The sequence below is a fragment of the Helianthus annuus genome, chromosome 3 (genome assembly GCF_002127325.2).
Source record: "Helianthus annuus cultivar XRQ/B chromosome 3, HanXRQr2.0-SUNRISE, whole genome shotgun sequence".
Taxonomy (NCBI): domain Eukaryota; kingdom Viridiplantae; phylum Streptophyta; class Magnoliopsida; order Asterales; family Asteraceae; genus Helianthus; species Helianthus annuus.
This window is the reverse complement of record NC_035435.2, coordinates 11,363,311-11,435,082: the sequence shown is the minus strand read 5'-3', so window position 1 is coordinate 11,435,082 and position 71,772 is coordinate 11,363,311. Positions and strand designations below refer to the sequence as shown.

General features: G+C 38.5%; 5 protein-coding genes across 7 annotated transcripts; 3 read left to right on the top strand and 2 right to left on the bottom strand.

Moving 5' to 3' along the window:
• Positions 1-10,288: 10,288 nt before the first annotated feature.
• On the top strand, positions 10,289-14,374 carry LOC110928633 (photosystem II D1 precursor processing protein PSB27-H2, chloroplastic). 3 transcript variants are annotated; one of them, XM_022171657.2, is made up of 4 exons: positions 10,290-10,442; positions 11,595-11,686; positions 11,790-12,169; positions 14,114-14,374. In XM_022171657.2, the coding sequence occupies exons 2-4, from the start codon at positions 11,617-11,619 to the stop codon at positions 14,249-14,251; spliced, it is 588 nt and encodes a 195-aa protein (XP_022027349.1). In that variant the 5' UTR covers positions 10,290-10,442; positions 11,595-11,616; the 3' UTR covers positions 14,252-14,374. The 3 variants fall into 3 exon arrangements, with proteins under 3 accessions (XP_022027350.1, XP_022027349.1, XP_022027348.1); XM_022171656.2 differs by having other exon boundaries at positions 10,295-10,442; positions 11,576-11,686; XM_022171658.2 differs by lacking the exon at positions 11,595-11,686 and having other exon boundaries at positions 10,289-10,442; positions 11,801-12,169.
• Positions 14,375-23,014: 8,640 nt separating this feature from the next.
• On the top strand, positions 23,015-27,061 carry LOC110928632 (meiotic recombination protein DMC1 homolog). Its single transcript, XM_022171655.2, has 15 exons — positions 23,015-23,171; positions 23,269-23,351; positions 24,546-24,637; positions 24,714-24,785; positions 24,881-24,919; positions 25,018-25,075; positions 25,164-25,209; positions 25,301-25,346; positions 25,817-25,878; positions 25,963-26,029; positions 26,127-26,219; positions 26,296-26,364; positions 26,456-26,534; positions 26,617-26,783; positions 26,874-27,061. Exons 1-15 carry the CDS (start codon positions 23,158-23,160, stop codon positions 26,916-26,918), a joined length of 1,032 nt encoding a protein of 343 aa, XP_022027347.1. The 5' UTR covers positions 23,015-23,157; the 3' UTR covers positions 26,919-27,061.
• A 1,029-nt stretch (positions 27,062-28,090) lies between these two features.
• LOC110928630 (nudix hydrolase 19, chloroplastic) lies at positions 28,091-32,529 on the bottom strand. The gene is made up of 7 exons (XM_022171654.2): positions 31,892-32,529; positions 30,385-30,525; positions 30,193-30,297; positions 29,842-29,941; positions 28,909-29,001; positions 28,576-28,802; positions 28,091-28,317 (listed from the first exon to the last, which is right to left on the bottom strand). Exons 1-7 carry the CDS (start codon positions 32,393-32,395, stop codon positions 28,312-28,314), a joined length of 1,176 nt encoding a protein of 391 aa, XP_022027346.1. The 5' UTR covers positions 32,396-32,529; the 3' UTR covers positions 28,091-28,311.
• A 14,921-nt stretch (positions 32,530-47,450) lies between these two features.
• LOC110931212 lies at positions 47,451-48,776 on the bottom strand. Its single transcript, XM_022174617.1, has 3 exons — positions 48,216-48,776; positions 47,632-48,131; positions 47,451-47,565 (listed from the first exon to the last, which is right to left on the bottom strand). Exons 1-3 carry the CDS (start codon positions 48,774-48,776, stop codon positions 47,451-47,453), a joined length of 1,176 nt encoding a protein of 391 aa, XP_022030309.1.
• A 19,525-nt stretch (positions 48,777-68,301) lies between these two features.
• Positions 68,302-69,417, top strand: LOC110931211 (cytochrome P450 84A4). The gene is made up of 3 exons (XM_022174616.1): positions 68,302-68,379; positions 68,498-69,148; positions 69,280-69,417. Exons 1-3 carry the CDS (start codon positions 68,302-68,304, stop codon positions 69,415-69,417), a joined length of 867 nt encoding a protein of 288 aa, XP_022030308.1.
• The last annotated feature ends 2,355 nt before the right edge of the window (positions 69,418-71,772 follow it).

Here is a 71,772-nt window from a genome sequence, read left to right as displayed (position 1 = left end):
TGATGTACCTGAAACAAATGTCATCTTTGATTTAAAATCACGAATATATTTTTCATTTTTCTGTTTTTCTGTGGGAATAAATCCCAATCCTTTCTTTTTGAAATTACAATTAGGATTTGGTTTCTTGTGAAAACCTGATCCAAAACTGTAACCTTTTTTCTTGTTTAATCTCTGTTGAACTCTTGAGGTGTAATTTTTAGGTTTTTCATTAAGATATAAGTCTTTTATTTCAGAAATATTAATTTCTGTGAGTTTGAAAACCTTGTTTATCAGTTCAGTTTTGACACCTCTTATTGGAAATTCCACATCAGAATATAATTTGTCAGAATCATTCAAAGTGTAAGCAACTTTAAACGGTTCATCATCCAAATTAGATTTTGATAACAGGAATTTTCTATCATAAACTATTTTGTTCTGTTTTTCTGTTTGACCCGGAGTGCTTGACTCAGACTTTAACTCTGAACTAGACTCCGACTTTGACTCCTCTGTCTCATCGTTATCTAACACATGATCCACTACTTTCTTCATCAATTGAGATTGTTGATCAGTGTTAGACGATGTAAACACGACATCAATACTATCTGGCAAGTTTACTGACGACTCCGACTCCCACTGCAAATTTGTTGCCTTTTTGACTCTTTCATCATTTGGATTTCTAGCCAAATATCCATTTTCCAGCGGGGTGGACACTTGTTGTAACAGACAGTTTGTTTCTTACCAGAATCTTTCTTGTCGGTCTTTTTGTTCGTGTCAGTCTTCTTCTTTTCAGCTTTCTTCTCAGGAGCCTTTCCTTCAGCAACTTTTCCAGCATCTTTTTCTTCAGTTACTTCATCTTCTTCCCATGCCTTCATTCCTTCAATGGTAGGATAAATCATGTCAATGACATAAGAAGTACATGAGTAACTTTTCAATAAACGGTTAACTCTTTCAGTTTCGATTCTTTGGAGTTCCAGCTTTTGTTCAAGAGCAGCACACTTCTCGATATAGTTGTTCACAACTCTTTGCTTGATCATGAATGCTCCTTGAAGTGTCTTCATCGCTGTTGCATGCTCTTCGCTTGTGTCATTATACATGTTCATTGCTTTGTTCAAAACATCATACGACTCTTTCAATCTGTTCAAGTTGTTAAGCATTTCACTGTTTTTCTTTTTCAGAATCACACAAGTTTCACAGTTCACTTTCATTTCTCTAGCCTTAACTTTTTCATCAACTATGAACTTTGGAAATTCTTTTACTTTTCTTCTCACTACCGGTGTTTCTTCATCATCACTACTCACCGGTGTCTTTACCTTCTTCTTTATCTTCTTGGCTTTCTCATCCTCACTATCGCTTTCAGCCAGCATCTTCAGATGTTCTACCATTCTTTTTGCATAATACTCAGTTCCATCATCATCATCACTATCTTCTTCAATTCTTGCAACAAAAGCTGTGTGAGCTGTATGGGCTGTGGCTTGATCAGGAATATAATCATCCAAAGTGAAATTCTCCCAGCTAAACCCCTCAGCTAGCTTCTCATCATCTTGATCGATCACACAAGCTTTTCCATCAGCTGATATATAGTTATCCCAGTTGAATGGTTTCTTTTCATTTTGATTAACCACACAAGCTCTCTTTCCAGAATCTTCAATCACATTTCTCCCATGTGCAGTGTTGATGTTGTTGAGATGGTTGTTGAGCAACTTGATGGTAGATGGCTTTACGGTAGTAATCATTGTTGTTGTTGAAAGGATTCTGAGCTCCACTTGCTTCGCGATTGGTACACTCCCTCTTGAAGTGTCCTTTTTCCCTGCAACGAAAACAAGTGACTTTATATTTATCAAAACCTAAAGTAGAAATGTTAGCCTCACGAAGATCATATCTCCCCGTAATCTGCTTGAATTTCTCAGCTCTTCTTAACACGCTGGCCAAACACCATTTATGTCCATCAGCTCCATCTCTTCAGCATCTATCTGGTCGTAATCCTCCTTTGTTAGCATTGGATTCCCGATACGACCTGCAACAAAACTACTGTAAGATTCTAATATCATTCCCAATAAAGACATTTGATTTTTAGCAACTTCATCTGAATAATCTTGATCATTCTCAAGATTTAATACAATATTGCACTGAAGTTTTCTCCCATTCTTTGTCGCTGAAATGTTTGGATCGAAAGATGGAAATGATGAGAAACTTGTTTTGCTGTTTGATCCTGTTGATGAACTTCCTGATGAACCTTTAGCATTGTATGCAGTTTCCACTTTTGGAGACAAGTTGGTTGTTTTCTCATTCAACCCTGCTTTGTAGTACAACCCGATATCTTGTTCACCATCGAAATCTTTCATTCGAACAATCTTTCTTTGCTCCATCTCTTGAGCTTCCAACTTCTCAATAAATTTGCTCAAGGTTAACATGCTAAATCCTTTCTTGTTCCTGAGCATCATCAAGTATGTGCCCCATGTTTCGTGTGGCAATGCATCTGCTAGCTTCTCTATCAGTTCTTCATTGTCTTTGTTGATACTGACTCTCCTCATATTTACTAACAAATTACAGTATCTTTCTATAATCTGCTTTGTACTCTCATTCTTCAAACCACGAAACAAATCAAATTCCTTCTTCAAGAGTGATTTCTTGTTTTTGATCATTTCCTAACTACCAACAAACTTTGATCTAAGAGCTTTCCAGATAGAATAAGAACTTCCGTTATTCTGCAATAAGACCGTAATATCCTCTTTCACAGCTTGTTGTAGCAGACTTAACATCATTTTTTCATTTTTGAATTTCTTTTTGTCATCTGCACTCATATCCTTGATTGCAACTTCCTCTTCATCGTCATTTAACGGTCTCACATACTTCGTCTCAACACACTCCCAAGCGTCTAGGTAATTAGCTTGTACCCAGTTTTCAAAACGACCTTCCCAACCCTTATATTCTTCAATGTTCATGAGTTTGGGCGGTTTCTGCATAGTACCCGTTTCGTTTTCCAACATTGTGTTCTGTACCAAACTAATCGGGGTAACCGGAGTAGCGAATGCGTTGTAAAATTCCTCGTCCATTGTTCAGATTTTTTTTTAAAAAATTTTCACAACAGTCCTTTCGAGCGAAATCAACAATATAAATGGGATCAATGTTTGGAGCGGAATCAACAAGTTCAATCCTGGAGCGAAATCAGAAAGTAAACAGGAGCGGAATCTGTAAAGTAACTTTGGAGCGGGATCTGTAGTTCGAGCGAAATCAGATATTTGGAGCGGAATCAAGTTTCTGAGCGAAATCAAACCATAATTTCGAGCGGAATCACTGTGACGTCATGTTTCTCGAACTCGTTTCAAGCAAAATCACAATTTTGTCAAGTTTTACTTCGAATTAGCTGTTGAAACTTTCAAGGATTTGTTAGACACTAATTCCGAGCAACATGTACAAAAATCAGATCAATTTGATAACTTTTTCCTCGTCAATTTGTAAAAGACAGTTTAGAAGGTGTAGAAAAAAGAATTTTCGGCTGAATTGGCAAGAGCTCTTCCTCCTTAGCTCTGATACCACTTGTAGGATCGGGTTCTGACCCAATTGAGTCTATCAGAAGAACTTTTCCTGATTTGAACAGCGGAAACAGATAAATCAGGTTCAATTCACCGAATATTCACTTTAAATGTTGATTCTATTGATCTGGATGACGTTTACAATCGACTCAACACTTCGGCAGTACTTCGTGGCTCACCGGAAGACAATGATTCTGACTACTTAATTTCGCTCCAAACTACAACCTATATATAGCCCTTACACTGTCGAGTGGAATCATCTCATACATATTGGAGCGAAATCAGACATAACACATTTCGAGCAGAATCAGGTCATATGGGGTTTCGCTCCAAATGACAAGATGTCATTTGGAGCGGAATCACCTTTAAATACATATTTCTAGGATTCCATGTCCTGAACTAGCCTATCCTGAACAAGAATCGATACAAGACGTAGACGACAGACGGATGCACCAACAAAAATCGGGTTTAGATAGGCTTTATGCTAATTACGCCATTTAAATAACAAAAGCTCCTTAATTACGCTATTGAGCATAACTCCTATTCTAGACCTCAAACTGATGTCAAATTTTCGGGACAAGTCTAAATATCAGTAGCAAAGGTGTTTGTCCATTCACATTACTAAAAATCTCAGTTGTGTGTCAAAATGGGCGTTTATGGCATTTTTAAGCATAATTACGATCAAGTGCATATAATTCAAATCATTAGGCATCATGCGATATAACTTCAGAGAGTTATACTACTGAGTAATGTGGTACTAATGGAAGCTTGAAACATGGGAGAATTAAGCTTAAACGGGTCAGAACTGAAAGTCAAAGCAAAAGTCAAGCTTTTGCGACTTTCGCTTATAAACTGACCTTAGACTATTAATTGCCTGGTTAGGACTGATAAATCATGTTTTAATATTAATTACCAAGTCATTAGAATGTTAAAATATAATTTAGAACTTCTGTTTTATTAATTTTAATCATTTTCAAACATTCTGTCCAGTTTGACTTTTTGACTTAGTCATTAGTAGTTTGACTTTTTGTCAAACTACTTTGACCCGACAATTGACTTAGTCAAACGAGATAATTAGGAGGTGCCCTTTTAGGGGTTAATCACCTATCTTAATATGGTTCCATAACCACTTTCAATTTGATCAGTGGCTGGTCCAAATGTAATTAAAACGAAAGTCAAACTTAATTTACGATAAGTTTGACTTTTAGGTAATTAAACTAATTAAAATGACTAAGCAAGTAATTAGGAGCTTACTAAAGGCCCAAGCTGTCTTTTTCTACACTTCTAAGTCTTCTCCTTACTGATGCAAGCTCCAGAGATGAGTGTTTGAAGATGTTTGCAAAAGTGAGTCTTGAACTTATGAACAAAGCTCCTTAAATACTAAGTGGCAAACATTTGGATCATCCACAGCTGTTATGGGAGGCCCTAGGATCACCCCAGGTGTCCTAGTGGTTTATAAAAACCTTCCAAAAGTCCAAGGTTTCGAAACAAATGAGTTAGAGTCGGTTTAACAGCTAAACATACATCTGTCCAAAAATTCTGCCCAGCGACGAGCTTACGGACCGTAAAGGAAAGCTCTTGCGATCCGTATCCTTTACTTACGGATCGTAAGTCCAAGAAGTTGCGGTCCGTAACCGAACCTGGACTGCAACGCCCAGTTACCTCCTTGCGGACCGTAAGCCTAGGGCCATACGGTCCGTAACCGATGACCAGAAGACAAATTTCTTGATAATCTTATATTTGATCATGCAACGTATTAAACTCGAATTATCAGATGTTTTCAGCTGGGATAGCCCACATGATCAGTCCTGCCATGCTCACTTTACCATGCCATGCACAAGTGTTTCCTTTGGACTTATTAAAATGGACATTGCATGAGAATTTGTCGATAATGCACATGAATACCAATTCTTGAATTATTGCATGAATTATGACTAATTTAGCCGAAGTTTATGAATTCTTCAATAGATATTCATAAGAGTGTATAATTTATAAAGCTTTTGGAAATATTTAAAAAGGTCACTCAGAGGTAGAATTAACATGTTGACACGTTTAATCCCTGTAGCTTTATTATCTTTCGATTATATACACAAACGGCTTCTTATATTCAATTAATCTTTCGATTAAGAATATATTCTCCACAAACCGTCATTTAGAGGCTCAAGTTTGGCATGATGACATTCTTAGTCCCTTCGCTTACATATTTTCACTGTTTGTCAATTTTAGTCCCTCAAACTCAATCTTTCACATATTTAGAGTTTAGGACACGTGTCTATACATAATTGGACACGTTTTTACATGGTGTTACAGTATCAATTGATTTCATTGTCTCTGTTATATCATTCATACCTTATCATTGGTCCGACCTTCCTACTCTGCTCTCCATTAATCTTCAATTTCCCAAAGTTAGCGTCTCTTTCCAAAATTAACCAGATCTTCCATTTTCGACTCTGTATCACCTTCGGATCTTAGATCCAATTCATCTCAGATCTAATTCGTTTCTGATTTCAATTTCTGCAGAGACATCATCGCTTTTTGAATCCGATTTCTGAACTATCGGATTTCAGTTCCGATTTTTGAATCATCGATTCCAGATTCAGTCTCGGATTTTAATTCTGATTTCCTTGCAATCGCTGATTTCACATCTATTCCTGTTCGATTTTAATTCACCTTCTGATCTATTGTCCGATTCAGTCTCGGATTTTAATTCAGATTCAGATATGTTCCTGTTCGAGTTCCGATTCTCAGATCTCTCCAATTTGTTTCAGGTCCGCTTCAATTTCACGTTCTGATCTATTTTCCGTTCAATTATGGTGAATCATAATGTTCGCTTGGATGCTCATGAGCAATTGCTTCAGAAACTGCAGAGCGATTTGGCCGCTCAGTTTTCACATTTGGATTCCATCACAGAGACTCTGGAGGCGGGTCGTTTGGAGAATTCCGAGTTCCATAAAATGATGGCGGGCTTTGTACGTCAACAGGAGAAGAAGTTGAAAGATGACGGGTCATCAGGCTCGGGAATTTTCGGTTTCGATGATGGATCTCATGGTCCTTCGCATGGCATTCCTTATGCGGTGAAGAAGGTTAAATTACCGGAGTTCAATGGGTTCGATCCTCAGGGTGGATTACGAAGGCCTGTTTGTATTTCGAGATCAATGAGACGCCGGATAATTTGCGCCTCAAACTCATTCAATTGAGTATGACGGGGGTAGCTCAGTCCTGGTTCACCGTCCTTACCCAGTTGCATCTGACGATCACTTGGCCTGATTTCCAAGGATAATTATTGTTACGTTTCAGCGGATTAGAGATCCACAATCCTTATGAGCAATTGGCTACCATTAAACAATGTGAATCTATTCATGACTTCAACGATGATTTTGAGTATGTGTTATCTTTGGTCCCTCGTTTACCGGAGTCGCAAACTCTTGGCTATTTCATTGCGGGTTTGAAAGAGGATGTCAAACAAAAGGTTCGTTTACATCGCCCCACTATTTGTATGGATGCTATGTATTTGGCAAAAGATTTCGAGTTGATGCTTCGGCCATCGGATTCCAACTCTTTGTTGTCTCGTTTTCGGTATTCTCAACCTGTCGGGCTGCCATTGGAAGGTTCCGGGTTCAGGCATCATTCATTTGACACTAGGGTGTCCAAACCTGTTGAAAAGTCTGTATCGGCTAGTGGACTCGGGGCTGCAGGTTCTCGTGATCGTGGTTTTCGCTTCTTATCTCGCACCGAGTGGGAGGAACGTAGGAAGAAAGGACAATGCTACAAGTGTGGATAGCCTTATAGTCCTACTCATACATGTCCCAATGGTAAACTTCATGTGATGTTGCTTGGCGATGATGAACCGGATGGATTCGAAGGGCTGCATTTTCAGTTGGAACATTTGGATGATGTACAATCGGATGGGGGTACTCGCACAGCTATGGGGTCTTTTACCAAGCCTTGAGGACAAGGCTTGTGTTATGGAGGGAGTATTGATAGGAATCGTATGTTAGTTTTCACTTAAATAGTATTTTGTAATAGTAAAAGGGGGGTTAGTGTAACTAATACTTCTTTAAATAAGGCATTAGTCATTTTAGAGAAGGGGGAATAGAATTGGCTAGTTGTTAGGCTCATTGCCTTGTGCATGAGAAGGGCTTAGCCCTGGGACCACTTGTGGTAGTTATCCTGTAGATCTTCGGATCATATCTTTTCATTGAATACAATCAGTATCAATTGATTTCATTGTCTCTGTTATATCATTCATACCTTATCACGTTCTCACCGTTCTCACATTTTTGAGTGTTTTCTCCTGAACCCGTTTCATATTATATTATATTATATTATATTATATTATATTATATTATACTACTAGTATAAACCCCATGCGTTGCAGCGGTTGTCATAAAACAGTGTTAAGTAGTAGCAATACTATACCATTGTCAGCGACCACCAACACCGGAAAAGCTCGTAAAAACAAAATAAACAAAAACGGGATAAAAATAACGCCGAGCGAAAAGAAGATATAAAATCTTTGAATCACGCACGCTCGTTGCTGAGAAACTAAAACGAAACGTAAAACATAGAAAAAAATAACCAAGCCCATCCAGGACCCGCGTGTTGGACGAACTTGTCAAACGCAGAAAAATAGATGTGACGCGACGGGCCAGTCAAACGGGAAAAAATATACGAAAAAATGTTGAACCCCACACGCACGTTGCGGTGCGTTATCTCACAAAATTTAGAATGAAACGAAAGACTTGGGAAAGATGAAAAGTATGGTGGACCAAAATTGAAAATAAAAAAGAGTTGGGATTAAATTGCAAAAGATGAAAAACTTTGGGTTAAAAGTAAAAAAACAAAGGGTCTAAATTGCAAAATTGAAGTTATTTATTAATTTTAGATGAAGATAAGGATAAAAATAAGTGATATCTATATGTTGGTTATTAATTAATATTAATATTAAAAGAAATTTATTAAACAAATATAAATAAAATTTGTAAGGTTGAAGGAGAGAATGACATGTGGCATTATTTGGAGTGTTTTATTAGAAGATTAGAAGATTAGAAGATTAGAAGATTAGATACTATACTATACTAAAAATTTACACCTTAATATTATATTATATATTATAGTAATCTTATTCTATTATATATTTTTTGATTTTTTCATTAGTTTAGATGTTTTATAAAATTAAAAGTATGCTGTTGTGACGTGCTTTTATTTCCATCTACGTTTAGATATAAATTTTACTCAAAATCGAGTAGTGAATAATAATATACAAGTGATTGATACACAAATATGCACGCCATCAAAGTTGGCTCACGATTTAGTTTTTTTAATGTAAAGTAACGTCATTTACCTTTTTTGTTGCCGGATATACCATTGTGCTTATTTTATTTATTTATATCTACATATCAATAAAAGTTTTATTTGAATGCATCAAATATAATTGATCATATCTCTTTTGATTGTTATACCGCGTGATGATACCCAGTGGCGGACCCAGAAATTTTTCCATGGGGGTGCGGAACATTTTTAAAAATTTTAGGCCCCTAGGTATATAAGTAAAAAAATCGGTTCGTATCGGGTCGGGTCGGGTCATGTAAAACAAACGAACATCAAACTAAATTTATATAATCATCAAAAACATGTCAAACCTTGTTACAAATATAATTAAAACGTCGACGCCCTACGGGTTTTCATTTTTTGAAATCTATCCAAAACATCATCTAAAGCTAATTTCTTAAGCAATTCTTTCTCTATATAACATAAGTTCATCACTGCATAACATAATGTTTCAATTTTAATTTTCAATTATTCAAGCCCTAGAAATCATAACGTAAGTTGTAATCACCCTAAAAATATATAAACAACATAATCACCCTAAAAATCATCTAAACAACCATAAACAACGTCAAAATAAACAAAATTTCAAACCTATTTAACAACTTTATTACCCTTTTTCCTCCTATAATATCAACCAAAATCATCAAATAACAAAGAAATTTACCCGTGTTCGGATTCCGGTTAGATTTGGTGTCGAACGACGGTGGTATGGTGGCTGATTACGGTGGTCGCTGGCTGCTGGACTGTTGTCGCTAGGTAATCTTGTTCGTTGGCAGTGCAGGGACGCAAGAGAGAGAGAGAGAGAGAGAGAGAGAGAGAGAGAGAGCGGGATAGAATTTCTTAAGGTTTTGGGCTTTAATTATATTATTATAGTTTGAAATATTGTTGGGTTTGGTTAATGGGCTAAGACTTAGTGGGCTAGCTAGTTAGGAATTATAAGTGGGTAAAGGTATAGGTATTTGGGTTTAGTTGGTTAGGTATTAAAAGTTATATAATTTAGGTAGTATATTTAAAAAAAAAATAAGAGTTTACTAAAAAAAATTTAAAATATAAATTGATAACACTTTTTACCTAAGGGGTGCAGACGGGATTTTCGACGGAATTTAGTCTTATTTTTTTTCCCCTGAGGGTGCGCCCACCCACCTTAGAGTGGACTTGGGTCCGCCCCCCTGATGATAGCGTACCATATCAAACCAAATTAATATTTACTGAAATCCTACTTCAAAACACGTGTAACCAAAACAAGGAAATATAATACGGCAACCCCTTTGCAGCTAACCCGGAAATATGGTCAGATTCATTTCTAGAGTTTCCCTTTACACCCTTCATCATTTTTAGAGTTTCCCTTTACACCCTTCATCATTTTTTTACACTTTACGAATCTATTTTTTATAAATTTAAAATTAATAAAAAGAAATATAAAATTAAATCACTGGCAACCCCTTTGCAGCTTATCCAGAAAAAAAAACCCCAAAGGTCCCATTATTATTTACTGTAGAAATAGAAGAAGAAATCAAGAATAGTGATTGAATGTAATCCGCATGTAGATATTGGATGCCAATCAACCCAACCATCAAGAGTTTCGTCATCTTCTTCTTGGTACACTTTTCGTCTTCTTCTTCTCTGTGATAGAACACAATTTTGATAATCAATTATTTGTTCTGCATATGTATAGTTCATCAATTTGTTTCTTGGAGTACTGATAACACAACAATATGATGATTAGAGTTGTGCCTTCTTTTGAATTTCTGTTTTGTAGTGAAGAATGTGGTTGCCTTGAGAACCAATTAACAGTTTTCAGTTTTTGATAAGATGCATGACCAAATCTTTATCAATGAATAATAAACTAATTAATTGGTTAAAATTCAAGAAAAAGTGTTGATAAATAGCCGAAAGACAAAAGGGTACATGCACTAATCGACCTTTGTCTCGATTGTTGAGTGTTATGTGCATTATGTCCAAGGCTTGATGCAAAACTACTATCGAGCCGGGGGTCTCATTGGAAGCAGCCTCTCTATCCTACGGGGTAGATGTAAGACTGTCTACATCTTACCCTCCTCAGACCCTACCTTAACTGTGCTATTGGTGGGATTTACTGAGTATGATGATGATGTTTTTGTTAGCTAAATGGGTCACTTTGGTCAAAATGGGTTACTGAAACTGCTAATGTTTGCTTGTTTTTGTTCTTGGAAGGTTTCTATTACCTACTTTGTTTAATGTTTGCTTGTTTTGTTTTTGTTAGTATCGTTCTTTTAGTCTCTTAAGACTTCTTCTATATATCAACTACGGGTCCTAAGAATAAATAGTATAGATTGCATGTGGCATTGGTGAGGGTTCAAACTTCAAACCCCATTGTGGGTATTTAGGCGGTGTAGAATTAGGGAGCGTATGTGTCGCGGTTCTAAAAAAATGGACGTGCAGTGAACTGCATACTGTATGATAAATAGATGCTCGGTTGGTTAGTAATTTAGTATGTTAGGTTTCACTTTAGCAGATAATTTGATGAGAATTAATGAAATCCTGGTGTAAACCATATTTTCTTTTTTGGGCTAAGTTTTCATATAAAAATGTCCAAGTTAAGACTGGAGAAAATTATTCATATGGTGAGGTTATTCGTTTATTGAACATCATTTATCGAGGTTATACTGTATAAACCCGAGTCTTATAAAATAAAACGGAGCGCATGCTTGCCAAGAATTTACATTAGTTAACTGGTGATTATTGTGCTAAAGGTAAACGTATTCAACACAGAGCTAAGCGTTTAGAACATAGAATGACGACTTTCTTCTCATTGAAGATCAGCCCCCCTCCCGTTTTCGATAAAATCATATCAGATAAGGAATGTAAGTTTATAATCTCCGTTTTAAATCACACGTATATAGTTTTACCATTTTACCCTTTTAACCAAAAAAAATCAACTTTTAAACATCTCATTGTGTTTGTTAGTTAAACCGCAGGCCAGATGCGAAACTGTGAATCACGAGATAAGTTCTAGCCGGCGGCATTTGTTAGCGGTTTTTGTTGGCTCATTAGCGTTCAACGGTGGGTTTGCACCGCTAGTAGCATGGGCGGAAGATGAACAACAAGATGAAAGTTTAGTTGGGGCGATAAAGTCTTTGTTTGACCCTAATGAGAAAACAAAGTCCGGTAAAGTGTTGCCGAAAGCTTACTTAAGTTCGGCAAGAGAAGTGGTGAAGACTCTGCGTGAGTCGTTGAAAGAAGACCCGAATGATATGGCTAAGTTTCGACGGGTTGCAGATGCAGCTAAGGAAGCCATACGAGAGTATCTTGCTAATTGGAGGGGACAACAGTCGGTAATTAATGAGGTAATCTTTTTTTTTTTTTTTTTTTTTTTTAACTTTTGTGAGTGGTAAAAGTCTGTTATAGGTAATATGTTGACCTGTAAACATCTTTTCATTTAGGGGTGTGAGCTTCTAACATGATCCGAAAACACGACAAGAACCTAACACAAAATTCGCGGATTTTGTCAGTTTCAGGTTGAACCCGTTAACCCGTTTAGTTAAACGGGTAGGTTCGTGTCAACCCGGTCCGGTTGGCGGAATGGTGGGTTGACCTATTTAACCCATTTATATTATATTATATTTTTTTACATAAATTAAATTGGGTGTGTATTTTATGCCATAATTAATTATAACTTAAAAAAAAGAAATCGACATAAGATTTTTATAATTAAAATGTCATTGAATTATAAACGTTTGTGTTTTTTGTAGTAAATTTTAATTTTAATATATTAATTTGCAAAAAAAACGAAAAAAAATCAGGTGGAACGGTTCGTGTTTGGGTTCATATGTATGACACGATTTTCGGGTTCGGGTCCGGTTCGGGTTTGTCTAAAATTTTCCGGTCCGGGTTGAACCCCTTAACCCACGAACACGACCCGTTTAGCACCCCTATAATTTCATTGGTGTGTGTGTGTTTTAAAATTAGTTTAGGTGGCTCTAAACATTTTGAATCCAGTTTTGGTGACTTTTAAGTATTTAACTTGGTTGGTTTATAGCTAGACCTTTTGGTTACCCATTAAGGATAAATCATACTAAAAATCTACTCATTAATAAGCGAATGAGTCAAAATTGCCACCTCTAGGTTTAAATTACAAAACTAATCTATTTGCAAAATATGCAAATACAAGTATGTGTGTAAATGCTTCTCACACCTACGTCTTGGAACGTCAAAGGATCCTTGATTTCAGACCGGTGCGCGTTTGCTTTTTTTGCATTTTTGTAAACAAAACATTTAGTTAGAGGCAGTGGCGAAGCTTGAGATTTCTGACCAGGGGGTCGAAAACGTATATTACCCAAAAATTTCTATAAAACGGGGGTCGAAAACGTATATACCCAAAAAATTTCTATACGAAAACTACATACTCTCCACTACTGAGCGAAAAGTTTGGGGGGTCGGCCGCCCCCTCCCGCCCCCACTATGCTGCGCTCCTGGTTAGAGGTAGCACAATGGTCGATTCGGGTTAGTTGAGTAATGGGTAAAGGGTTAGTTATAATAGGGAGGGACCAAAAGTTGGCTGGTAAACATTTTTTTGTGCATTCTTTAATTTATTAGTGAGACAATGATAAATACAATTATATAAAATGGTTTAGGAATTTTGGCCCATTTTTTTTTATAAAAAGCCAAGCACCCATTGATGCATTCAATTATAGTTTTTCTTTCTCATGCATCTTTGCAAAGAAACACATATAGTGGCAAATGGGTCAAAACGGGTGTTGTTTAGTACGGGTCACAATGACATGTAACCACCTTTTGACCTTTTTTTCTTAATAGATTATTAATGCATTAAATATGATTTTAAGAACTACATTATTAAATAACAGTGTAAAATTTTAGTAAAACGATTTAGGTGAATCTCGACCCGTTTTACCTTTCCTTCTATATTTTTTATGTACCCATAAGAGATAAAAAAAGGAAAATCCGCCTACTAAGACGATATTTTGGTGACCATGAAAACCCGTTAGGGAAAACTCACGGGGCCCACCAATACCCTAACCAGTTGGACGGGTAGGCGGTTTTAACCGTTAAGGTAGAAAATGAGGGGAATCAGGCGCTTGGTAAACAGGTAACAAAATGAGCGGGTTAGTTCGAACAAGTGCAGGTTGGTTGAGGTCAAAGAGAGTAGTTCTATAGTATGGGCCGGGCCGACTCTCAAGCACCTATTGGTTTTTCCGTTTCTAGTAAATGAATGCCGCGTTATTTGTGATTACAAAACTATATTAATAATGATGGTTTATTTTGAGGTGCAGGAATCATATGTTGTGATTGAGAAAGCAATTAGAGCTCTAGCAAGCTTTTACTCAAAGGCAGGCCCGTCTGCGCCTCTTCCAGAACAAGTGAAGTCAGAAATCATAAGCAATCTTGATACAGCAGACCAATTTTTGTAGGCTTTTGATCCTTTTTGTAATTAACTTTTTGTTTTTTCATTGGAAGCATTATTTTTCCATTTGTAATTTTGTTTTTGTAGTCATAATAATCAAGCTTTAATTTGGAGAAATAGTTTTCATTTTTGTTTAAGAGCAGCTAAAAGGGCGGTTTGTGGTTTTAAGGACGAGTTAGCAGTGATGTGGCACTCGTGGATGAGGTCCGTCCGTGGCTGTTTGTGTGCTTTGCGTTTGTCGGGAAGGATGGCCACGGATGGGGATAAATGGTTTGTAAAATGAATTTATGAAAGGTTGCTTATAATAGCAAGTTCCAATACCGCATGAACAAGGTTTCCAAAGGGCAAAGGAGGTGAATATCTTTTTATGAAGGATTCACGACTCACGATTTAACATAGTTTTGTGTTCGATGAGCTTATCTAGGCTTTTGTGGAACAAACGAGATAGCGTTGTAGTCACGTAGTTTGTTTATTTTTCTTTTTTTAGAATGACCCACACCACTTGAGGGTGCAACATCTTACTGCACTCCTTGGTACCACCAGGCTACAAGCCCTTTTCATAGGTGCTCGTTCAGTCGGTTAGAACTTAGTTAAAATAACACGAGATTTTATGATATTGAAGACAAGCGTGACTGTGTGAGGAGTACCTTTAAAGTAGCTAAAGACTCTTTTGAAAGTTGCAAAATAAGACTCTTTTGGACGGTCTAGCACAAAGGGTGGCGGATAACATGCGGAAGTTAAGTAAAGAAACGTCTCAAATCATATATCGTAAGTTACTAAGTTGAGACATATATCGCCTTACCATAAACATGTGCACTCATCCTAACAACTATAGACATCGGTGTGTTCATTGATGGAATCATCTTGAAATTCATATTTGTTTGAAAAGAGATCGGTTTATTTACTTTGATTAGTATAAATATCATGAAGAAATTGTTTAATTTGAAGTATAAAGTAGTAAGTTAACTCACTCATCATGATCATGTCATAGAACTACAAAATCTTAAAATGTGAGATCTTAATAAATATGGTTGTAAACATTAAAAATAAATCTTGTTCTATCGTCAATTCAGTAGTAACCTGTATATACGCCATGTGATTTTTCATCTTTTATTTAATAATTAAATCAGAAGGTTAGGATCCATCATTTCTCTCTTTTTGTACATAAAACATATAACTGTATTATAGACATTGGATATAAAGTAGTTAAACGGGTTGTATTCATGTTTAGTATTTGTGTTGTTCGTGTCATCAGAGACCTGTTAAACCCGCTAAGACATAATTTGCCAGCCCTAATCTAAACCATTAAACTTATATCTTTTCCAACAAATGTTTTCTTATTTAACTCATTCATTACCTATCTACACAAAAGGAATTACCTAGGCCTGGTCTATTCGCACACGCCTTTTGTCTTTTTGCACATCTAAAGCGCCTCGCTATGGCTAAAGCGGGGCGCTTTGGTCTTAGTCAACAGACAAGGACTGATGACGCGCGGCCCAACCTGGATGACGGGACCGGATCGGACAGCAGCGGATCATGCTCAGGCACGATCCCTAGCGAGCGTGCAATGGCGGTGATAAATGAGCCAGTGTGCAGCTGCCCGCGGAGCTGCCGGTGGTATGCAGTAGAAAAGTAATCTGCCAAGCTGGCTGCTAGATCGCAGGGCTGGCGGCGTAGTAGGCAGTATAGAAAGAAAAGGTCACTGAGGTTGACCTTCTCCTTACTGGAACCCCGCGGCACGATAGTTGACGCGATAACATGGTGCAGGTATCGGTGCAAGGGGTCTCTAATGGTGGTGGCCTTTTGCCAGGATTTCCCAAAAGGAGCCCTGGAAATGGCCCTCCAGAAACTGATAAGCTTCTGCCTGTCCATCATCGTAACCGCCTGCGTATATAAATCAGTATCAAGCTCAGGCTCAGTGTACAAACCTGTATGGACAGCAAACTCCCGCACACTCATCTCAAACTCCTGACCGGCGAGACGGAATGTAACCTCGTGGACTGGAAAATCAGGGTCCTCCACGTAATCAGCTGGATGCGGCGCGTATGTAAACGTAGAAAGAAACTCGACCGTAAGCTCAGGGTACGAGTCCTCCATCGCTAACTCAAATAGGCGCGACCAAGGAGTATCTAGTCCAACTATATCACGCGCCCGCTCGACCTCTCCCAAGGTAGTCAGCAGCTCCCAGTCTATCCCTACATGCTCCCCAATCTCTATGGTGCGCAACCTAGCGCATCTCCCCCTCGCCCGTGACCCCTGCGGAAACTGCAGGTACGGACATGCCGGCTCTCCCTCGTCCCCCACCTCTCCCTCAGCCTCCATATGCTCAATCTCATTATCGGAGGAATCCATCCCTGCACGTTGAACAAATAATAATATTAAATAAACAAATAATATTAAACAAATAATATTAAATAAACAAATAATAATATTAAATAAACAAATAATAATATTAAATAAACAAATAATAATATTAATAAACAAATAATATTAAACAAATAATATTATTAAATAAACAAATAAACAAATAATATTAAATAAACAAATAATATTAAATAAACAAATAATATTAAACAAATAATATTAAATAAACAAATAATAATATGAAATAAACAAATAATAATATTAAATAAATAAATAATAATATTAAACAAACAAATAATAATATTAAACAAACAAATAATAATATTAAACAAACAAATAATAATATTAAATAAACAAATAATAATATTAAATAAACAAATAATAATATTAAACAAATATTAATAAACAAATAATAATATTAAACAAATAATAATATTAAACAAATAATAATATTAAACAAATATTAAACAAATATTAATAAACAAATAATATTAATAAACAAATAATAATTAAACAAATAACAAATTAAAAAAAAATAAACATGAACCAAAGCGCCCCGCTTTGGCCTTGGCGCGGCGCTTTGGTTCTTCATTCTGAAGAACAGAACCCAACAGCGATCGATTAAGGCCACAATCAACAAAACAATCAACATGTATGTTATACCGAAACGATTAAGGGTGTTCGATCTTACCTTTTAGCGGTTGAAACCTTGAAAAACTCGAAATCCGGCTGTAGTGTGTGAGATCGCACCTTATGTGTGTGTTTTTGTGTTTGGGTGAAGTGGGGGAGAAGATGCCCCGCTTCAGTGTATAACGAAGGACCGAAGCGCCCCGCTATGGCCATAGCGCGGCGCTTTGGTGTCCAAAACGCAGCGTTATGGCCATAGCGGGGCGTTTTGGGCCTTTTTTAAATTTTTTAAAATTGTTTTTAATTCACAAACGCGTCGATAAATAGTCTAAATTTTACGTTTTTTCCATTATACATCATTTTTTAATATATATGGACTATACTGCAAGTTCCGGATCAAATCGGTTACGTGTGATGTCTTATTCCGTTATCTCGTATCATTTTGGTTTGAAAGCACAAGTACTCCTGTGAGAAGTGTTATGTGTATCAGCCGCCTACCGTACATGAACATGACGTATTTTTTCATTAATTGTAGTATTATGATGTATATTGTCATTTTGGGTCGTCCCATCCCCTTGAAATCGATCCGTGTAACCAGCGCATCATAATGTCCTATGTTTTCCGGATCGAAAACCTGCCTCCAAAGCGATTCGTTCATACGTAACTCCTTTAGAAGTTGTTCCCGGATCATCAAATATGAATTTTGTTTCACTCCTAACCCAACAGCCACCGATCGAAACCCACAATGACCATCTGGTTTCACGTCCTTTATTCTAACGATGTATGGATGGATCACTTTGGGAATCTGAGATGCGTAGTTGCGGATCGCTATATCCGTCTTAGGACCGAGCTTGATATTCGGGAAATCAGGGTGTAGGTTGAGCGGTTTGGTATTCTTTTCTCTTCTAGAATCTTCGGTTGATATGTACGAGCTGTGACGGGGAAGATCGTCTGAGGCCTCGACCCAAGTTTCTTCTGACGGAATGTAAGAGCTTTTTCTAGCGGTTTCAACCTTTCTTTCTTCCTGCGTTTTCAATGTTGGGCGACCACGAGTTTTCTTCAGAACAACAGGAGGTTTTTTGTTATTGTTCCCTGGATTGAGGATTTGCTGAAACTTTTCAAAGAAGCTCCTTTTCACTTGAGGGGGTGTTGGATCGATCTGTTTTTTCAATTTTTCAAATTCCGCGTCTACATCGATATCCTCTATGTTATTCCTTGTAGGCTTGAAGTCAAGCTTCTTCCAAAACACGTCTATGTGTGTGATCCGGATTTGCTGACCTGTGGATGAAAACAAATTAGGTGGCAAAATCATAACGAGAAAGGTCAAAAATATTAATTACCTTTATTTTCCAACTTTTCCAAACGACAGGCACATGGCAAACCACAGCTGGTAAAAAGTTGGCAACCACAGCTTGCACCGTAGGCTCTCAACCCGTCTTCCTTACGTTTTAGTTCCATACTCAAAAGCTCAATCGCATATATTGAAACCTTTCTGAGAATATATGCAAGCATGGGCTGATTCTTGTGGTGCGTCATCACTTTTCGGATGCTTGTTTCAAAGCTACTTCTAATCTCGGCGTATTGTCTATCAACAACATGATCAACATACAGTACAAGTTTATCCAGTGTGTTGCGATGACTTGGAAAGTGACTTTTTAATGTTGCATGCATGCGCTCAACCCTGTTGGTCGTAGTTTGGTGAAAGTTGATAGTTTGGTTAATCCAGTAAGATACAAACTTTTCACGGTACGGATCCAACCAGGATTTCTTCAAATAATCAAAAACCTCTAAAATTAAAAAACGTAAATAGTCAGTTTTTGTTATTATATAAAATTTGAACATAATTATGTAAGAAATACTCACGTTCACGGTCAGCTTCTTTCAGCTGTGCTTCAAGGTTTTCCAAGTTATACATGTATATTTCCTCGGTCGTGGACTCGCACAATGTCCAAAATGTACGTACGAATTCTTTCCACTCCTTGTCAGAGAATTTCTTCTTGCTGTTCTTATTAATATTTTGTTGAATATGGAACCGACAAAGATACTTATGCGCTTTTGGAAAAACTTGTTCACACGTGTTCATTAGCGCAAAATTCCTGTCTGTTAAAATCACGCGCAGTTCCATACATCCTACCAGCATAGACTTGATCCTCTGCAACACCCATAGGTAGTTCTCTGACTTCTCAGCGGAAATTACCGCACAAGCAGCCGTAAACGATTTGTTTGTCGACGTCATGCCTACGACCTGAACAAATGGCAGGTTGTACATGTTCGTTTTGTATGTGGCGTCAATCAATAGCACATGCGGGAAGTCACACCACATAGTGAATGATTTTTCGTGAACAAAGAAGACGTCTTCAACTTCGTTCGATATCTCATTCGTGCGCATGTAATAAGTGTAATTTTTTTCGATAAGAATGTTTTCAAGTTTTTGCATCGGAGACTTACCGACATTTTTTTGGGCGTTGATCTTCTGAACAGCGTTGTGTATATCTTTCGGAATAAGCTTTCTAGCCGGATTGTTTTTTGTCAGCGTTCGCCAGATACTTTGGTTGGGAATATCTTGCTCTGCCAACTCCTTAACCAGTTTTTTGTCCTCCGAAGAAAGCCTTCTCGCATACGCGTGACCCTCGAAGTTTTCAATAGGAGTGTGGTTATGCTTCGCCTTCGTCACCTCGATCCTCCAAACACTTCCGGATGATTCCGAAAACCCGATCATCTCGAACGGGCAGCCTATTTTCTTGCTACCCGTTTTCCTCTGTGTAGCTATACTCTTATGCTCCCCACCAAAAGTACATTGAAACCAAATCTTGTAATTCTCTCCTCTTTTATTCGACATCTTAGTCACAATGAGGTAACCATTGTCTTTTGCCATGTCTTGTACCCAACGCACCAACTCTTTACGTGACGAAAAGGTCTGCGTTGTATCAAACGAAAATGTAACCGGGTAACAACCTTCCTCGTCAACAGACACATCCTCCGGCTCACCATCGTCACCGAGGTTCGAATAGACTTGATGTTCAAAGCTCTGTTCACAACCGTAACTGTGGTTTGGATAACACTCCTGCTGTACAAAGCTTTGCTCGCCACCGTAACCGAAATTCGAATAACCTTGTAAGCTCTGTTGACAACCGTAACTGTCGTTTGGATAACACTCCTGCTGTACAAAGCTATAGTCTCCACCGTAACCGAAATTCGAATAACCTTGTTGTGCGTAAGGGTCCTCCACAGGGGTATTCAAATCCAGCTTCACCATGTTATCACGATAACGAATGCCAGATACAACCTCTGTCTCCCTCAAGTTGGACGACACCGGTTTCTCAAACGAGTCAGAAATAGCGGTCCCCTTGTAAGAATCAGGAACAACTGACTCGTCAGAATATTGACCGAAAAGATAGTTACTTACCCCGACATCGTTTTTTCAAAACATGTAACTAATAGAGCAAAGAAGATCGACAACAAACAAATCGAATGATGAATGTCGAGTCTGTGCAAGGATTTAAAGGCAGCATTTGTGGTCGAAGCGCCGCGCTTTGGCCATAGCGCTCCGCTTAGGGTTCACGGGGTAACTGAAACCTCGTATCACCTTTATGTCTCTGACTTATCAGTCAGTCAGTGAAACCTCGTATCAACTTTTGTCGCCCTAAGCGCCCCGCTTTGGCCATAGCGCGGCGCTTAGGGGTGTGAAAATTATTTTTGGCGTGTGTAATTAGCATGACCCATTACCTATCTACACAACTAACTACACAAAAAGAAGTTGTTATGAATAGTATGGCTTAGCTGAGCTGCCCTATCTATGCTAAAATGAGTTCTTTTTTTATTTTATTTTAATTTTTAAAGGTTGCAAAAAGTTGCATTTTTCTTTTTCATTTTTTCAATATTTTTGTAATAGCTATGTATTTTGTTACAGATGCGGTTTTTTTTTCACTTTTTAATATTTTAGTTTAATCTCACTATTTTTTTAATAGAGTTAAATGCTATTTTAGTACATGTGGTTTGTGTTATTTTAACAGTTTAGTTCAAAAGTTTCGTTTTTTGTCTGTGGGTCCAAAAAGGTTTCACAGTTGCTATTTTAGTCCACTGGGTTAACTTCATCCATTTTTTATGTTAACTAGAAGGGCAATTCGGTCATTTTATATGTAATTCTGTTAACTAGAAGGGCAATTAGGCCATATAAAATGACAGATTGCCCTTCCTGTTAACAGAAAAAATGGATGAAGTTAAGCGAGTGGACTGAAATGACAACAGTGAAACATTTTTGGACCCACAAACAAAAATTTAAACTTTTAGACTAAACTGTCAAAATGGCCCAAACCACATAGACTAAAATGGCATTTAACTCTTTTTAATATTTAACTTTTAAGTTTCTCTTTTATTAAGATTATGTTTTTTTTCTAGTATTATTACTAGCTAAATGCCTAAATCGATACTGATCAAATTTCCTTCCTGACAACACGCAGTTCAATACATCTACTTTAAAATAAGACACAATTCAAATGAGCTTAATGTTTGCTCTAGTTTTATTTCAAAAGGCTGGGTCTATTCGCACACGCTGTTTGTCTTTTTGCACATCCAAAGCGCCTCACTATGGCCAAAGCGGGGCGCTTTGGCTTTGGTCAACAGACAAGGACTGTCAGCGTTCGCCAGATACTTTGGTTGCGAATATCTTGCTCTGCCAACTCCTTAACCAGTTTTTTGTCCTCCGAAGAAAGCCTTCTCGCATACGCGTGACCCTCGAAGTTTTCAATAGGAGTGTGGTTATGCTTCGCCTTCGTCACCTCGATCCTCCAAACACTTCCGGATGATTCCGAAAACCCGATCATCTCGAACGGGCAGCCTATTTTCTTGCTACCCGTTTTCCTCTGTGTAGCTACACTCTTATGCTCCCCACCAAAAGTACATTGAAACCAAATCTTGTAATTCTCTCCTCTTTTATTCGACCTCTTTGTCACAATGAGGTAACCATTGTCTTTTGCCGTGTCTTGTACCCAACGCACCAACTCTTTACGTGACGAAAAGGTCTGCGTTGTATCAAACGAAAATGTAACCGGGTAACAACCTTCCTCGTCAACAGACACATCCTCCGGCTCACCATCGTCACCGAGATTCGAATAGACTTGATGTTCAAAGCTCTGTTCACAACCGTAACTCTGGTTTGGATAACACTCCTGCTGTACAAAGCTTTGCTCGCCACCGTAACCGAAATTCGAATAACCTTGTTGACAACCGTAACTTTCGTTTGGATAACACTCCTGCTGTACAAAGCTATACTCGCCACCGTAACCGAAATTCGAATAACCTTGTTGTGCGTAAGGGTCCTCCACAGGGGTATTCAAATCCAGCTGCACCGTGTTATCACGATAACGAATGCCAGATACAACCTCTGTCTCCCTCAAGTTGGACGACACCGGTTTCTCAAACGAGTCAGAAATAGCGGTCCCCTCGTAAGAATCAGGAACAACCGACTCGTCAGAATAATCACCGAAAAGATAGTTACTGAACCACGACATCGTTTTTTCAAAAAATTTAACTAATAGAGCAAAGAAGATCGACAGAAAACAATTCGAGTGATGAATCTGTTGTCTGGCCAGTGATTTAAAGCCAGAATTTGGGATCGAAGCGCCGCGCTATGGCCAAAGCGCGGCGCTTAGGGTTCACGGGACGACTGAAACCTAGGAAGCTTTATGTCTGTCAGTCTGTCACTCAGTCAGTCATTCGAAACCTCGTATCACCTTTTGTCGCCCTAAGCGCCGCGCTATGGCCAAAGCGGAGCGCTTAGGGGTGTGAAAATTATTTTGGCTGTGTGTGATTAGCATGATCCATAAATAATCCCCTCAATTCATCTTCCATTTTCACAATTTCAAAAAGCATAACCGTTTTTCCCTCTCAATCTCACTCCACAGTTCACATCTCAATTCGAAAATGCAATCGTTCAAGTAAGTTTCTAATCCTCTAACCTAATTCAACTGATATAATCTGCAATCACGTTATCGATGTTGCATTTTAATCGATTATCTAACGTTTTTGTTCCAGATCGGAAGAACAGAGCCACTTGCAGCTCGTCGAACGTGAAGAAATCGATGAAGAAGAAGATCTGTTTGAAGCTATTGACAAGCGTAAGTAGATTCGTATCGATTATCTCACACTCTCTACGTCAGTTATCTGAAATTCTGATTGTTTTCGTGAGTTGCATGCTGTGTTTGTTAGTTGAAGTATTGAAAATCGAAATCGTTATGAATATGTTCAAATTTATGAAATCGAACTTGTAGGTTATCTCGTATTCTCTGCATCTATTATCTGAAATTCTCTTCGTGTACGTGACTTGTACATTCGTATTTTTGCTGTTTGTTAGTTGAATTGCTCTATTGAAAATCAAAATCGTTGTGAATATGTTCAGATTTAGAAGATCGAAGTTGTAGAAATCGTTCTCTTCATTACGTTACGATGCTAGTTGCTCAACTGAAAACTGAAATCAGTATGAACAGGTTCAGATTTATGGAATAAAACTCGTAAAAATCGTTATGAATAGGTTCAGATTTATGAATCGAACTTGTAGAAGTTGTTATATCCTCAAGACGATGCTAATTGCTCTACTGAAAATCGAAATTGTTATATATATGCTCAGATTTATGGAATCAAACTTGTGGAAATACTTATATCATGCTAATTACTATATTGATAATCGAAATTGTTATGAATATGTTCAAATATACGGAATCAAACTTGTGGAACTTCGATTTGCTAATTAGCTTAAATCTGTTTGTGTGTGTGTAAATGATACAATGTTCTGGCAATGCTTAGTAACTGAGTCTAGATGATATGATTATGTAACCGAGTCGGTCCTATACTACCTTCCTGTTCCATCATGATTATGAGCTAGAATTAGACCGAATGATCTGTGTGTATTGTGACCTAGTTTTGTGTTTATGCGTATTGTATCTGAAATTCTCTTCGTTTTTGTGAGTTGCACATTCATATATTTGCTGTTTGTTATCCTCATTATGATTCCAATTGCTGTACTAAAATTCGAAATCATTTTGAATACGTTCAAATTTTTGGAATCGAGCTTGTAGAACTTCGTTTGCTAGTTAACTTAGATCTGCGTGTGCGAGGAAATGATGGAAGGTTCTAGCAATGTTTATAACATTTAAGTTTCTATAATGCTATACATGTTTGATCTCGATGATTTGATTACGTAACTGAGTCATCTACACTGCCTTCTCATTCCATCATGATTACGATTTAGGAGCTACAATTCGACTGAATGATCTGTATGTAGTGTGAACTAGTTTTGTTTTATGTTTATTCAGTGACTTCTCATGGAATAAATGCTGGAGATGTGAAGAAGCTGCAAGATGCAGGAATATACACATGCAATGGCCTGATGATGCACACGAAGAAGGTAACCGAAACCTGCACTTTTTTCATTATTATTAATTGTTTGGTAACATTTGGGTTAAAATTAATTTACATTACAGAACTTGACTGGTATAAAAGGTCTGTCTGAGGCTAAAGTTGATAAAATCTGTGAAGCTGCTGAGAAGATAGTGGTTAGTAATCTGTTTGTAATTTACAGATTCTGGTTTATCTGATTTTAAATAGCGTATATATAAGTCTTGTTTTGCTTGGCTTGTTTATGATTCAGAACTTCGGCTATATCACTGGAAGTGATGCTCTACTAAGAGTAAGATACTCATTTGTCTAACTTCCAATTTCAGAATGCTACAAATGATCTTGTGTTAATTTAACTCGATATCGGATTTGTCATCCTTTGTTACACAGAGAAAGGCTGTTGTCCGCATCACTACTGGAAGTCAAGCACTTGATGAACTTCTAGGAGGTGAAAACTTGATATAAACTAAGTTGATATCTTTTAAACAAAAATATGAACTGTAGAGGAATAACTGTTTGCTTTTGAATTTGGCAAGGCGGCATTGAAACTCTGCAGATAACAGAAGCTTTTGGCGAGTTTAGGTTTGAACAAACATATCATATAATAGATTATGTATGAAATATGAATCTCCATGATCTGTCTTATAATCTCTTCATTAATGTAATCATTCAGGTCTGGAAAGACGCAGCTGGCTCATACTCTCTGCGTTACAACACAGGTACGGACTTAACACAATATTCACGGGGTTGGGTTTTGTCTAAACACATTCGGGTCAGTTTTGGGTCGAACCCACGAACACATTTAGCTAAACATGTTATGGTTGTCCAGTTTTGTAATATAACTTAAATAGATTTGAGTATTCTATGCTAGAATTTTATAATATAAAAGAGAAATTAGAATCAATAAATGAAGTTATTTGATATACATTTGTATTTTTGGTTGTAGATTTGTAATTTAGAGTACTAGTATGCAAAATTATAAAATAAATTTAGTTCTTAACATGTCGTGTTTGTGTCAACTCGTGAAAACCCGTGTCTAGTTCGGGTTCATGTTTTTCGGACTCGTGTCAATTGTCAAATTTTGGAGTTTATGTCGGGTCGACCCGTGAACACAACCCATTTAACACCCCTACTCGAGGCTAATTATGTTTGTTTAGTTTTTGATTAAATCCTTGCTTTATTCATGCAGCTTCCTACTAGCATGAAAGGAGGAAATGGGAAAGTTGCTTATATAGATACAGAGGGAACTTTGTATCCTATCATTTCTTCTTTTTTTTTTTTTTTTAACCTCTGTTACTTTTTTTGCTAGTTTTTCCTTAATAAATGTGCGTGCAGCCGACCTGATCGTATTGTACCCATTGCTGAACGATTTGGCATGGATGCTGGAGCCGTTCTTGATAACGTAATGTCGTAATAACTAACAACGCTTTTTTAAACTGTATTGTTGTTTTGTATGGTAACTGATTGTCTGATTGCATCTTCACCCATGTATACTGAAGATTATATACGCACGCGCATACACATATGAACATCAGTACAATCTGCTCCTTGGCTTGGCAGCAAAGATGTCTGAAGAACCGTTTAGACTACTGGTGTGTCCTTCTTGAGCCAAAGCTCTACATTCTTTCTAACGTACTAATCCACATTCTGAATCTGATTATTTTCTAGATTGTTGATTCTGTCATTGCACTGTTTCGAGTGGACTTCACTGGAAGAGGAGAACTTGCAGACCGCCAGGTAAGATTATATGATACTGAATATGCTTCTGTATTCATGTTCAAGAGTGACATCATTCATTCATACTGCATACATCATCGTTGTTTCACAGCAAAAGCTGGCTCAGATGCTCTCCCGTTTGACCAAGATTGCTGAAGAATTCAATGTAGCAGTGTATATGACAAACCAAGGTTCTACTTCACTAATAATAACATGCTTTATTGGATAAATTATGGAAATCTGAATTGGTGAATCTGCGAATGTTTATCGCAGTGATAGCTGATCCAGGTGGCGGGGTGTTCATATCCGATCCAAAGAAACCAGCAGGAGGTCATGTTCTTGCTCATGCAGCCACTGTGAGATTAATGTTTAGGAAGGGTAAAGGTGAACAGCGCGTCTGCAAGGTCTTCGATGCACCAAATCTCCCAGAATCAGAAGCTATATCCTTAAAACCATAAAAAAACGTTACTAGTTTGGTTATATTCGGTGTCTCAAATACTATATTTTTTTTTCTTGACAAAAAAGATCACATATTTCAGATAACACCAGGAGGAATTGCAGATGCAAAAGACTGAAGTTGCTGCTGCATTGGTACATGCCTAGTTTTTAAATATGTTTTATGTTTATATTTCATATCAGTTGGCTACTGAATACATATTCCATTTTAAGTACACATGGTAATGATCCGTTCCGTTAATAAATGAGTTTTTATGGGTAATTATTGTTTTCTTATGGATTCATTTGTGTACACTCAAATATACAATGTGTTACTCTTATGATACTTACTAGCTTAGTTGATACCCGGGGGTGCACCCGCAACACCCCCCCCCCCCCCCCCCACAATGTTTTGGTTAGAAGTGTGAAATTTTTTATTTTTCGTCCAAAAATTTTAAAATTGTGTGAGTTTTTATAAATAGACAGATGAGCATTTAATTATTTTGCTATCACTTTCAATTTCTCAAAACAGTGAGTTATAACTGATAACTTTAGTGAAAAATCTATTGATATTGAGTTAATTTCAAATACTGATTTCTTTACAAGTTGCACATAGTTAATCTTATAGCCATCTAGGGTGCCTCTTAATTATGATAATACAAAAGTCATACACAAGACCTGAAACCACACATCATATACGTTTGCCGTTTTGTGTTTGGTTAATTCTTTTGTTTAATGGTTGTTGTAGATCAAGTACACATAACTTAGTATTTTTGCAATTTCATATATCTTTTTAGTTTAAATTTGGTTAATTGTTTTGTTTAATGATTGTTGTTGCATATCAAGTACTCATACCTTAGTATTTTTGCAAGTTCATATATCTTTCAAGTTTAAAAGATTTTGCATGTTTTTTACGGACCACTCTAACGAATGAATTAGTAGACACGTCAACTAGATGATCAAACTGGTTTTAAAATCATATTATCAAATACAGATACGTTATGTCAAAAGACAAAAGATCAAATACAGATACGTTATGTCAAAAGACAAAAGATCAAATACAAATACCGTTAACGTACAAAACGTACGAACAGAAGGTTTTCTTGAAAAAAACATGGTGACATTTTCGTAACTATTTTACTCGTAGAGTAATTATCAAAATTACTCTACTCTACAAATGATCTTGTAGGGTAATTTTGATTTTGTAGGGTAATTTTATAAAGTGATCTTGTAGGGTAATTTTAATCTTGTAGAATAAATTTGGTAGGATAAATCTTTCCATGTATATGTAACCGGGATAACCACTCAATAGTTGCAGTATTGCACCTTGTGTGTGCATTTTCATTTTTTCTGTGACTGAAAAGAACAATAAGGATTACATGTTTTAAGTTCTTTCATATACAACTTTAACATAAAGTTTACAAGTAAAAAAACTGGACATAGCATAACGTAAGGGAACTTTATGAGCTCTATATCGGTCACATAGGGATCAACTCGTACTCCAATAGAACACGCTCGGAAACATCAAGTTGATTAAACCTGAGAGAAAGTCATTGGAAGTGTATAAGAAAGATGCATAAACATCCTAAATCATTTTATTTTGAAGGTAAGACTATTATTGTACTAAAAGATTTTCCAACACATTAATTCGTCCATTATGAAAATGGAAAAAAGAAAAAAAGAGTAGGTGGGTTTGCCCATCCTGACCCGGATTATTGATCATATTAACAATTACCCATTGATATTATGAACGAGGCCGCTTTGGCCCGTTACCCTTTCTAAAACAGAAAAACTGACCTGATGAGCCCATGATGAAATGAGATGATGAGCGATTGCGAAAGGCCCAGGAACAAACATGGTCAGAAGCTCTCCACTTTCAACACCAAAATCCGCAGCAAGATTTTGACCCTTTTCAACCCCTTTGCAGATTTGGTCAACCTTTGATGCAGCTGTCTTTTGTGCTTTTCCATATTCGGTCATAGTCAACGCTCTCTTCACGTCTTCTCTACTATGCCATTCCGCATCTACGCGATATTGAATAACAACATAATCAATTAACTACTAGCCTGATATCATCATTATGGTAAATCTATTCTATGAAAATAAAGTGATTCTAGATCATAATATTACCTTCTAATTCTTTCTTGTCCACGTTTATATCGACTGATGTGGCGTATGCTAAAAATCCTACCATTAGCTGGCATGGCATGCTACTACTTCCAACTGCAAAGAAACCCATGACCAAAAAACACTTATTTATTCATCATATACAAGATTAGGGTTTATAACCTTGTAGACAAAAAAAGGCTATGTTTTAATTTTTAAAGAGTGTGAGGCACTATGCAGTTAATATCAGCGATACATCACCGATATATCGGTTATCCGTGTAAAATATCGGTGTCAAATATCGGTACCGATACTATCGGCGTTATTGACCGATTTTCCCAATATCTCACCGATCTTCCCGATATCAGTACCTTTCTTCTTAGTTCTACCATTCATCTTTCTTCTTATTGCTGTTATTATTGTTTTAAGTGATATTTGTTAATTGTTAAGTGTTAAATGTTAGTGTTTTAAGTCTTAATGAGTTCCTACTTGCTACAATTGTTAGTGTTTTGCAAGTTGCAAAACGTTAATTTGTTAATGGTAGGAGAGTATACTGAATTGTTAGTATTAAATTGCTTTACATATAAATTCTGCATGATATTAAAATTACCGATATCCCACCGCGATAACCGATATCTCAAATATCGGTCCTTGACCGACATCCGGATTTTTACCGCATTAACTGCATAGGTGACGTGCAGGAGCTGAGGCACGGAGCGAAGGTGTAGACGCCGTCAAGCGCCAAGGCGCACTTTTTACAGCAAACCAATTATAAGACATTGCATTATGTTCCGGTTTCTTTCAAACAGAACAGTTATAAAGTATGGTCACATATTTGTGGTTTTCTAAAATACTTGAGGACTAAAAAAGGAATGGGCGTAAAATATATATATATATTTTTTTTAACGTGATATTAATCTTAAATTAAAAAATAAAAAATGAATATGATATCCTCACCAGGCCATGGTTGAGAACTATGATAAACAACTTCACCAACTTCAATGCCGGTTTCCTCCCATGTTTCTCTCCTCACCGCCTCTTCCAAGCTTTCTCCGGGCTAAAAAAGGTAAAGAAAATTAGAAAAAAAACACGAATGGATAAACCATATGAACATCTGTTTATACCTTTTTAAATAGTGTTCGCGTATATACTATATACACACACACAAGGATTACAAAATAGTATAGTTCTGTATTTGATATAACAATTATTTTGTTTAGTATCCATTTCAGTTTTTAGTCGCAAGATATAAAATATAAATATACTATATAAGGTTCAGATTAATTGTAATATTTACATGAAACATACCTCAATAAAACCCGAAAGGCAACTCCACATTCTAGGCACAAATCTTGACTGTTTACTAAGAAGTACACGGTCGTTCTCTTTATCGATGACCAACATAATTACAACCTGTAGCAAGGTCAAACGGGTCATTTTACATACCGCACGTTCAAAAAGACTAGGAGAAATTAAAATACTTATAATAAATTAACATACTGGATCAACTCGCGGGTATATTCTCTTTTTGCAGGATGTGTTTATACATTGCTTTCTTCTACCAGCTTCAATGGGAATTAACTTTTCACCACACGATCCACAAAACCGAGATGTACTATGCCATTCTAGTAGCGCTCTTGCCTATATATATATATAAAACAAAAGTTTAGTAATATGTAGTTTAGATGCGCATTCTCAAAGTAATTATGTAATTATTGCAATTTCAAGTAAAAAATTCTACGCTGTTTAGGTAACATGTATCTTCTTAGGATTATCTTTTCGGTAAACAAATAATGTGTCATACTAGCTAAAACAACACTTACAACCATATGTCGAGTAAAATTACCTATATACCCCGTATTTTATCTATTATTTTCTTAAATAACCATGTGATTATTACAATTTCAAGCGACAAAAACACAGTCAAACGCTACAACGATCACTCTAGTATCACATCCAAACACCCCCTTACGCGATTGATAGTTCCTTCATGAAATTTACAATGTTACAATCCAATCCAAAACAAGTCATTGGAGACTCAATCGTGCATATGCATATATGTAGCGCGCAATTTAATACAAAATAAGTTTTGGCTCGATACAAAAACAATTTTGAGCATATATTTGTAAGAACCATATAAACACATGTACATATTGTTTTAACTATGACACAAAAGGCGGTTATGCAAAATTGGTTATGTAACAACATAACCGTCTTTCTTTCTCTCTCCTATTATATCTTGTCAGCACTACGTACAGGTGTAGTGCTCAAGTGGTTCTCTAATTCTTTACTTAAAACTGGTTATATATTAAACACACGGTGTAATGTTTAAAGACAAAGGACGCTTAACGTACAAAGCGTACAAAGGCCTTCGATGCCATAATTACGCATGAAGTAACATAATTACGCAACATATATATATGTAATTACGCGTGAAGTTAATAAATTACGCAACATGTATAACTAATTACGCACAATAATTATGTAACGAAAAATAATTACGCAACTTATGTTAATAAATACAAAACCAATATATGTAATTATACATGATGCTAACTAATTACGCAACATGTATAACTAATTACGCAGCTCATTACACAACTTATGTTAATAGTTATGCAACCTATATAACCCTTTGTTCGTTACGCAACCTATCCTACATTAACTTACCCCTAAACACACCTAGGTAAAATTGACATGAGTACCAATATAGTACGAGTACCAAATAGGTAAAATTGGTACGAGTACCAATATGATACGGTACCATATAGGTAAAATCAATACGAGTACTATAAATACCATAATATGAAATAAAACATAATACAAGAAAAACTTTTAAAGGTCCACATAAAATTCGGTACCCGTACCAATACCGAAAGTACCGAATACCAAAATAAAAAAGACCGGGTACCGATACATATACCAAATACCTAAAATCGGTATCAGTATTCGGGAAAAAAAGCCCATCCCTAGTTATACATAACATCTATATGGATTAACAACTTACATGACCAGCAATTGCAAGTTGACCCATAGTCTTCTCATCAGCCCAATCAGTAGCCACCATCAAAGTAGTCAACTGCACAAAACAAAGCTGTTGACCACCAAACTTCTGCACCAAACTATCCCCTAAACTCACATCAACCCCCCAATACACAACACTCTTTTGAGTCTTTTCATCTCCCTCATTTTCATACCCCAAATAAACCAACAAATCTTCACTCAAAACAACCTCTGACCCTTCCAAAACATCCTTAAATTCATCAAAACTCAACCAACCCAGATGCCATTTTTTCACCAAATCACCTGTTGATCTAGCTAAAGGTCGCCCCTTTCTGAAAGGTAAGATCTTGAAAGTTAAAGAAGATGAATCTTGGATGTGGGTTTGGTTTGAAATTAAAATCTTTAGGGTTTCAAAGGCCGGTGTCGGTGAAAATGGGTCGGTTGATTTGGGGGTTTTTGATCTTATTGGATTGCCTGCAAAAACTGGTGATTTGAGGTTTATTGACATTGTTGTGAATTGGGTGTTTGTCAAAATTGAATCTTTTTATGAATTTATAGGGTTTTTAGGTGAATTTTGTTGAAGAAAAAGAGGATGATTGAATTTGAAGAAGAAATGGAACATGGGTATATGTTTGTATTCAAATATGACGGTTAGAAAAGAAAAAAATAAATTATTAAAGCTTGTGCTTTTTTTTTTCAGATTAGGTCCATGCAACTAAATGACTAAATGTAGAGAAATGTACAAGTTGTAAAGATAAATGTACAAGTAGTAGATGCATGTTGTGAATTTGGACTTTGAATATTGCATATTGGAGGAAAGAAAATGGCACGTAAGTGAACACGTATGGATGATGAATGCTAGCGTAACGTTTGATGATGGCCGAATAATTCTCAGCAAATTAAAAAACAGTACTATAATTTTATTATAAAGTCATATTTTTATTTTTACTTGGAGGAAAAATAAAATTTTTTCTGAGAGCAAAATCCTAATTTTTAGCTAGGGGAAAACCATAATTTTATTTTGCACCGGGGACAAAAACGTAATTTTGAATTGAGGGTGATATCGTAATTTTGAACCGAGGGAAAGTTCGTAAATTTTAGCTGGGGGCAAAAGCATAAATTTATTTTAAACTGGGGGCAAATACGTAATTTTAAACTGTGGGTAAAACCGTAATGTTAAAGTAGGTATAAAATAATAAAATGGTGTAAATTCGTAATTTTAAGCGGGGGGGGGGGGGGGGGGGGAACAAAATTTTATTTTGAACTGCGGCGAAAACGTAATTTTGGCTGAGGGTAAAAGCATAATATTTTTACCGAGGGCGAAATCCTGTTTTTTAACTCGGGGCAAAAGGGTAAATGTATTTTGAAGTTGAGACAAAACCGTATTTTTTAACTGGGGGCAAAAACATAATTTTAAAGTTGATATAAAATAATAAGCTGGGTGTTCCAATAGGTATTGCTCGCCGCCCATTTGAACCAAGGGGAGAGAAACACTATTGCAGGGCAAAAACGTAATTTTAAAGTGTGTATAAAATAATAAACTGGTTGGTCCAATAAGGGAGAGGCGACCACCCATTTGAAGCAATGGCAGGGTGATACTATTCCCTGCCATTAAATTTAATATCGAACTGGGGGCAATATCGTAATTTTAACAGGGGATAAAATCGTAGTTTGACAGGACTTATAAATACCTATTTTATGCAAAGACAAAAAAAAAAAAAAAAAAAAAAAAAACTGGCCGCCATTTTGGCCAACCAATTGCTTTCCCTATTCCCGTCGACATATTTACACTTATGTTTGTTTATGTTGGAAACTAGTTGATGCACCGTCCGCGTTGCGGGGCGATAAACGAATAATTCTCAATCAATTAAAAAAACACTATTATAATTTTGCTAGGAAAAAAACTAAAATGATGTTAAGACCGTATTTTCGGCTCTGGGCAAAACTACAATTTTTCAGGACTAATGAGCAAGTGTTAGGCAGCTCCTGACACGGGAAAAAATTAAATCGGGTCAACCAATAAAAAAAGTTTTCTACTTTTGCGAAAAAAAACTAAAACGATTGGAAAACGTAATTTTGAACTGAGGGCGAAATCATAATTTTTATTCAGGGATAAAATCGTAAACTAAATGGACCAATGGGGTAGTGCCAGGCAGCTGTCGGCATAACTGTAAGTTTACACTTGGGGAAAATTGTAATTTAACCAGGAAAACAAACAAAAATGATGGAGAAAATGTAAATTTAATTTGAGGGCAAAATCGTAACGTGGCTGTGAGAAAAAAAAACTAATGCCAAAATTGTAAATTTAAACGGGGGCAAAATCGTAATTTTTAACCAAGGGAAAAATTGAAATTTTTAGCTGGGAGCGAAAGCGTAAATTTATTTTTAAGTGGGGGTAAAAGCATATTTTTTAACTGATGTCGAAATCGTAATTTTAAGGGGAAAAACTAATGGCAAAACTGTAAATTTAAACGGGGCAAAGTCATAATTTTGAACCTAGGGCAAAATCGAATTTTTTTAGCTGGGAGCAAAAGCGTAAATTTGTTTTTAAGTGGGGGTAAAAACATATAACACTGATGACAAAATCGTAATTTTAAAATGGGATAAAATCGTAAATTTATTGGACTAATAAGGGAGTGTCAGGTAGGCGCCGACCAATCACAAAATAAAACTATTTAGAAAGAGAAAAAAGGAAAAAAAAAATAAAAAAGCTGGCCGCCCTCAGCCGCCCTTTTAGGTCAATAGAAGACAACCACTATTGCGGACCATAGGATTTGTAGATATTGAATATGGGTTTCATAAAACGAACTAAAGTTTGTTTGTTATTAAATTTTAAGGAAAGTAAAACTTCGGTATTATACATTAGGATGTAAGGAGTGGTTAAACAATGAAAAGTGTTTAAACAATTTTGAAAATTGTTGGTAATGGTGGTTAGACAATTGGTGAAGTAGTAAACTTAAAAAAAAAGTGTGATTGGTTGATATGACATGAACCCCACCACACACCCCATCTCTCTCCCTTCCCTCCCTCTCCTCGATTCGGTATACCCTCACCGCACGACATCATCTTCTTTGGCAAAATGGGTGTAGGCAATGCCCGCAATGGTTTACCTATTCGGTAAACCCCTTTACCGAGAGTGGTTGCCGCACCACACCGTACTCCCTTATATTTATGTTATATTATATTATGTTATATTATATTATGTTATATTATACATATGTTAAAATTATAAGCTAATAAATAGTAATTTTAATTTTAATATTACTATAGTAATATATCGTTTTTTAATACTTTTATTATATTATACATATACATATATTAAAATTATAAGCTAATGGATAGTAATTTCAATATTATAATAATATATCATTTTTTTAATATTTTTATTATTTTTAATACTATAATAATGAGTAAATTACAAAAATCGTCTTTTATGCATGCTACTTATTGCATGTTAGGCTGGAGGGTGTGCGAGGGACTTTATCAATGCCACGTCACACAGGGGCTTTAACGGCTCTCCGCTTAACTTGCAGGGTGTGGGATAAAGTCTGTTCAAGCTATAGCGCCCCCCTCCTTTAACCAATCCTTTACCTCAATCAAACGAAAACGCCCGCTACCATGTGGAAACAAGAATTTGAAATATGCTTAATTATTATTAAATTATCTTATTTCTTTTCTTTCCCATTCACGTAACACAACAAACATACATATGCATGCATTTTAAACATAAAAGATTATAATAGTTATGACTTTTCGTATATTAGAGGTTCTCTCTCCCCCACTCATTATATTACATATTTCCCTTCCAAAAACATAATACTCATAATAAAAACGTAAATTCCCTTCAAAAAACATAAATTTCGTTCATAATAGATTCCATTTAAAAAACATAAATTCTGTTCATAATAAAAACATAAATTCCGTTCAAACCCCAATTCTTCTACTTTCACATATTTTTGTACTCTTTCCTCGTCCCCTTTTACTTGTTGACGCTTGATGTTGAGTAGGATCTTCAGGTGCGAATTTTTGCATGTCTTTTCACGGTGTCCATACTCACCACATTGTGGTCATTTTTGTCGTTTTTTAGGCTCGTCAACATTCTCAAGCAGTATTGGTGATTGTGCCTGATAGGAGTAAGACCCCGATTCACAGGTTCAAATCAAACGGTAAAATAAACGATAGTTCTACGGTTAGTTTGGATACAGATTCACCACCAAACGAAACGGTAGGGCTGCGATGTCCAACCGAAGATACAGATACACCACTCCGGTTAAGATATCGTGTCTAAGTTCACCACCCAACGCGCCACGGTTGAGCTAGCATAGACGAATTAATTAACCCACACACATGAGATAATTGACACAAGAAAAAAAACTCATTCTAAAACTCACTGATCTTTCATTGCTCACAAAGTGTTTACCTAAAGGAAACTCTACAAAATAACTACCCCACGTTGCTACATCTTAGGAAAAAGAACGACTAAAGTACAAACTAAAAAGTAGAAAGTACAACTAAAAAGAGCATGACTAAAACTAAATTAAAACATGGGCATAAAGAGAAATAACTAATGTGTGGATTTGCATGGGAGCCTTGAACCGCCACCATGGATATTCGACCCGATCCGGCTAACCCATGTTGGTGTCATTTTGCATGCTACTACTGTACAACGGATCCGTTTTTCTATCGACTCGTCTTTAACGGTTAGCGATCCTACGGCTAACGAGCCTTGGCTCAAGAGGTGGCTATGAGTGCCCAATACTCCCAAGTTGGTGTAAATGAATTATTTTTCATATCATCTATATCATCTTCCATATAAAGCACGCGATTAACAGAAATCATATACAAGAAGACTTTAAAAGTGGAAACAAAACAATGGGATGGGACCAGATGTATGTATATAGATATTTATCATAACATTATAATACATGCATAACAACGTATTTCAATCATAAAAAGAAAAACAATAAAGGTTAAGAGACCGTTTCAAACTGTCGATGGACCGTGACAGTCAAACTACCTAGAGAGTCTATGATAGTAAATTTAGAAAACTAAAATTAAAATCTTTCAACAATTCCTTTTTTTTTATCATAGACTAAAAAGCTAAAATAAATAGAAAAAACAAGCATACTTTTTGGGTCAGAGAAGAACTACATAGGCCAAAAGTTAGTGGTGAGGACAATAAAGATAAATAAATTTGAAAACTTTAAAGTGATTGTGATATAATTCGATATAACGAGTTCATAAACTGTAACAAAATCCGTAATAAAATCGAAAACACATGATGAAGAAGATAAACTGTAAATGAAGATACTCTGCTTTATACGAATGAACAAGATCCGGAACAAATATAAGCTAAATGAATTCGAAAACTTAAAAGTGATGGTGATATAGTTCGATATAACGAGTTCATAAACTGTAACAAAGTCCGTAACAAAATCGAAAACACATGATGAAGAAGATAAACTGTATATGAAGATACTCTGCTATACGAATGAACAAGATCCGGAACAAATATACCCTGCTTTATACGAATGAACAAGATGAACAAGATTCAATTTTTTGAACATACCTGATGAAGAAGATGAACAAGCAACATCGTCTTTGGTGGGGAGAAGAAACGTCGTTCTGTGTAGGGTTTGGATGTCTTGATTATACGAATGGGGATATACGCAGGAGTTATTTGATGGTAATTGGGTAAGTTCTCAAAAAGGGAGAAATATGTAATTAATTTTATGGTTTGGGGAAATACGTAATAATGAGGCTTAGGAGGGGTATGTAAAAATCCCTTAAAAGAAAATATAAAGAGTGAACTGTATCCCTCATATATATAGATATATATATAGATGAATAATAACAATTTCTCTTTCCTCCGCTTATAACTACTTTTATAATATAAAAACCTCACTCAAAATTTGATGGATGGATTGTGAATTCTCTAAGGTCATACTCATGCTAAAATAGAGCAACTATTGTAAGTCTAACAACCCAATTTTATGGATCTTCGATCGTCACAGTTAGCCTAAATTGAAGCCAATAATCTCACTCAACAGACCAACAAAAATTGTATTTTCTTCTCGCAATCCACATGCATAGATCTTGCATAACCTTTTCTATACGGGCGTATACACCTTGTATATGGGGCCTATTATGCTAGTATATGGGTATATATACGTTCTGTATATAGACATAGGTTCTCACATGAATAGAGGGTTGATTGGTAAAGAGGGGATGTACGTATAATCGTATATTCTCTTTTATATATATATATATATTTAGAGGCTCTCCTCACTTGTTTACTCCTCAAAAGTCAAAACCCTAGACAAGAAAGAAAACAGTATTTTCACAGTTTAGAGTGTAAACGTATTTTCGTCTTGTAAGAAAGTTATGTATTCATTTAGGTACATCATATATAATTTAATAAAAGAGCTTATAGTCTAAAGATATTAAGGTGTTTAGAACTAGTGTTGATTCGTATATAGTTGAGGGTTAAAGTCTTATTGTGAAAAGAATATAGATTTAAAAGTAATACTAAAGGTGTGTAAGTTAATAGCTAAAAACTAAAGGAAAATACATTTTCAATGTACTCTTTGATGAAATATCGATTTACACAAGGTTTATCGATGGGGTTATTTCGTCTTTGGGGTTCAACCTCTTTCCTTACTCGTATCAATGGCTCGAGATCTGCAAAACAGTAAACACCGTCAGTCTCGTTAAGAGGGGGAGAAAGGAGATTTCCCTCTTAACCAGGCTCCAGCGTGAGAATAAGTACTGTTCTGAGAGAAATAAACAGTATGTGTATAGAGTGAGTATGGAGAGTAAAGATCCTGAACCTGAATGATGAAAGGTCCTATTTATAGCCGGAGGGTGAAGAAGGAAGGAGCAGCTGTGCCAGCTGTGGGCGCGTGCCAGCTGTCCGACCAAGGGGAATATCCTCTTGGTCTGCTCTGTCACGGCAGGTGTAGTGGTACATGTGGCGTTCTTACATTTGCCCACGCTGGAGACCTCATACTAGTGTTGTCAGCTCTGCTCCCTGATTTGTCGCAGGCCTATGTGGCGTTCTGCGAGTGATGAGACGTGTTGTCCTTTATGTCGGATAGAGCATCTTTGGCGCCAGTTGTAAGTCTTCCAGAAGTTTCTAGAAGCTTCTGGATTGCTTCGCTGATGTGGAGGCCTTGTATGCTCAAAAGTGGTGTGGTCCCTGCCATGTAGGCAGTGAATTGGGACCATACCTCTTCAAGTCCCCCCAGTCCAGTGTGCCTTTTAGTTAAGTTGATCGTTTAGGAGGGATTCTGGACTTATGAGAGTAGTGGTTTTTTTTTTTTTTTTTTTTTTTTTTTTTTTTTTTTTTTTTTGCAGCGCGTGGCGTTTGGTGATCTGAAAGAAAAATTTGAACCAAACCGTCTTGCCGCGCGCGGGTGTTGGTGCTTTATAAAAATTGAGCCAAGTGGACGCATAGCGCATGGGTCTTGGCATTTTGTAAAAAATGAGCCAAGTGGACGCATGGCGCATGGGTCTTGGCATTTTGTAAAAAATGAGCTAAGTGGACGCATGGCGCATGGGTCTTGGCATTTTGTAACAAATGAGCCAAGTGGACGCACGGCGTATGGGTCTAGGCACTTTGTAAAAAATGAGCCTAATGGACGCGCGGCACATGGGTCTTGGCACTTGATAAAAAATGGGCCAAGTGGACGCGCGGCGCATGGGTCTTGGCACTTGATAAAAAATGAGCCAAGTGGACGCGTGGCGCATGGGTTTTGGGACTTTGTAAAAAATGAGCCAAGTGGACGCACGGCGCATGGGTCTTGGCATTTGATAAAAAATGAGCCAAGTGGACGCACGGCGCATGAATCTTGGCTCCTTGTTGTTTCCTTCTGATGGAAGCTTGGTAGTCATAGGGAAGTGTTTGATGTGACTATCTGACATCCCTGTCTTATCGGAGATGAACAGTTGCTTTGTCAGTTACTTTCTGTCATGTCAGCCGGCCTTGTCACCCATGCTTCCCGAAAAAAGAGCCGACGTCTTCTCTCTCTTCTGACGTGTCATTCCTTTATTGGTTGCTTTTCCTGTGCTCTGACGTCCACTACTCATCGCATTAAATGCGATGAGTATAAATAGGAGGTGGTTACTCGTTCTTCTTCACTTTTTCAAATTTCAAGTGTGTTTTCCTTCTATCTTCTCCCTTCATTCTCCGTTGTTTCAATAGTTTTCTTCGATTTCTTATTTCCGACTTCTCTGTATTTACACCATGTCTGGTATGAATCTTACCCAACGGAAGAGAAAATATAAGGGGATGGCTCCTCTTGGTCCTGACCAGGCGGTCATTGGGTGGAAGGAGGAGGAGTTCATGAATCTGGTTAGGGGTATGGGTTTCCGTCCCGAGTAGGGAGCCCAGTATCCTCCTGTCGGTTCTACTGCCTTGGACGCCCCTCCGGGCCATATCACTTTGTATGCTGCGTTTTTTCGGGAAGGTAGTTTCAGATTACCTATTACGAAGTTTACTGCTGCCGTGTTGAGGGGTTATGGGCTTCATATTTCACAAATTAATGCCATTGGGCTTCCACGCATTACTCATTTTGAGTATGTCTGTAGGGCTTACCGTATTGAGCCTACGTTTCAGATGTTTAATGTGTTTTATAATGTTACCTATGCCAGTGGTTTCTATTCGTTTCAAGCACGGACGGGTGTTGCTCCGGTGTGCTCTGTGCCGTTGAAGAGTCTTCCTGACTGGAAGCAGAAATTCTTCTACATCCGTCGTGGTGTACTTCCGATAGATATGCCTTATCGGCAGGTGAGCCAAGGGATTCCAAGGGTAGACGTTATGGAGGCTTATGCTGCCCAGGATTGGTACAAGAAGATAACCCACAAGGCGACTGCCATTTCCCAGCTGGAGGAGATGGCCTTGGTTGGTGCTGAGATGAGTTTGTTGTGGGTGCCCAAGAATCCATTGGGTCAGCCCGTATACAGCTATCAGGGCAAATGTATGTTTCTTTCATAAGTTACCGCTGAGTTATTCTCCCTTATGTTTGTTATGCTTTCTTATCTTCTTGCCTTTTTGCAGTTGGTTACAGCTTGTTAAATGTCTTGGACCCTAAGGTGGCAGGTGCCATGGTTGAAGTTATTCAAGCGGATGGAAACCCGACGTGGCTAGACCAAATCCGGGGTTGTTTTTGGCATCCAACTGATGAGAGCTTGAGTAGATATGCCAGCGAAGTTCTAGGTGAAGATGTTTGGAATGACCCTGTCGACCCGGGTCAAGAGGAAGTCATTGTCCTTTCAAGTGGAAGTTCTGACCAAAACCTTGAAGGTCTAACCTCTCGTTGCGCGCGTGCAGGTACCGCGCAGGGTGATGCTGTCGAACCCGTGCATGAGGTTGTTGGTGATGATGATGATGCAGAAGTGCCTGTTGATCCTTCTTCTCAGTTAGAGTCAAGGAAGAAAACAAGAACTAATAAGTCTGGGAGGAAAGAGGGGAAGGCTAAGGGTAAAGCTGCTGGTTCTTCTCGTAAGCAACCCTCTACTCTTCCTTGTCTAGATTATGTGGTAGTTTCTGACACGTTGTCTGGCCTAGGGGTTGGTGAGAGAAGTCGAGAATCGGATCCTGATGACAGTGCTACCTTGACTGAGCACATGAGGAAGAAAGCCCTCGAGGATCACAAGCGCAAGCTTGATGAGCAATCTGCTGCTCTTCTTGCTGCTAAAAAAGCGAAGCTTCATAAGGAGGCCTCCCCAGCACCTTCTGAATCTGAGGTTGATCTTGGTGTTTTTAGTGCGGGTCGTGGAAATCTTCTGGAGGAGATCTATGCTGCGTCTGCTCCTCTTGCTTGTAACTTGTTTTTAGTTGTATATTTCTTTCGTTTTTCTTCGGGTTGTTTTTAATTCTTGTTTCGTGACAGTGGTCAAGATTAGCAAGAAACCTCGTGTGGTGGATATTTCTCAGATCACGCCGCCCACTTCCCCACCATCGAGGACGGTTGGTCTGACCCCTCCTCGTGATGATGCTGAGACAGGTAAGAAGGGTGAAGAAGGGGCTACTGAAGATATGGGTGAAGGTGGTGGTGATGGTGGAGTTGTTGGTGGTGATGGTGGAGCTGTTGGTGGCGATGGTGGAGCTGTTGGTGGTGATGGTGGAGCTGATAAGGGTAAGGGTGTTGAGGTGGAGGTGGAATCTAGTGAAACGACTCCCCACCAAACCATTTATACTAAGCGTCCTCCTGGTGGCGGTGGGGCTACTTCTGGTGTGGTGCGTAGCCCGCAATTTGAGCATAATCCTGCTGATTCTTGGGGTACCCAGAATCCTGCTTGTGATGACTTACCACATGCCCCTCGCTGGAACCTTACTCAGGGTTCCAGGATGAATGATGTGAACAACTGCCATGAATTTTTTGCCATGTCTCTTCCTCCTGCTGAGAGGATGTTCCAGAAAAACCGCAATCGATTTGCCTTGTTGGACGACCATGTTCGTGCCAGGGTAAATTACTTTGCCACTTTTCAGGAAATTCTTCGTGAATGGCGGTTGATGGGAGAGGAGACACTCGAGTTTGAGGAGTCAAAGAAGTTGTTTGCTGAGGAGAGGGAGAGATTTAATGCGGAGAAGAAAGGTTTGCAGTGGAGGGTATCTGATGCTGAACAGAAGCTTGAAGAGCAAAAACAGTTGAATGTTCAGAAACAGAAAGATTGGGAAGCCGCGTGTGTGCGTACGAATGTTGAGATGCAAACTCAGCGTGATGCGATCGTTCGTTTGTCTGGTGAGAAAACGCAACATGCTGATGAGGCTCATCAAGCACGCCTTGCTGCTGAGAGGAAAGAGAAAGAATACGTTGATCGTATTGATAAGTTAGAGGTGCTCGCGCAGCAGAAGGCGGCTGAATGTGAGGCTGCACAGCGCCTTCTTGCTGAGAAGACGGCTGAGAGTCAAGCTTCTGAGCTTCTTGCTGAAGAGACGTCTGCGGACACCAGATGGTTGCTTTCTCGTGGTGTACCCTTGGTAATTTCTTTTGCTCTTTCGTGTTCTTTTATTTTTGTGATCTTTTATTTGGTTGCCTTGTTTTATGTAGCTTGCTGACCGTATTCTGAATTCGACTGAACTTGCCACGTACATGTTCGAATTGGGCCGAGCGGGTTATAATAGCGGTCGTAAGTTTGGATATGCTGAAGGCAAGGCTGCAGCTATCAACAAAGAGAAAGATTACCATTTTGAGTTGTATAAAGAAGATTGTGACGGTGCTTATGCTGCTAAGCGCAAGGCGTTTTCAACCCTTGACTTTGACGTCGTCCGGGCGGCGCAAAAGTTATCTCGGAAACAGATGGAGTTGCTCTTCTGAAGAAAGCCCTTGGGGACGATGCCGATGCGGCAGGAGGTGCTGGCACCAGTCAAACTTGATGAGTGGATTCCGGCCTGTGCGCCATGTATGGCCTTGAATGGGTCTGTAATATTGACTGTTTTGGACAATTTTATTTTTATTTACCTTTTGTGGGTATATGCACTTGATCTTCTTTGTTTGATGCATATTTTATCGCTTGTTTGTGTTTATGCGAATTTTGTTATCGTCATAATATGTGCATGTTTAATTTTGATTAGGTGTCACGAATGAATTATTGCGCTGACAGGTGTTGTTGTGTTACTACAACGTTTTATTCTGTCGTTTGAATGCGCGCGCTTATATGTGACTTACGAAGTGATCGAGTTGCAGGTTATTGTGTGAGCTCAGCTGCGTTCAACCTTGGGAGCATTACAATGTTTAGTTAACTTGCTATCGATTTTTTTCGTGTTTATGTGGGCACGAAGTTTTATTTTGGCATTTTGTAGGCTTTGGTTGTGTTTCTGACCCGGCTGTGTACTTGGTTGTGACGAGCCTTGGAGGTCTACAACGTTTCCTATGGTCGAGCCATTGATGTTTTTGTGTACGCCCAAAGTAATAAATGCAGTTGTGACAAGAAATTTGCATGAAATAAAGGTAGCCAAACACTTCTTGTATTATAGTAAATGTGTTGGCAGTACGCCCTTTACGATTACATAGTTGTTTTACATGTAGCACTTTCGGAGTTGTTGAGCATTCCAGGTTCGTGGAACCTCTTTGTTGTTGATGGTGCGCAGTTTGTAAGCTCCCTTGCCGAGTACTGTATCGATTACGTATGGGCCTTCCCATTTGGGCGCCAGTTTTCCGGGCTTTTCTGCGTTGGAAGCTTCATTGTCCCGTAGGACATAGTCTCCCGGGTTAAAAGTGCAGACTCGGACTCTGGAGTTGTAGTATTTCTCCAGCTTTGTTTTGTACTTGGCCTCGTTGATTGCTGCCATCTCTCTCCGTTCTTCTAGGAGATCCAGGTCGATCCTCCTTTCCTCTTCATTGTTGATTAAGTTCATTGAGAGCATTCGTGGAGATGGTAGCCCGATTTCTGCTGGAATTACTGCCTCAGACCCATAGACCAGGCTGAACGGTGTCTCGCCGTTGCTTGTCTTTGGCATTGTCCTATGGGCCCACAATATGCTGGGCAGTTCGTCTACCCATCCTCTTCTTTTTTCGCCTAACCTTGCTTTGATACCATCAACGATACTTTTGTTGACTGCCTCTACTTGACCATTCCCTTGCGGGTGCGCAACCGAAGAGAAGGTATGCTCGATATGTAGTTCTTTGAACCATCGTTCGAGGTCGTCTGCTGCAAAGTTAGTTCCGTTATCGGTGATGATTCTGAGAGGTAGGCCAAAGCTGCATATGATTTGCTCCCATATGAATCGCTTGACGACTGCCGATGTGGTTGATGCAAGTGCTTTCGCCTCCACCCATTTGGTGAAATAGTCGACTGCGACTATTATGAATTTAACCGCCCTTGGTGCTTCCGGGAAAGGACCTACCATGTCTATGCCCCATTGTTGAAAAGGCGATGCGGTTGTGACTGATACTAGTTCATTTTTGGGGCGCATGGTCTTGGGCGCATGTCTCTGGCAGCCACTGCACTTCCTCAACTCTTTCACAGCGTCCAGATGCATCCCGGGCCAGTAGTATCCGGCATTCATCACTTTTGCTACCACCATTCGAGGCCCGGCATGAATACCACAAATTCCTTCATGAACTTCCTGGATTAGGTAGTTTGCGTCTTCGGCGTCAACGCATCTTAGCAGCGGGCCGAGATACGACTTTCGGTATTGGATCTTTCGCGCCTCGGCTTTGTTTTCGGGAAGTATCCCTGACTACAGGTACATGATTATCGGTGTCATCCAGGACGTTGTTCCTGTCTGGATGACACTTACTTCTCTGAGTGGAACGAATGGGTTGCTCAAAACCTCTATGCGCACATCCTTTGCTAGGTGCTGGAAACTTGTTGATGCGAGCTTACTCAGCGCGTCTGCTGGCTTGTTCTCGCTTCTGTTTATGTGGTGCACTTAGAAACTTAAAATACTAAACAAACATAAACCGTAGATACAAAAACTTTTAGCAAATCTAATATGAATACTCTAATGCAACTTAAACTTAGAAACTTAAAATACTAAACAAACATAATCCACATGAACGACCTCTAGTCGTGGCCTACATCTCCGAGTTGTCGCTCAATCAACCCAACTGCTGGGATGTAGGCCACCACTTCGATTACATTCTCACGATTGGATAGCAACAAAAAAAATAGTATTTTACCTATTCAGAATTTTAAGTACACTGCGTTTGTAGCATTATAAAAACCGTTGACTATACTTCATAATTTTAAGAGTAAACTGCAATTTTACCCCCTGAGGTTTAGGCCAATTGGCACTCTGACCCCCTCGATGGAAATAATTGCAATTCCCCCCCCCCCCAACGTTGATATTATGTCGCAATTTTACCCCCTCCATCCAGCAAACGCTAATATTACCGTGAGTCTATGTTGAAATGTCCATTTTGCCCTTCGTCTTCCTCGTTTAAGAAGCATAGCCCACTCATTTTGCCCTAATTCCATCGCTGTTCAACCGTTCTCCCCCAATTGTTCAATCACCCCCCCAAATCTGCAAGCCCTAAATTCATCGTTGTTGTTGAACATGTCTATCTCTTCTTCCTCTGTGCTTCGATCGAAGGAAACAATGGCCAAAACTCAACCCTCAGACATTATCTGTCCTTGTGGTGGGCAAACTGTTTACAAACAATCAGAAACCAAGGCCAATCCTGGAAGATGGTATCTTCGATGTGTAAGTGAATTCTGTTGTATGCTTATTGAAACTACTTCTGTTATTATTACGAGTTGTGGTGTTGCTTATGATGTCCGATTATAGGTTGGAGGATGTGGATTCCTCAAATGGGCTGATGTTGGTGAAGAATAGGGATGTCCGATTTGTCGAGAGGTAATGCCTGCTTTAATTCAAAGCATTAAAGATAAGGATGAGTTGGCTAAGTGCAATGACCAGTTGGCTTGGTACAAGAATGGCGATGTGTTCAAACTGAAGATGTACTTAGGGATTACTTGGGTCTTGATTGTTCTACTTTATTTGCTTAAGTAGTTAAATGTAGAGAAATTGGATTAGTTTTTGTATTTTGACCCTAATTGTATTTGAGTTAGAGTTTTCTAGTTTATGCAATGGTCCTTTTCAAGTTCTTACTTTATGTTTGTTTTGGTAGCCTGTTTGTAATGATGTAGGTAAGGATGAAGACATCGTTGCAGCCGAAGAACCAGTTAGTTATGTATACTTTGAGGATCAAGACTCTGAGATAATCAGACCTTACTTGGAGCAAGAAATAGATAATGAAAAGATATTCGGATATCCGACAAAGGATTATAACCATGAAGTGCTGGAACATGCATGGGATTACACATATTGGGATGAAGAGGATGATTGGTACTTTGATCCATATGAAGCGGAGCATGGTTCTGATTCGGATTGGTCTTGTTTGGATGATTGTCACTGGAAATAGGGTAGAAAGCATCATCTAGATTTGTTTTGTTGTATGTTGTATTTTGGACCACTAAATTAAGGAATTTGTACTAAATGTTTCAATGTAATCGAATCACTTTCCGCCGAAATTCTGTTTGAACACAAATGTGAACATAATAAAGCAGCCATATGCAAACATAGTCTAAAGTTACAAACCATATGCAAACAACCAAACATCTTCATGACAACATAATAAACTTACAAACATAGTCTAAAGTTACAAACCATAGTCAAACGCGTAGAAATGAAAACAAACATTGTCTTTAACAAACTTGACAAACAACCAACCAACTACAGATACTACAAACCATAAAATCTTTCGTCACTCATAAAGATTGTAAACTGGTGCACCTTAAGTGGCAGTGTGTGATTCCTGTGAAGCAGTGGATTGTTCACCCCCTTGTCCTTTGCAGCTCCTGACATTGTGACCCATGTTCCCACATTTACCACAATTGATGTTGGTACCTTTTCTAGTCATTTTACCTCCTTTGTCGAACTCCTGCTCAAGCTCTTTTTCACCAAATACCATCTTTCGTTTCTTCTTTGGCCTTCCAACTTGTGTATGATGCTTTGGTGGGATGAGTGTTGTTGGACACTGTGAAGGAGTCCACATCTCCGACCCATTGATTGGCTCTATCACATTCTCATAAACTTTCTTCCATGTTGACAGCTAATACACATCAGAAACCCACTCTTCTGGTGTGCCAGCATCAATGCTATTCCTTGACATATCCCATATGGCTGCAACTGCATGTTTGCAAGGCATCCCTGTCAAATCCCACTTCCTGCATGCACAAGTTTTATGTTTAACATTCACAACACACTGTGATCTCGGACCTGTTACTTGATACTTGTCTGTATCAACCATTAAAACAGACATTTCAGCAGCCTGTTTCTTGATCTCATCGAAGACCTCAGTGGCATGAGGTGTCAGTGGCCCCATACACTTTGCTTGCAATTTCTTGACATTCACTATCCTCTTGGTCATGTACTCCCTAATGAATTCTAGGCATGTGATAATCGGCTTATCCCTTGCTCCTATGATTTGTCTGTTAAAAACCTCACATATGTTGTTCAGCAACATATCACATTTAGCTCTTCCAGAAAAATATGCTCTTGACCAAGCGGTGTATGGGATCTCATTCAGCCAGTCATACATAGCCCGTTTTGTTGTCTTAATTTCTTCCATAGCTTTGTTAAAATATGGAATAGATGTCTTCCTTCTAGCTGACCAAAGCAAATTCTTGTAAAGATCTCCACGCCACTTGGATTTCATGTTCTCATGGATGTGCCTCAAACAAAATCTGTGCTCAGGATTAGGAAAAACAGCTAGCATAGCTGGAATCAGACCCTGTGATACAAATTGCAATTAATCCTAATATTTTGCAACCAAATTTAATTGAAAGTTTTGAATTAACACTTAAGAAGTGATTACCTTTTGTCTGTCGCTGATGAAGGTGAAACAAGACTCAGCCGTACACCCTAGGTCATCTCTCAACAGTTGCAAAAACCATTTCCAGCTTTGTGTTGTTTCTGCCTCAACAAGGGCATAACAAACTGGATATATGCTATTGTTCCCATCTATACCAACAGCACTCAAGATCTGTCCAGGAAATGGACCTTTCATGAAACAACCATCGACACCCAGCAACGGTCTTCCAATCATCTTAAATCCTCTCATCATAGAGGCAAAACAGACATAAATCATGCGAAACTGCCTTATAGGACTACCTGAGTTCCCACATGGCTCCACATTAATTTTAATTGTACTACTTGGGTTGGCTTTTAGAAGTTCATCACAGTTTGACCTTATCATACCATACTGTTCTTGGTAATCACCATAAATCCTCGTAGTTGCTATCCTCTTGGCTCTGAAGACCTTATGTAATGATATTTCTAGCTGATGCTTCCGAAGCAGTTGACTTTGAATTGCATGAATTGGCATGTCTGGATTGCTTTCAATCATAGGTTGGATCTCTCTTGCAATCGAACTCATTGTGTACAATGAAACATCCCTTGTTATCAAACAATTATGTTGATTATGAATGGTCTTCACACACCATTTCTCCTTGGCCGTATGCCTTAAGATTTGAACTGCCCAAGGGCAGGTGGGCTTTGTATGCCTTCTAAGGTGCTTGTATTTTTGCCCTACTTTGCTGCCTTTACTATTTTGCCCCTCATCTCCCTTTTTTTTACAGGACCAAGTAGTGGTTGATTACTTCCAAAACATACTACCCTATACCTTAACAATTCATTTTTTAGGATAAACACATCCCTCCTTGCCTTAAGAGCATAATCTTTGACCATCTGATTCATCTTATTCTTGTTATCAATAAGCTGACCAACAAAGAATGGCAGATCATTTGGTCCTTTTAAACCAGCCTTCCTATTCCTCCTTATCTTCCGGGCAACCTTATCTCTAAGACTTGAATTGTCATCAGACCCACTTTCAAAGTCCTCCAGGTCTACAGGCAGATGACCTTCTTCGTTTCTCCCATCATCTTGATCCCCATCACTTAAACCATCCAGTTCTTCCCTAGTAAATTCAACATTAGCCCTGAACCTCTGCATATCGACTTCTATTTCATAAACCAAATTATCTTCCTCAATATACTCATAATCAGGATCACTTTCTTCACTCTCTTCATTATGATCTTCAATTTCTTCCTCATCTTCATTCAGACTTTCATTTTGATTATTTATTACAAATGATCCTGGAACAATTGCTTTACATGGCCCTACAGGAACTTCACTTGACTCAATGAAGATTGTTGACTTCCGGTGTTCAACATACATGTCTATCATGTGGACTCCTTGACGCACATGATCAAACATAGGCTCTAAGTCAAAATCACATTTTAATGTCCTAAGACCAAAATCCAAAGAACAGTAGGGTTCCTTGCAATGAATGTAGAAAAAGAGACCATCATTGTGTCCTAATTTCTTAACCATCTCCTCTAAAACATCCGTAGTCAACACTCCAACATCTACATGATCAATGTAGTTCATCTTCCCACCAAAGTATTCCCTATTTGGGTTTTCTACAAAATTACCTCCATGGTGAAATTTAATGGTAAATTGACTTTGGGTTTCACCTGTAAACAAACATCAATAACAAATTAACACAACAAAAGGTTCAAATTTTACCTAATTCAGACCCTGTGAGCTTGCATGTCACTTACGGTACATTTCGTCCGGTTCAAATACTAATCTCCAGCTCTAACCTTTCATAATCGAAGATCCATGCTCGTAACAGAGTTCCAATCGACTGTAATTCTTCAAGAATGACTGATCGTCATGTACAACTCTTGATTTTAGAGGTAGGTTAACTTGAGGGTTTCAAAGTGATGAAATATGAATTATATGTGGATGCAGGTAAAGATTAGGGTGAATTTACATTTCTACCCTTTAACCATTAACAGCAAACGTTGATAAGTGACGGAAACATGGGCCGGGGGTAAAATTGTGACATAATATCAACGTTGGGGGGGGGGGGGGTTGAAATTATTTCCATAGAGGGGGTCAGAGTGCCAATTGGCCTAAACCCCAGGGGGTAAAATTGCAGTTTACTCTAAAGATGAAGATAAAGTTGAAGAGCAAAGCGAAAAACCCACTCACACGGCATCGATATATGTCCCCAACATCCACAAAGCCACTTCAACAAAACGAACAAACAAATAATCAGACCAAAAACAAAACGCCATATATTTGCTGACAGTTCTTGTAGTATTAAAGAAGAAAGAGACTGATGACAGTGAAGATTGTGAAGAGAGATCCGATTAGGATTTTTGATTTATTTTTTTCGCTTCTATTTTTTTCCCATGTGGTTGTAACATAATTTTCGGCTATGAAAAAAATACATTATTTCTCTTAAAAAATGCTTGTAAAACGCCAATATACCACAAACACCAAAAAATATATAAACAATAATAGAAGAATGGGCCATCTTATCTAAAACACCATTGAATCTAAACGCCATTGAATCTAAGAACAAACAACGGACCATCATCCTAAAAAGTCCTGCCATACTTAGTATGGATGAAGCCATTCAGAGAGATATTCTGGCCCTTGGGGTTCCAATGGCCGACGATTTGGAAACGCCATAAACGCCAAAATATTATCTATGTGAAACAAAAAGATTAATACAATGATACCAGTAAAACGCCAGGTAATTATTGAATTTGGTTAACGCAAAAAAATCTTAAACACCAAAAATGAAGCAGTATTGTGACAACGAATTGGAAAAGCGGAAGATAAAATGATGAAAAAACCCCTACGCCCTAATTATATCGCCCGCCACGTGTTCAACCAGGATCCGTTCTCACCGTTCTCACACTTTAGGGCGTTTTCTCCTGATCCCGTACTTATATATATAGAGAGGGTATGGATCGTAAGAGAAGTCCACCCTATTTGAGAAACTTGAGAATCAATCTAGACCACACATTTTCCCTAAGCAAAAAATGCAAAAAAAAAAAAAAAAAAAGGTTAAAAAATGCAATTTGTTTTTTTTTTCGAAAAAATGGAACTTTTTCTTTAAGTTGTTTTTTTTAAATTTTTTTTGGGGATTTATACACATGTGTATATTGTTAATCTTTTAACTATACATATGTGTATATTGTCAATTATACATATATGTATATACATGTTTAAAATTGAAAAATAAGTGTTATAAACCTAAACCCTAATGCTAAACCCTAATTCTAAACCCTAAAGCTAAACCCTAAAGCTAAAGCTAAACCCAAAAGCTAAAGCTAAACCCTAAAGATAAACCCTAATGCTAAACCCAAAAGCTAAACCCTAATACTAAACCCTAAATACTATTACTAAACCCTAATGCTAAACCCTAAAGCTAAACCCTAAATACTAATGCTAAACCCTAAATAACACTTATTTTTCAATTTTAAACATGTATATACATATATGTATATTTGACAATATACACACATGTATAGTTAATAGATTAACAATATACACATGTGTATAAATCCCCAATTTTTTTATTAAAAAAAAACAAAAACAAACCTAAAAGAAACAGCTCTGATTTTTCCAAAAAAAAAAAATTTCATTTTTTACATTTTTTTTGCTTAGGGAAAATGTGTGGTCCAGAATGCTTTTCAAGTTTCTCAATTAGCCTACTACTTCTCACATGATCCTTATCATATATATATATATATATATATATATATAGGGTCAGGTTAACGTACAAATGCCCTTATCGTACAATACGTACGCGTCAATCTCAGCCGTCAGATCTTCATCCCGCATTGAAATCGCATGTTGGTTTTTTTTTGTAACAATTTCGCATGTTTTTTTTTAAAATGTGATTTCATCAAAATTACCACATGCGCAATTGTTACAAAAAAACAACATGCTATTTCATCAAAATTATCACATGCGAAATTGTTATAAAAAACCAACATGCGATTTCATCAAAAATTATGACATGCGAAATTGTTACAAAAAACCAACATGTGATTTCAATGCGGGATGAAAGATCTGACGGCTGAGATTGACGCGTACGTATTGTACGATAAGGGCATTTTTACAGTACACTTTCTCTATATATGTATATATATGTATATATATATATATATATATATATATATATATATATATATATATATATATATATATATAGGGTAGGGCTATATAGAAAACCCTATATATAAAAAAAACCCTAGAAAACCCAACCTCCCGACTTTTTTTTTTTGAAAAAAATAACACATGTAATATACATGTTTTTAAGAGTTTTGGGTCAAAAAAATCAAAAAAGCGCCGAAGGGATGATTTAAAAAAAAAATTTCAGCAATTTCTGTCTTTTGTGCCTAACACATGTTAGGCAACCGGACATTGCTGAAATTTGTTTATTTTTTTAAAAAAATCCCTTCGGCACTTTTTTGTTTTTTTTTGGCCCAAAACACTTTAAAATATGTATATTACATGTGTTATTTTTTTCAAAAAAAAAATGTCGGGAGGTTGGGTAAAAATGGGGGGGAGATTTGAGTTTCTAGAGTTTTCTAAAAATTTAAGGGTTTTTTGTCTAGCATTACCCTATATATATATATATATATATATATATATATATATATATATATAAATATATATATATATATATATATATATGATTAAGTTCAAGAGTGAACACTAGTGTAGCTTGCGAACTGAGTGAACTAATCATGGCCATACATGTGTGTAGATCAGTAGCCAGGATTTGTTCACTCAGTTCGAAAATACACTAGTGTTCACTCTAGAACCCCACCCTATATGCTAATCTTCCATACCATTGGTTCATCCCCTATAGACCCATTCTTACACCCACTTATGTGGACACCTACGTGGTGAATATCCTTTAAATACTAACCCTCCTCGATACTAAGGTCCACTGTTATGGGGCGTTATGTGGCCCCATAACGCCACATCACGTTGAACCACACCGGGACGAAGAGCGCTATAGCCCAAAAAAAGAAAAGGCGCCATATGCATAGCGGCGCCATGGGGATGTTTGGTTTGATTATTTGACCGTTGAACGGTCATATGCGTTAGAATTTTTTTTTTCAATTTTCAATCTATAAATAACTCCCAAATCTCCCTTTTTTTGCAATTCATCATATATCATTCCTTTCTTCTCTATATATTTTTTAAAAAGTTTGAAGCTACTCCCACCCTATTAAAAAAAACGGGTTCCCCATCGGAAGACTCGTTCACCGATATTTACCGAAGATTTTTTTCACCCCAAGAAAACGCGGAGGAGGAAGAAGCGGTTACGAATGCATATACTCTTGTGATACAAGCAATGGAGCACGTTGGGCCTACTCCCCCTCCACGGCCCATTCTACGGCTCACCTATATCTTGCGAGATCGTGAAGCCGCGAACGATCGTTTGATGAAAGACTATTTTGATCCCACACCGGTTCACAGACCCAATGTTTTTAGACGGCGGTTTCGGATGAGCCAAAGGTTATTTTTGCGCATTAATAATGATTTGGAAGATAAGTATGATATCTTTAAGCAAAGAATGGACGCGCGAGGATATTTAGGCTTCACCTCAATTCAAAAGGTCACTTCCGCCTTAAGCATATTAGCCTACGGAAACACGTACGATATCAACGACGAGTACTTGAAGATGGGGGAGAAAACAACATGAGATTGCGTGGAACATTTTTGCTATGGTATTTTTTAATCACCTTTATTTATTTACTTTTATATATTTACTTTTATTTTTAATAGCTTACTAGTAAAACTTTTATATATTAAATTAAATTTTAGGTATATGCCAGTTATATGGAAAACGGTATTTGAGAAATCCCACTTGGAACGACCTTCAACAAATATATGAGGTGCATCTAGAAAAGCATGGAATACCCGGCATGATTGGTAGCTTGGATTGTCATCAATGGCGTTGGTATAATTGTCCAACCGAATGGCGAGGTCAACATACACGGGGTGACCAAAAAGGGCCAACTTTAGTGTTACAAGTTGTTGCGTCATACGATCTTTGGATTTGGTCGGCTTTCTTTGGTGTAGCCGGGTGTATGAACGACATTAATACCTTAGAGGCTTCACCATTATTAGAGAGCTACATTTCTGGAACGATACCAAAGGCCGGTTTTGTGACACCCCAGGAAAACCAGTGAACGATATAACTTACCTAGCTTTCTCAGTGAGTGCGTACCAAATTTCGGGACGAAATTTCTTTTTAGTTGGGGATACTATGACAACTCGTAATTCGAACCTACTTTGTGTAACGATACGTGCTTATGTGAACTATTATGATTATTAAACGTTATGATGTTGTGTTTTGTGTAATGTAATGTATGTATGTATATAATGGCCCAACCGCACAACATGATCCGATCGCACAACACATAATCGATCGCACAAGCCTTTGGGCCGTATCGCTTGTATTCGGACTATAGGGCAGCCCAAGTTTGGGTTCGGCCCATCCCCTAATCGTTTATACTTGAGATGTGGTAACCATCTCACACTTTTTACCAAACCTCCTAACACACACAAACCCTAGAACACCCACACTCTCTCTCTCAATCCGAACCGAAGGCAGCCTTCCTCGAAGCCTTCTCTCTCGATCAAGCTTGTCGTATCACACTTCTGGTTAGTGTTTCATTGTTATCTAGTTGCCATGATAGGTGATCTTGTCATGTATGAACTAGGGTTTTATGCTAGTAATATTGATTGATACTAGGTATTCGGTTCATGTGGTTAGATGCTATACAAGGGTTGTATGATGCTAAGATTGTATCGGGTTGGTAATATAACCGGGTTGAGTGTATGTTTGTTAATCGGCTGCTATGGTTAATAATCATAGTCGACGTGAAAGTTTACAAGTCTTGTGGTTCAAGTTGAATGATTATGATGTTTGTTCATGATTAAACCGGTTAGGGTTCATATGAAACTCATAACAAAAACCTTGTTTGATCGAAAGTAAGTTAATCGAATAGTTGGAAATTATGTTAATTGATAGCCATGAAAATAGGAAAGTGATTGGTTGCCTTGACAAGTTAATGTATGTTTAGTAACGGTTGGATAATTGTAACTGATTGCTTGATTTTAGGATATTAGATAACCAATCGCATAAGTTACTGATCGCACATGCTTAAACGCACAAGTCATCTGATCGCACAAGGAGCCCAATCACACAAGGTGCCTTGGTCGCACAAGGCTAGTTGGACCGCACAATACCTTGGGCCACACATAGATGAATAATCAGTTGTTGTTACTGGGCCGGACAGCCCAAGACCTCACTCGCACAAGGCTTATTAGTCGCACAAGGTTAACCGGATCGCACAAGATATTTTATGTTGTTATTTGGGCCGTATATGCTATTGGATCACTTATGTTGTTGGGCCGGGAATTGTTGGATCGCACAACATGTTGGGCCGATTACTTTTGGACTTATTTTAATCGCATAAGTTGAATGTGTTGTTTGACTGTTAAGTGTTGCCATGATCTATACGTGTTTGTAACGTGTTAACTCTGTGTAACCATACGTGCTTTACTTGAACCAAACCTGACTTGTATGGTAACCCTGTTAGGACGTGGTTGACTACCCTTAATTCAAGAACCTTTTGTGTATCTTACCGAGCAAACCAAGGTGAGTTCACTGCATTTCTCAAGCATGCGTCCCGATGGTTTGGGACAACTAGTAAACATTTGGAAGGGAATCTTGGGTAAACAGTTAAATTGGGTTTTGGTTATTGAACATGGAATCAATCATTATCGGATTGCCTGTAGGGCAATGGGGTAATTAGTTGATAGCGCTATTAGGTTTGACACCTCACACCGGGCTGTAAGGACGGGCGTGAACTAATTATCTGGGCATCATTACCAATGCTTGGTTAGGGGCATTGGGGTCTGGACACTTCCAGGTTATTAAGGGGCACACTCCCCGGATACATATGGGCACACTCCCTAGGGTATCTAGCATGTTATAAGCAACATCGTATCATAACGTTGAATAGGCTTAACAGACATTTGGTAACATCACACGTAAACAAAACTTTGAACTCACCAGCGTCGTCTGACACACTTGTCTGCATGCTTGCAGGTCGTTAGCATTCGTGACATGGACTTGCTATCTGGGAGTGCTGGAGTGGTCATGGATCGAGGCTCTTGGATTAACTTATATTTGATACATTGGTTTTGAGTATTATTATGAAATAGTTGTTAAACGATTTACTACATGCTTCCGCTATACAACTCTTTGGGGATTAATATTATGTTTGACATTTTCTATTGGTAATTAACGACATGTTTTATTTAAATATTTATCGTTGGTTCAATATGATTGGTGGCTCAGACTCGGATGCGTAACACGCCTCACGGAGTTCCCGCAGGTGGTATTTTGGGGGTGTTACAGTTTGGTATCAGAGCCACTGGTTATAGTGAACTAGGTTTTAAAACGTTTTTGTAAAACCAGACTATAACCGAACACCTTCGAAAATCGATCATGACACACAGCTCCAGATTGCAAGGTTCGTCTTTCTCACTTTATGCATTACTTGCTTAGCAGTCACACACTCACAACTTAGATGAAACGATACATTAGATACTATTGTGACTTGATAGTGTGACACTACTCTTCGACTTATGTGAATCATAAACCTGTGATACCATCCGTTGTGTTGTTTGAACGGGGGAAACTTCGAGCGTAAGCTAAGAGGCACTGAGATAAACGTGCAAACCACCTTATTATTATGGGTGCACACTTAATAATAACGTGGGGTGCATGCAAGTCCCAGTGAGGCTTATCGAGCGTGAGGAAGGTTCTGCCTTACTATGTGTGAACTTGGTAGTACGTAGATATCAGTATGATACTTGACTTCCATCTCGTTTTGATTCCTAAATCGGTTTATCTCCATATATAGAATCATGAGTGGGCGAGGACACGGACGTGGCAACATCAACATGACTCAGGCTGAGTTGACTGACCTAATCAACACCCGTGTGGCTGAGGCTTTAGCAGCCTATCAAGCTGGTCAACACGCGCAACCCCACAACAACCAGCCTGCTTGTACGTTTAAGACGTTTATGGACTGCAAGCCACAGACCTTCACCGGGACTGAAGGGGCTGTGGGACTCCTGAGATGGTTCGAGAAAGCAGAGTCAGTGTTTGCTATATGCAACTCTCCCGCTGGGGACAGGGTGAAATATGCTGCGGGTACCTTGGCGGATGGTGCCCTAACGTGGTGGAATGCCCAAGTTCAACTGTTGGAAAACGAGTATTATGACTTGAAGATGGTAGGATCTGAAGTCGAGGCATATGTGAAGCGATCGTATGAATTGGCTGACATGTGTCCGAACTTGTCACGGCCTATGTCTCGGAGGATTGAGTTATTCATCAAGGGGCTGCCTCCGCGTGTGAAGAGTTTGGTCACTGCAGCCCATCTCAATGATTTGACACAGATTGTTCGTTTGACCCACAAGATTGTGGATCAAGAGGTAGAGAGTAACTCGTTACCACCGCGTGTTTCAACCACTACTGCTGCTGCACCCACTGCCACTGCGTCCGCTAATGATAACAAAAGGAAGTGGAGTGACTATGATAAAGCCTCTAGCGCGAGTCAGACACAGAAAAGACCAGATAATAACAACAACCGCAACATCAGCCAGTCGTCTTCCGTCAATCAAGGCCAGGGAAGTAGCCAAAGTCAGGGTTCGTATGCAGGGAGGAAGCCACGGTGTAACAAGTGTGGCTATCATCATTTCGGGCCGTGTGGTCGGATATGTAACAAGTGTGGTAAGGCGGGCCATGAGGCCAGGGATTGTAGGGCCCCACAGCCCAAACACCAGCAGCAACAGAACCAGCAGAACCAGAGACAACAGGGACAACCACCCCAGCAGAATCAGGGCTTCAGGAAGGGGTGCTATCAGTGTGGTGACGAGGGTCACTTTAAGCGGGATTGCCCTCAGCTAAACCAGAACGCTAACGACAACAACCGCCCGAATAATAACAATGCTGGGAGCAACAACAACAATGGCAACAATGGGGGTAATGGTGCTCGGGGCAGGTTGTTTCAGCTTGGGGCAGGGGATGCTAGGAATGACGGCAATGTTGTCACCGGTACGTTTCCTGTAAACAATCATATTGCTTCTGTGTTATTTGATTCTGGTGCCGATTGGAGTTATGTGTCCCTAGAATTTAGTCGACGACTGGGGATAACCCCAACACCTCTAGAAGTTAAACAAGTAGTAGAATTAGCAGATGGTAAGACGATAGAGGCCTCAAATGTCCTTTTCGGGTGCAAACTAGATCTCGTGGGTCAGGTGTTTGATATTGACCTTCTTCCCGTTACGCTCGGTAGTTTCGATATAGTGGTAGGCATGGATTGGCTGTCTAAGCACCAAGCGGAAATTTTGTGTAAGGAGAAGGTTGTGCGTATTCCTCTCCCCGATGGGGAGTCATTATTAGTTCAAGGGCATCGTAGTGGGACGATGGTTGGTATTATCTCGGCCATGCATGTGCAGAAGTATCTACAAAAGGGGTATCCTGCAATGTTAGCGTTAGTTACCAACGCTCAGTCTGAAGAGAGAAAGATCGAGGATCTACCAGTGGTGCGAGAATTCGCTGATGTGTTCCCAGAGGAGCTACCAGGGTTACCTCCTCACCGTCAAGTAGAATTTCAGGTTGATCTGGCACCGGGAGCGGCCCCAATTGCTCGAGCTCCATACCGGTTGGCCCCTGGGGAGTTACAGGAATTGTCTAATCAGCTACAGGAATTGTTGGATAGAGGTTTCATTCGACCCAGTTCTTCGCCTTGGGGAGCCCCAGTTCTGTTTGTGAAGAAGAAAGACGGGTCATTCCGTATGTGTATCGATTATCGAGAGCTCAACAAGGTAACCATTAAGAACCATTATCCGTTACCACGCATCGACGACTTGTTTGACCAGTTGCAAGGGTCAAGTTCCTATTCGAAGATCGACTTAAGATCGGGTTATCACCAGGTAAGGGTTAGGGAAGAAGATGTCCCCAAGACGGCTTTTCGAACGCGCTACGGACACTATGAGTTTTTGGTCATGCCGTTTGGATTGACTAATGCACCAGCGGTTTTCATGGATCTCATGAACCGCGTGTGTAAGCCATATCTCGATGATTTCGTTATCGTATTCATTGATGACATCTTGGTCTACTCGAAGAACAAGGAAGATCACGAGCATCACCTACGACTCATCTTGGAACTTTTGAGAAAGGAACAGCTGTATGCGAAGTTTTCTAAGTGCGATTTTTGGATTCGAGAAGTACATTTCCTTGGCCACGTTGTTAATGAAAAAGGGATACATGTGGATCCTGCAAAAGTAGATGCGATTAAGAATTGGGAGGCACCAAAGACTCCCTCTGAGGTGCAACAATTTCTCGGTCTCGCAGGATATTATCGGAGATTCATTAAAGATTTTTCGAAGATCGCGCAACCCCTCACCTCGCTGACACAGAAGAACACGACCTACTCTTGGGGAATGAAGCAGGAAGAGGCTTTCCAAGTACTAAAACAGAAACTTTGCAGTGCACCAATCTTGTCTTTACCAGAGGGCACCGAAGATTTTGTGGTCTATTGTGATGCATCGATTCAGGGTCTCAGATGCGTGTTAATGCAACGCGAGAAGGTGATAGCCTATGCCTCGCGACAGTTGAAGATTCATGAGAAAAACTACACGACACACGACTTGGAGTTAGGAGGGGTGGTATTTGCGTTGAAGATCTAGAGGCACTATCTGTACGGTACCAAATGCACCATCTACACCGACCATAGGAGTCTTCAGCATATCTTCGACCAGAAAGAATTGAATATGCGGCAACGGTGATGGGTTGAATTATTGAACGATTATGAATGTGCCATCAAGTATCATCCGGGCAAGGCGAACGTTGTAGCTGACGCCCTCAGCAGAAAGGATAATGCACCTAGGCGTGTACGAGCATTGCAACTCATGATCCAGTCCAATCTTCCTTCCCAGATACGAGACGCACAGTTAGAAGCGTTGAAACCAGAGAACGTTCGAGCTGAAGCTTTACGCGGCTCAAGGCAATGACTAGAACGAAAGGGAGACGGTGCTTACTACGTAACCCGACGCATTTGGGTCCCATTTTATGGCAGCTTACGGGAACTTGTAATGGAGGAGGCACATAAGTCACGTTACTCCGTACATCCTGGATCAGAGAAGATGTACCACGACTTGAAAACTACATACTGGTGGCCTAGCATGAAAGCTCACATAGCAACCTACGTCAGCAAATGTTTGACTTGTGCTAAAGTCAAAGCGGAACATCAAAAGCCCTCAGGTCTACTGCAGCAACTAGAGATACCCACATGGAAGTGGGAACAGATCGCCATGGATTTCGTGACAGGACTACCCAGAACTCAGGCTGGAAACGATACCATTTGGGTGATTGTTGACCGCCTCACGAAATCAGCACATTTTCTGGCAATCAAAGAAACAGACAAGTTTTCGCAATTGGCAGCAATCTACCTTAAGGAAGTAGTTTCTAGGCACGGGGTGCCAACTTCTATCATTTCAGATCGAGATCCGCGTTTCACCTCTGATCTTTGGCAATCAATGCATAAGTCGTTCGGTTCACGACTCGACATGAGTACCGCTTATCACCCGCAGACGGATGGTCAAAGCGAGCGCACCATCCAAACACTTGAAGATATGCTTCGGGCATGCGTACTCGATTTTGGGAAAGGGTGGGAGAAACACTTGCCATTGATAGAATTCTCCTACAACAACAGCTACCACACTAGTATACAGGCAGCTCCGTTCGAAGCACTGTACGGACGGAAATGCCGTTCACCCCTCTGTTGGCTTGAGGTGGGTGATAGTCAGATCACAGGTCCTGAGCTTGTGCTTGAAACATCGGAAAATATTGTCCAGATACGGAACCGTATGGCCGCAGCTCATGACCGCCAGAAAAGCTACGCTGACAAGCGTAGTAAACCGTTGGAATTTGAAGTTAATGATCGCGTCATGTTAAAGGTCTCACCCTGGAAGGGTGTGGTGCGTTTTGGGAAACGTGGCAAACTAAACCCTCGTTATGTGGGGCCATTCAAAATTCTGGAACGAATTGGAAAGGTGGCCTACAGGTTGGAATTACCTGCTGAGTTGTGTAATGTCCATGATGTATTTCACGTATCGCAGTTAAAGAAGTGTTTGGCTGACGAAACACTAGTTGTACCATTTCAAGAACTGAAGATAGACGACAAGTTGCAGTTTGTAGAAGAACCAATTGAGATTATGGATCGGGAAGTTAAAGTTCGTAAACACAGCCGTATACCGATTGTGAGAGTTCGTTGGAACTCAAGACGTGGTCCAGAGTTCACGTGGGAACGCGAGGACCAAATGGAACGTAAGTATCCACATTTGTACCCCAAAGACAAGACAAAACCTAGCAAACCTAATGTTGATGCAACTAGTGAATTTCGGGACGAAATTCCCATTCAAGTTAGGGAGGATGTGACACCCCAGGAAAACCAGTGAACGATATAACTTACCTAGCTTTCTCAGTGAGTGCGTACCAAATTTCGGGACGAAATTTCTTTTTAGTTGGGGATACTGTGACAACTCGTAATTCGAACCTACTTTGTGTAACGATACGTGCTTATGTGAACTATTATGATTATTAAACGTTATGATGTTGTGTTTTGTGTAGTGTAATGTATGTATGTATGTATGTATATAATGGCCCAACCGCACAACATGATCCGATCGCACAACACATAATCGATCGCACAAGCCTTTGGGCCGTATCGCTTGTATTCGGACTATAGGGCAGCCCAAGTTTGGGTTCGGCTAATCCCCTAATCGTTTATACTTGAGATGTGGCAACCCTAAATACTAATGCTAAACCCTAAATAACACTTATTTTTCAATTTTAAACATGTATATACATATATGTATATTTGACAATATACACATGTGTATAAATCCCCAATTTTTTTATTAAAAAAAACAAAAACAAACCTTAAAGAAACAGCTCTGATTTTTCCAAAAAAAATTTTCATTTTTTACATTTTTTTTGCTTAGGGAAAATGTGTGGTCCAGAATGCTTTTCAAGTTTCTCAATTAGCCTACTACTTCTCACATGATCCTTATCATATATATATAGGGTCAGGTTAACGTACAAATGCCCTTATCGTACAATACGTACGCGTCAATCTCAGCCGTCAGATCTTCATCCCGCATTGAAATCGCATGTTGGTTTTTTTTGTAACAATTTCGCATTTTTTTTAACATGTGATTTCATCAAAATTACCACATGCGAAATTGTTACAAAAAAACAACATGCTATTTCATCAAAATTATTACATGCGAAATTGTTATAAAAAACCAACATGCGATTTCATCAAAAATTATGACATGCGAAATTGTTACAAAAAACCAACATGTGATTTCAATGCGGGATGAAAGATCTGACGGCTGAGATTGACGCGTACGTATTGTACGATAAGGGCATTTTTACAGTACACTTTCTCTATATATGTATATATATATATATATATATATATATAGGGTAGGGTTATATAGAAAACCCTATATATAAAAAAAACCCTAGAAAACCCAACCTCCCGACTTTTTTTTTGAAAAAAATAACACATGTAATATACATGTTTTTAAGAGTTTTGGGTCAAAAAAATCAAAAAAGCGCCAAAGGGATGATTTAAAAAAAAAAATTCAGCAATTTCTGTCTTTTGTGCCTAACACATGTTAGGCAACCGGACATTGCTGAAATTTGTTTATTTTTAAAAAAAAAAATCCCTTCGGCTTTTTTTTGTTTTTTTTTTTGGCCCAAAACACTTTAAAATATGTATATTACATGTGTTATTTTTTTCAAAAAAAAAAAATGTCGGGAGGTTGGGTAAAAACGGGGGGAGATTTGAGTTTCTAGAGTTTTCTAAAAATTAAGGGTTTTTTGTCTAGCATTACCCTATATATATATATATATATATATATATATATATATATATATGATTAAGTTCAAGAGTGAACACTAGTGTAGCTTGCGAACTGAGTGAACTAATCATGGCCATACATGTGTGTAGATCAGTAGCCAGGATTTGTTCACTCAGTTCGAAAATACACTAGTGTTCACTCTAGAACCCCACCCTATATGCTAATCTTCCATACCATAGGTTCATCCCCTATAGACCCATTCTTACACCCACTTACGTGGACACCTACGTGGTGAATATCCTTTAAATACTAACCCTCCTCGATACTAAGGTCCACTGTTATGGGGCGTTATGTGGCCCCATAACGCCACATCACGTTGAACCACACCGGGACGAAGAGCGCTATAGCCCAAAAAAAGAAAAGGCGCCATATGCATAGCGGCGCCATGGGGATGTTTGGTTTGATTATTTGACCGTTGAACGGTCATATGCGTTAGAATTTTTTTTTCAATTTTCAATCTATAAATAACTCCCAAATCTCCCTTTTTTTGCAATTCATCATATATCATTCCTTTCTTCTCTATATATTTTTTAAAAAGTTTGAAGCTACTCCCACCCTATTAAAAAAAACGGGTTCCCCATCGGAAGACTCGTTCACCGATATTTACCGAAGATTTTTTTCACCCCAAGAAAACGCGGAGGAGGAAGAAGCGGTTACGAGTGCATGTACTCTTGTGATACAAGCAATGGAGCACGTTGGGCCTACTCCCCCTCCACGACCCATTCTACGGCTCACCTATATCTTGCGAGATCGTGAAGCCGCGAACGATCGTTTGATGAAAGACTATTTTGATCCCACACCGGTTCACAGACCCAATGTTTTTAGACGGCGGTTTCGGATGAGCCAAAGGTTATTTTTGCGCATTAATAATGATTTGGAAGATAAGTATGATATCTTTAAGCAAAGAATGGACGCGCGAGGATATTTAGGCTTCACCTCAATTCAAAAGGTCACTTCCGCCTTAAGCATATTAGCCTACGGAAACACGTACGACATCAACGACGAGTACTTGAAGATGGGGGAGAAAACAACATGAGATTGCGTGGAACATTTTTGCTATGGTATTTTTTAATCACCTTTATTTATTTACTTTTATATATTTACTTTTATTTTTAATAGCTTACTAGTAAAACTTTTATATATTAAATTAAATTTTAGGTATATGCCAGTTATATGGAAAACGGTATTTGAGAAATCCCACTTGGAACGACCTTCAACAAATATATGAGGTGCATCTAGAAAAGCATGGAATACCCGGCATGATTGGTAGCTTGGATTGTCATCAATGGCGTTGGTATAATTGTCCAACCGAATGGCGAGGTCAACATACACGGGGTGACCAAAAAGGGCCAACTTTAGTGTTACAAGTTGTTGCGTCATACGATCTTTGGATTTGGTCAGCTTTCTTTGGTGTAGCCGGGTGTATGAACGACATTAATACCTTAGAGGCTTCACCATTATTAGAGAGCTACATTTCTGGAACGATACCAAAGGCTGGTTTTGTGACACCCCAGGAAAACCAGTGAACGATATAACTTACCTAGCTTTCTCAGTGAGTGTGTACCAAATTTCGGGACGGAATTTCTTTTTAGTTGGGGATACTATGACAACTCGTAATTCGAACCTACTTTGTGTAACGATACGTGCTTATGTGAACTATTATGATTATTAAACGTTATGATGTTGTGTTTTGTGTAATGTAATGTATGTATGTATATAATGGCCCAACCGCACAACATGATCCGATCGCACAACACATAATCGATCGCACAAGCCTTTGGGCCGTATCGCTTGTATTCGGACTTTAGGGCAGCCCAAGTTTGGATTCGGCCCATCCCCTAATCGTTTATACTTGAGATGTGGTAACCATCTCACACTTTTTACCAAACCTCCTAACACACACAAACCCTAGAACACCCACACTCTCTCTCTCAATCCGAACCGAAGGCAGCCTTCCTCGAAGCCTTCTCTCTCGATCAAGCTTGTCGTATCACACTTCTGGTTAGTGTTTCATTGTTATCTAGTTGCCATGATAGGTGATCTTGTCATGTATGAACTAGGGTTTTATGCTAGTAATATTGATTGATACTAGGTATTCGGTTCATGTGGTTAGATGCTATACAAGGGTTGTATGATGCTAAGATTGTATCGGGTTGGTAATATAACCGGGTTGAGTGTATGTTTGTTAATCGGCTGCTATGGTTAATAATCATAGTCGACGTGAAAGTTTACAAGTCTTGTGGTTCAAGTTGAATGATTATGATGTTTGTTCATGATTAAACCGGTTAGGGTTCATATGAAACTCATAACAAAAACCTTGTTTGATCGAAAGTAAGTTAATCGAATAGTTGGAAATTATGTTAATTGATAGCCATGAAAATAGGAAAGTGATTGATTGCCTTGACCAAGTTAATGTATGTTTAGTAACGGTTGGATAATTGTAACTGATTGCTTGATTTTAGGATATTAGATAACCAATCGCATAAGTTACTGATCGCACATGCTTAAACGCACAAGTCATCTGATCGCACAAGGAGCCCAATCACACAAGGTGCCTTGGTCGCACAAGGCTAGTTGGACCGCACAATACCTTGGGCCACACATAGATGAATAATCAGTTGTTGTTACTGGGCCGGACAGCCCAAGACCTCACTCGCACAAGGCTTATTAGTCGCACAAGGTTAACCGGATCGCACAAGATATTTTATGTTGTTATTTGGGCCGTATATGCTATTGGATCACTTATGTTGTTGGGCCGGGAATTGTTGGATCGCACAACATGTTGGGCCGATTACTTTTGGACTTATTTTAATCGCATAAGTTGAATGTGTTGTTTGACTGTTAAGTGTTGCCATGATCTATACGTGTTTGTAACGTGTTAACTCTGTGTAACCATACGTGCTTTACTTGAACCAAACCTGACTTGTATGGTAACCCTGTTAGGACGTGGTTGACCACCCTTAATTCAAGAACCTTTTGTGTATCTTACCGAGCAAACCAAGGTGAGTTCACTGCATTTCTCAAGCATGCGTCCCGGTGGTTTGGGACAACTAGTAAACATTTGGAAGGGAATCTTGGGTAAACAGTTAAATTGGGTTTTGGTTATTGAATATGGAATCAATCATTATCGGATTGCCTGTAGGGCAATGGGGTAATTAGTTGATAGCGCTATTAGGTTTGACACCTCACACCGGGCTGTAAGGACGGGCGTGAACTAATTTTCTGGGCATCATTACCAATGCTTGGTTAGGGGCATTGGGGTCTGGACACTTCCAGGTTATTAAGGGGCACACTCCCCGGATACATATGGGCACACTCCCTAGGGTATCTAGCATGTTATAAGCAACATCGTATCATAACGTTGAATCGGCTTAACAGACATTTGGTAACATCACATGTAAACAAAACTTTGAACTCACCAGCGTCGTCTGACACACTTGTCTGCATGCTTGCAGGTCGTTAGCATTCGTGACATGGACTTGCTATCTGGGAGTGCTGGAGTGGTCATGGATCGAGGCTCTTGGATTAACTTATATTTGATACATTGGTTTTGAGTATTATTATGAAATAGTTGTTAAACGATTTACTACATGCTTCCGCTATACAACTCTTTGGGATTAATATTATGTTTGACATTTTCTATTGGTAATTAACGACATGTTTTATTTAAATATTTATCGTTGGTTCAATATGATTGGTGGCTCAGACTCGGATGCGTAACACGCCTCGCGGAGTTTCCGCAGGTGGTATTTTGGGGGTGTTACAGGTTTTCTTGCGCACGGGAACGACTACGAGCATGGCTACTATTTGGGCGATGGTATATACTCGGAGTATTCGATTATTGTTAAAACGTTTTCTGAAACGTTCGATGAGAAAAGAAACTATTTTTCAAAAACTACAAGAGTCTTCGAGAAAGGACAACGATAAGTGTTTTGGGGTTCTACAACAACGATGACATTTTATCAGAAATCCTTGTCGTATGTGGCATAATGATAGAATACGAATGACCATGTATACTTGGATCATTTTGCATAATATGATCATAGAGGATGATGGAAAAGCGATATGCCAAAACTATATTCTGGATGATTTAGTTGAAGGAACCTAAGCAACAATGGAAGAGAGACTCGCAAATGCTCAACTATTGTGATCTAAGGAAATATATAACACGTTGAAGGCGGATTTGGTTGAGCATGCTTGGGCGATTTGCCCAACGTGACACAATGGTGACGGCGAAGAAGATTCCGAGGAAGAAGAAGTTGAGGAATTCGAAGACGGGAACTTTGAAGACGTAGGTTTGGATGCTGGAGAAAACGAAGAGGAAGAAGGAGAGAACGACAATGAAGACGAAGAATAAATATATTTTTTTTAGTGTAATGTTTTTTTTTTACTTTAACGTTTTTTTTAATTTTATTGTATTGTTTTTATTTAATGAAATGATTTTTAATTTTAAAAAACTTAGAAATTAATTAAAAAATAAAAATTAAATAATTGAGTAATGATGATAAAGGGGCTTTATGACTACGACCTCAAGTTGCATAACACTTCATAAAGTCCCGTAATAACATGGCGTGCCACATGTCGTATAACGCCCAAAAAGGGCCTTATAAGTACGGATTGGCTAACTAGTCTAATTTGATTCTTGTCTTGGAATGTTATCATCATCTTGGATTTTGTCAATCTTCGATGTCGTCATGTATATGCGCGCACAATATATAATTAAATATTTACACAAATCAACTAAGTTCTCAAGTTTGCCAACCACTAAACGAAAAAATATATATGGCGGTTTGAAAATATTTACAAACTATATATATAAAAAAATAAGAGCCAATATAATTAAATATTTACACAAATACGTACCGTTTCTCCATAGTTTTGCATTATAAATAGAGCTCTCGACTTGCACTATTGATGTACTCACATTTTTCATCTCACAAAATGACACAAAACCGCCATGCATCATGGTGGTGGCAATGGGAAGTAATGGGCAGCAACAAAGATGAACTTAGTATGTTGGCACTACCGGTGATCACAATCACAGTAGTGATTTTGGGTGTTTTATGGAACAAGTTGACCCTATCGACCTCCTCACGATCGCCACCGTTACCACCGGGTCCTCCTTCATTACCGGTTGTCAGGTACCTTCCATTTCTTGGCCGTGATCCGCACATCAAGCTCACGAACATGGCTCACACCTACGGACCCATCTAGAAGTTCTATTTGGGAAGCAAGCTTTACGTGGTTATAAACACCCAGGAGCTAGCAAAGGAGGTGGTCCATGACCAAGATGAAACTTTTGATAACCGTGAAATATCAGTGGCGACGTCGGTTTTATCTTACCGAGGCCAAGATGTGGCGTTTTCAAAGAACAACGCGAACTGGGGTAAACTTCACAAGATCTTTGTCCATGAGTTCGTAAGTAACAAAAATCTTAAAGCATGTAGTTCTTCCCGTACGTATGAGGTTAGAAAAACAATCAACAAAGTTTTTAGTAAGATTGGGACCAATGTTAACATCCGTGAGATTGCTTTTTTGACTGAGGGCAATGTCATAAGAAGAATGGTTTGGGATGAAACTTCCTATAAAGGCGAAAAGGGTGCCCATCTTGGAGCCGAGTTACAAATGGTTACGTCCAATATTGTTAAAATTTTGGGACAACCAAACTTGTTGGATTTCTTCCCTAGTCTTGCTCGGTTTGATCTTCAAGGTGTTGAGGGGAACATGAAGAAAAAACTTGAGAAATTGGAACAAATTTTCGCAAGTATCATTGAAGATCGTATCAAGTATAACTCCAAAATGTCAGATGATGGAATTAGAGATGAAGGAAAGAAAGACTTTTTGCAGATCTTATTAGATCTTAAGGACCAACAAGATCTTAACAACACCCAAGTAAAAGCACTTCTCCTGGTAAGATTTACTCTTACATTCGTCATTTCAAATAGACACATCTCCATCCCCCCCCCCCACACACACACACCACAAGTGTAACTAGTGTTGAGTTTAGTTCGGTTGATGTTAACCTTAATTTGTTGTATCAGGACGCAAGTATTTTAGGAACAGCTGGAATGGCCTCACTCATAGAATGGACGATGGCGAATATTATGAGAAATCATGAAGTAATGAAAAGGGTGCAAGAAGAATTAGTAAAAATTGTTGGACCAAACAACATGGTGTAAGATTAAATATATTATGTTTAATATTTAATCTAGTAGCCATTATAATCATTTACATAATATAGATCAAAATATATAACAACCTATTAAATAATTAGTTGGTAATTGTTGATGGACCATATTACCCTTATTATCTAATTAGGTTTCCTCCTGGGTGCTTATATAAGGAGAATTATGTAGAGGTTAAAGGGTTACTCAGTTACACACTTAGACAGATAACCTATTTTAGCATAACATCATATTTGACCTCATCTCCATAGCCGGTCTCCCTTGTCGGTTTCATAATCACCATCATCAGTTAGCACCCTAAGGAGGAACCAGATCACACTGACAACTATGTCGAACTCGATGTCATCTTCTCTGACTGGATTCTCCACTGCACTATTTGCTGTAACATGTATGTTTTCATGTTTTCCATTATGATTAAACAGAACTGATCCAACATGTGGTATCAGAACATATGTTGATTAGTCAGTTCTGTTTTCGTATCCATCAATTCTGGGATAGAAATCTGGAAAACAGAATTTTGATAACTGAATAAACCTAACAGCCGGTTTCGAGTCATAAAGATCCACTCGAGATCACTGTTTCGAGGAAAAGAATTGTTTTAAATGTCTCGCAATCAAAACGTATAAACTTATATCCGAAATCTGTTTAGAAAGCCTTAAAAATTCAGGTTTCGGGTTCCAGAATTCATGTTTTATATTTTAGGGTTCATCATGTTCTTAGGAAAATTCGAAAATTCCGTTATCTTTTGGAATGTAATTAGGATTGATGAGTGTTTTTTCCTGTTTGATCCAATTTAATCTGTTAAGTTTATTCGAAAACTGTTAAAAAATATACAGTTATAATTTTCGAAATATTTTTGATAAAATTAGATCATCTTAAAACAGGAAACCATATCTCAAAATCCCTTAGAATTCGAATTTTCAGTTATGTTTTCACATTCACAGCTGTTAACAGGAAGTTTCGAGATCCCTTCTAACGAGCCGAGACCAAGATCTCGACTCAAGACCACAAGGTCTTGACTCGAAATCATAAGTGTTCTCAAATGTTTACAACTCGAGACAACGATTTCGACTCGAGATCATAAGGTCTCGACTCGAGACCACTAAGGTTTCGACTAAGGGCTTCAATCTTCACAACTCGAGACCATGGTTGCGACTCGAGACCTCAGAAGGAGTCGAGATCTCATAATTCACAGTAGTCGAGACCATGATTACGACTCGAGACACTGAGGTTGCGACTCGAGACCTTAATGAGTCAAGACCTCATAATGATTAGTCGAGACTTGACTCGAGATCTCACTCGAGACCTCATAACTGAGTCGAGATCTCACTCGAAACCTCATTATTTTAGGCTGTTTAATGTGAACTAAGATTTAGCTTGGGGCTAACTGAGTCGAGATCTCACTCGATCCGCGCTAACAGGTGGTTTGCTACTAAATAATTGGTTTTGTAATTACTTAGTTAATTAATCAGAATCAGATAATGTTTTATAAAACCAAAATGGCTTAACTTGAATGAGCTTTTGATGTATCATTTCTGGCCAAAGCTGATTTGATACATCTACTTATCATTCAAGTATTACGAAAGCTATGTTAAGTGTGCATCATAAACATGAATGTCTTAATATCTGGCCAAAGCCGATTTAATTCCTTCATAGATGGCATACTTAACAAGTGCATAACTAAAGTGATTGTCTCAATTTCTGGCCAAAGCTGATTTGTTACAACCACTTTGCACACATGCTTAAATGATTACACTTCTGGCCAAAGCTGATTTGTCTTCGTTTAAGTAGAATTTTAACTAAGTCTATTATTTTGATGTTAGTAATAGACAATATCACAGCTTCATAATGTAAAATGGTCATTATTTATGCCTGACTTAGTTTAACGTGCCCTTAGATCACATTAGGACTTCTTCCTTAGTATCATAACTTGCTCATCTTATTTCCACTATCAGCGCCCAATTGCGGGATTCCACCTTTGACTGGTGATAACTTTGCTGCATGGAAGGATGCTCTCATGCTTACACTTGGACTACTGGATTTCGATTATGCCTTAAGAGAGAATAAGCCAGCGGACCTTACTACACAAAGTACTGCTGCTGAGCAGTTAACTCATGAAAAGTAAACTAGGTGTAACCGCATGTCTCTCATGTTCATGAAGCAGTCCATAAGCAATGCAATCAGGGGAGCCATTCTGTAACACCTCGAAAAATTTCGTCCAATAATGTCTTGACACGTGTCATAAGGTTCCGGTATGTGAAAACAAACTTTAGAGGGACTAAAAGTGACAAACAGTGAAAACTATGGAACGTAAGGGTCCAAAGTGTCAACAATGGATAAATAGACTCT

What these genes read in the sequence shown, in the direction of transcription:
- LOC110931211 (XM_022174616.1), top strand. Translation starts at nt 68,302, where the DNA reads ATGGAACAAGTTGACCCTATCGACCTCCTCACGATCGCCACCGTTACC. An exon ending in CCTTCATTACCGGTTGTCAG is followed by an intron (nt 68,380 to 68,497) that starts GTACCTTCCATT and finishes ATAAACACCCAG; the next exon opens with GAGCTAGCAAAGGAGGTGGT. An exon ending in AAGTAAAAGCACTTCTCCTG is followed by an intron (nt 69,149 to 69,279) that starts GTAAGATTTACT and finishes TTGTTGTATCAG; the next exon opens with GACGCAAGTATTTTAGGAAC.
- LOC110928633 (XM_022171657.2), top strand. Translation starts at nt 11,617, where the DNA reads ATGACGACTTTCTTCTCATTGAAGATCAGCCCCCCTCCCGTTTTCGAT. An exon ending in AATCATATCAGATAAGGAAT is followed by an intron (nt 11,687 to 11,789) that starts GTAAGTTTATAA and finishes TGTGTTTGTTAG; the next exon opens with TTAAACCGCAGGCCAGATGC. An exon ending in AACAGTCGGTAATTAATGAG is followed by an intron (nt 12,170 to 14,113) that starts GTAATCTTTTTT and finishes TTTGAGGTGCAG; the next exon opens with GAATCATATGTTGTGATTGA.
- LOC110928632 (XM_022171655.2), top strand. An exon ending in TGATGATGCACACGAAGAAG is followed by an intron (nt 24,638 to 24,713) that starts GTAACCGAAACC and finishes TTTACATTACAG; the next exon opens with AACTTGACTGGTATAAAAGG. An exon ending in AAGCTGCTGAGAAGATAGTG is followed by an intron (nt 24,786 to 24,880) that starts GTTAGTAATCTG and finishes TTTATGATTCAG; the next exon opens with AACTTCGGCTATATCACTGG.
- LOC110931212 (XM_022174617.1), bottom strand. Translation starts at nt 48,776, where the DNA reads ATGAGTTCGATTGCAAGAGAGATCCAACCTATGATTGAAAGCAATCCA. An exon ending in TCATCAGCGACAGACAAAAG is followed by an intron (nt 48,132 to 48,215) that starts GTAATCACTTCT and finishes TTTGTATCACAG; the next exon opens with GGTCTGATTCCAGCTATGCT. An exon ending in TTAATGGTTGATACAGACAA is followed by an intron (nt 47,566 to 47,631) that starts GTATCAAGTAAC and finishes TTGTGCATGCAG; the next exon opens with GAAGTGGGATTTGACAGGGA.
- LOC110928630 (XM_022171654.2), bottom strand. Translation starts at nt 32,395, where the DNA reads ATGTCAATAAACCTCAAATCACCAGTTTTTGCAGGCAATCCAATAAGA. An exon ending in GCCTTTCGGGTTTTATTGAG is followed by an intron (nt 29,942 to 30,192) that starts GTATGTTTCATG and finishes TACCTTTTTTAG; the next exon opens with CCCGGAGAAAGCTTGGAAGA. An exon ending in GGACAAGAAAGAATTAGAAG is followed by an intron (nt 28,803 to 28,908) that starts GTAATATTATGA and finishes AATATCGCGTAG; the next exon opens with ATGCGGAATGGCATAGTAGA.